The 72,089-nt window shown below is 35.6% G+C and overlaps 2 protein-coding genes across 2 annotated transcripts; both read left to right on the top strand.

Moving 5' to 3' along the window:
• Positions 1–35,518: 35,518 nt before the first annotated feature.
• On the top strand, positions 35,519–40,793 carry hoxc13a (homeobox C13a). Its single transcript, XM_039749892.1, has 2 exons — positions 35,519–36,182; positions 40,415–40,793. Exons 1-2 carry the CDS (start codon positions 35,519–35,521, stop codon positions 40,669–40,671), a joined length of 921 nt encoding a protein of 306 aa, XP_039605826.1. The 3' UTR covers positions 40,672–40,793.
• A 12,689-nt stretch (positions 40,794–53,482) lies between these two features.
• On the top strand, positions 53,483–55,217 carry hoxc12a (homeobox C12a). Its single transcript, XM_039749891.1, has 2 exons — positions 53,483–54,065; positions 54,979–55,217. The coding sequence occupies exons 1-2, from the start codon at positions 53,483–53,485 to the stop codon at positions 55,215–55,217; spliced, it is 822 nt and encodes a 273-aa protein (XP_039605825.1).
• Positions 55,218–72,089: the final 16,872 nt, after the last annotated feature.

The following is a 72,089-nucleotide window of genomic DNA, read 5'->3' as shown; positions in this document are numbered from 1 at the left end:
AATAAGCAAATAAAGCACATACACTGGAAGCTGGGCACACAGTGAATGGCCATGATATCATCATCCTCTTTAATAAAACCCCTGTGTGCGTCCAGGTGTCTGTGTGTCTTCTGGTGAAGTGCGCATGCGCGGGGCCACACGGCACGTGTTCAGTCTCTTCCTGTGCATTCCCTGTGTGTGCAGAGAGAGAGAGAGAGAGAGAGACACAGGTGCGTGCGCACGAGAGACACACACACGCACGCACGCGCACGCACGCGCACGCACGCACGCACGCACGCACGCACGCACACATGCAGGACCGTGCGAGAGACTCACACACACACACACACACAGACAGGCCCGCATGGGGGACAGACATTCACGTGCACACACGCACGCAGGCAGGCCCGCTACAGAGACAGACACGCGTGCACGCACGCCCGCACGAACACACACACACACACACACGTGCATTGTTACTTTTCTTGGTTGTTTATTAGATTACGGATTTTTGAAATGTTCATTTTTTTCCCTGTGCTTGAAACTCATTAAAAAAGGTGTTTTTAGCGAGCCGGTCATAAGGCTATAGCGCGGACTCTTGCAGTGTTAGTTTTCTCTGTTGTTCAAGGTTTTCTTAGTGTTATTCAATGTTTTTACATTTAGTTTACTATTACTATGTGCATTGAATGATATAATTAACTATATTTGTGCTTAAAATCTTAAAAAATATATATATTTACATACAGTTCATATGATCTGGAACGGATTAATTGTATTTAAATACAATCCTATGGGGGAAATTACTTCGGTTCCACTGTATTACTGTCTGACAAAATTACAGGCATTTTACGAAAATACAAACCAGTATTACTGAGAGAGAAAATGAAAGGCACACAATACAGTGATGCATATTACAGCCACATACAAGGTCCCTTGCCATTTAATAGAGACTGTTCCTACTAATGTTTATGCACTACTGTTCTAGCGCCCGTTATTGTAACGGGCTTAATGTCTAGTAGCAATATAAAGGCTTCATGTTACAATATAGTGCATCTTCAAACAATTGACAAAATAATAATGTTATTTTTGAAAAAAAATTGTAAGGATTAGCTTATAAACAATAAAAAACAAAACAGGTATTAAAAATAACATAAATGTGTAAACTCCTCACAGCTTCTAGATAGATAGATAGATAGATAGATAGATAGATAGATAGATAGATAGATAGATAGATAGATAGATAGATACTTTATTAATCCCAAGGGGAAATTCACATAATGTAATGTAATGCGATTCCAAAATTGAAGCTTTTTATTTTATTATATAAGACGCATAATAGTTAAAAAGGCAGACTCAGTAAGTAACAGGACGTACTCTGGAGGCTGTAGAGAAAGAGAGAATTAAAATAGAGAATTCTTCTTTTTAGTAATTCTTGTCTGTTTGTTATAATATTAATACATTTATTTATTTGTAGAGCTTCTGTAAAAATCTAAACTCATTCCCTCCATTATGAACTTGGTTTTCATTCAGGCTTTTTTCATCTACGTACATCAAGGTATCCGGCTAGCGTGGATGCAGAACCAGCGAGGTCGTCATATCACGGACTGCCGGTGCTGTTTTAAAAGTCGACTTCTCCAGTAAGCACCCGATTTGCAAACCTATTTTTTACACAAGCGCATGCGTGAAGGAGATCCACGTGCCCAGTTCTTTAAAATATAGTGAAGCTGAGCTCTCACATCTTAACCCTTTAATAAAAGTTTATATCACATTTGCCGATTACGTTTGGGCTCAAGCAGATGATTCCATTGGTTGAAAACGGTTTAGAAACAATAAACCTTAAACGGATGGCCGTAAAGTGACAGGGTTGCTGGTGGGCTTAGCCAACATTGAAAATTTTGAAGAGAAACTTTACAGAATTTAATAAATTTAGATCCTATACGATGCCAAAAAAATAACATAGGTTATGGTATATCGAAGATGAGCACAAGAAAGCGGATGAGCGTGTTATATACAAAATGAAGGTTTTTGTGCCTCTTTTCCACATTTTTTATAATAAGATTGAGAGTCTTTGTGTCATGTGCCGTACATAGTTATGATATTTGGAGCAATGCTGCAACAATCGACAACATATTATTAAAAACAAAAGGCATCGATTTCTTCAATGGCAGAGATGCTTTTGCAACGGAAGTGGGTGCCGTTATTTCAACTCATATTTATTTTTCTTTAATAGCGATGCCGTGTTTGCCTTTAGCGTTATGTTCTGTTGTATAAACTCTAAATTACATTACAATTGTGGGATTACAGTGTTGTTTGAAATATATATTATCTTTTATTACATTGCATTAGCATTAGAAATTATGGAGAAAAAAAAACTTTATCCGAAAAACACGATGCTTTTAGAGTGTAAGAAAAATTACAATAATCGTCAATGCCTATATATACGTATTTAGTTAGTATTATTATTTTGATTTTACTCACATTCACTTCTGAAAATAGATATTGAGGTTCTTTTTATAATTTGCGTTCACTTTTATGCATTCAAGACAAAAAAAAAAAAAATGTGTGACCTTTAAGTGTTCTGGTCCAAATTATCAATCTATCTATCAATCAATTAAAGCAAAGACAAATAATACACAATTTTCCCAGTATTTCTCCAGTCCAAAAATTAAAGCAGTAAAAGTGAATTTAAGAGGCCTTGGGGAGTGAGAAGGGAAAATGAACAAAAATGGGCAGCAAATAGAAAATGAACTAAATAAATCCTTCACCTCAGAATGCATAAAAGAAGAAATAAATGTGATGCCTCAGGCAGAAGTAAAAACCAGCTGAGTGTACGGATTTTAAAATAGAAGAATCCACTGTGCTTCAGGCTATCAATACATTAAAGACTGAAACCCCAGGGCCTGATGGGATTTAACTTTTATTAAGAAGATAAACCTTTATTAAATGTATTCCAGCAACCACTCGAGATGGGCAAATTATCTGATGACTGAAGAGTTGGAATGTGAGTCCACTCCTTAGGAATGGAGTCAAAATAGATTCCTGGAATTCTAAATCAATAAGCCTAAATTTTATCCTGGGAAAAGTTGTAGAAAATGTATTAAGAAACAAATTAGACGTCTGATGTGAAAATAGTCAATTCTTGTTGTCCATGAGACTTATGGTTCTGAGAAACCCTGTATATACAGAAAACATGGATACTGAAGCATTGATCCTGTGGGTAAAATGGAATTTGATTCTTGCAGGATGCCAGCTCTGGGCAAGGACCAGCAAATCACTGTCTGCTGCACCAACTGCCTTCATGTCCTCCTTGATTACATTCCATAAGCCTCATCCTCGGTCTTCCTCTTTCCCTCTTGCCTGATGATTCCATCCTCAGCATTTATTTCCAGACGTACCGCTCATCTATCCTCTTTGGTATGTGCCCAAACCACCTCAATCTCAACACTCCCAATTGGTCACCAAATTGCCATACACATGGTGTCCCTCTAATACAATCTATCCTAATCCTGTCTACATTTTTTACTCAGAAATGTCAGATTACATTGGGAAAAGGATCTCTCACTCAACATTTTGGAAAAGGAATGGAAGGCAGAATTCACTCAAACTCGAAAAAAAAAAAACTGTAAGGATTAGCTTATAAGCAATAAAAAACAAAACAGGTGTTAAAAATAACATAACTGTGTAAACTCCTCACAGCTTCTGTAATGCAATTCCAAAATCGAAGCTTTTAATTTTATTAAATAAGATGCATAATAGTTAAAAAGGCAGGCTCAGTTACAGGAGGTATTCTGGAGGTCACAGAGAAAGAATTCAAACAAAATGGAAGCGCTTCTTCTTTTTAGTAATTCTTGTATGTATCTGTTTGTTATAATATTAATACATTTATTTGTTTTGTAGAGCTTCTGTAAAAATTAAAACTTATTCCCTCCATTATGAACTTGGTTTTCATTCAGGCTTTTTTCATATACGTACATCAAGGTATCCGCCTAGCGTGAATGCAGAACCAGCGAGGTCGTCATATCACGGACTGCCGTGTCTGGACCTACGACAATCTGGTCACTCTACAATATAGATAGATAGATAGATAGATAGATAGATAGATAGATAGATAGATAGATAGATAGATAGATAGATAGATAGATGTAAAAGGCACTATATAATAGATAGATAGATAGATAGATAGATAGATAGATAGATAGATAGATAGATAGATAGATAGATAGATTTGAAAGGCACTATATAATAGATAGATAGATAGATAGATAGATAGATAGATAGATAGATAGATATGAAAGGCACTATATAATAGATAGATAGATAGATAGATAGATAGATAGATAGATAGATAGATGTAAAAGGCACTATATAATTGATAGATAGATAGATAGATAGATAGATGTAAAAGGCACTATATAATAGATAGATAGATAGATAGATAGATAGATAGATAGATAGATGGATAGATAGATGTAAAAGGCACTATATAATAGATAGATAGATAGATAGATAGATAGATAGATAGATGTAAAAGGCACTATATAATAGATAGATAGATAGATAGATAGATAGATAGATGTAAAAGGCACTATATAATTGATAGATAGATAGATAGATAGATAGATAGATAGATAGATAGATAGATAGATAGATAGATAGATAGATAGATAGATACTTTATTAATACTAAATGTCCTGCCTCAATGAGACGTAAGCAGAGCTGCACAAATTTCGTTAAGCAGGACTCAAGCATATCTTTCATCGGACCAAGCAGCCAAACAAGAATTGTAGTCAAGAAGAATTTGAAATCAGAAACACAATAAAGAAACAATTGCTAGCTAATGCACAGTTTTTATCCAATCTCAAAATGAAACTATTAAAATAACTAAAAAATTAAAGATAGCACCGAACTATATAAAACACAAGAAAAAAATTCCTAAAAATGTTTTATTAATAAATGTCACAAAAAGCAACAAAATCAAATACAGTGAATTCAGAAAGTCTTTTGACCCATTCATTTTCTTCTCATTTAATTGTGTTGTAGATTTCATTCTTAATAGATGCATTTGCCATTTGTACCCATCAACCTACACCCAATATCCCATAATGACAAAATGAAGACATGTTTTCAGAAAGGTTTACAAATTTATTAAATATCAGAAACTGACATCTTTCATTCCTAGACGTATTCAGACTGTGACAGATAGGGGGCGCTATCGTCCCCTTGAACCCTCAGACCTCACATCAGACACCAGGTAAAATAAAGACATATTTTTAACTTCATAAATTGTGCACAAAGCACCTCCACCTCCACAGTAATCCACAATAATCAATACAATACAATCAATCCTCCACTCCCAGACGCTTCATCACCCTTCCTCCCAACTCAGCTCAAACTGCTGGGGTTTCCCAGAGTCCTTGATAGTCTTTGACCTGGAAGTGCTACTTTCCCTCAGTCCACACGATTTCATAACACTTCCGGGTAAGGTGTAAACTCCTTCTTTCCTTCATCCCGGAAGTACTTCGTTAATTCCATTCCAGTGACTAGAAAGTACTTTCAGGCTATAATAAAATTCCTCGTGCCTTCCTGCAGCATCCCCTGGAGGACCCCATGGTATCCAGCTGGGCTGTGATGTAAAACTTCACTGTCCATGATGCCCTGCTGGAACATGGGGCACCTTAATATTGCAAGAAGGGCTCCACCTGGCAGCGTGTTGGTATTGGCTGGGATGAACTGCCGGCCATATACCACAACACCTGTAATTCATTACTTTGTAGAAGCTCCTTTGGGAACAATTCCAGTTTTGAGTCATCTTGGTAAGTCTCTACAAGGTAGGCACGCCTGGATTTAAGTAGTTGATCCGATTCTTTCTGACACATCCCATCAAGATCCATTAGATTAGATGGTAAGCATCTGTAAACTGCTATCTTCAGGTCTCTCTGCACACGTTCTGGAAGGTTTAAGTCAGTTCTTTGACTGCGTCACTCAGGAAAACTCAGAGACTTGTCCTGAAGCCACTTCAGCATTGTGTTAAGCCGTATGCTTCAGGCTATCGTTGTGTAGAAAGTTGAACCGTCACCCTAATCTGAGGTGGTACGCACTCTGAAGCGCATTTTCCTCAAGGTCCTCTTTGTATTTGGCTGAATTCATCCTTCCCTCAGTTCTGTGCAGTCTCCTTGTCCCTGCATGATGCCACCATCACCATGCTTCACAATAGGGATGTGATTAAGAAGATGATGAGCATTGCCAGGTCTTTAGAACATTAGAACACTCTAGATCAGAACAGGCCATTCAGCCCAACAAAGCTCGCCAGTCCTATCCACTTATTTCTTCCAAAAAAACATCAAGTCGAGTTTTGAAAGTCCCTAACGTCTTACTGTCTACCGCACTACTTGGTCGTTTATTCCAAGTGTCTATCGTTCTTTGTGTAAAGACAAACTTCCTAATGTTTGTGTGAAATTTCCCCTTCACAAGTTTCCAACTGTGTCCCCGTTTTCTTGATGAACTCATTTTAAAGTCACCGTCTGATCCACTGCACTAATACCCTTCATCATTTTAAACACTTCAGTCAGGTCTCCTCTTTATCTCTGTAAAGGCTCAGCTCTTTTTTTTTTTTTTTAAATTTTATTAATTTTATTGCAATCATTCCATACAAATCAATCAATTTTTACAAAAAGTAGGATTAAGAACAAGTCGACTCCTACTCCTGAGAGCGAGCGCATGGCCAACGGAGTAAAACTTAAGGCTTGTAAACATACCTAAATTGAGTTTGATAAGCTAATAGAGATGAATGGAGAAGAAAAAGAAATACAGAAATAATTGCTTCCTCTGTGCTTTAAGAGCTTATTTTAAAATATTACTGATTAGATCCTGCCATGTTTTGAAAAAAATCTGTACAGATCCTCTGAGTATTTGATTTTTTCCAATTTCAAATAGTATAAAACATCGGTTTCCCACTGACTTAAAAGAGGAAAGTTAGGATTCTTCCAGTTTGGCAAAATAAGTCTGCGTGCCAAAAGTGTAAGGAATGCAATCACAGTTTGTTGGTCTTTCTCCACTTTAAACCCATCTGGAAGAACCCAAACACAGCTGTTAATGGGTTAGGAGGGATTGTGAGACCGAGGCTGTCTGAAAGGTAATTAAAAATTTTGGTCCAGAATAATGTTAATTTGGTGCAGGCCCAGAACATGTGACCCAGTGAGGCTGGGACTTGATTTCAGCGTTCGCAGGTTGGATCTCACCCTGGAAACATTTTGGAGAGTTTTAGGCGAGACAGATGTGCATGATATATGATTTTGAGTTGAATAATTGTATGCTTTGCGCATATGGAGCTCGAGTGATTTCTCTGCATTGCTACTTTCCACTCCTTTTCTGATATATTAATTGAGAGATATTTTTCCCAGTGTCTACAGCATTAAGCTTACTTACTGTTATATTGATCCAGATACTATACTTTACTATACTGATACTCTACATACACACTGACTATCTACTCGAATATTAACCAAATGAGCACGATCAGTGAATGCAAGCCACCTTTATAGTATGCTGAGAAAGCGTCAAGCTCGTTCACACCTGCCCAGGATGTCAAGTTCCACAGAACAGCTTCTAACCTGGCCTGATGCCACTCCTGGACATGCCCAGGCTGCACAAACCTTTGTTAAGTCACATACGGGAGCAAAAATGTTTGGATACAAATATAAGAAAATATCAAGACAAAACTCTGAAATGGTACGTGATGGGTAAATTTTTATGTGATATTCGTGATCAGCACCCAAAAATCTATAAGAAACACCCAAAAGTGTTCAAGAAGCAAAAACTTTGTTGTGCATTGTATTTAGTAAAATCATTTATATAACTTAAATAACTAGGAAAAGGCTTTCACACCACCTTCCTCTTACTTATAATCAAGCATAATATCATTTAGCCAAGTATTTCATTTTATACTGCGCAAATAAGTCAACCTTTTCTGTTTTGTGAACATGATAGATAGATAGATAGATAGATAGATAGATAGATAGATAGATAGATAGATAGATAGATAGATAGATAGACAGACATGAAAGGCACTAGACAGATAGATATATAGTGCATTTCATGTCTATCTATCTATCTATCTATCTATCTATCTATCTATCTATCTATCTATCTATCTATCTATCTATCTATCTATCTATCTATCTATCTATATAGTGCCTTTCATGTCTATCTATTTATCTATCTATCTAATAGATAGACATGAAAGGTACTATATATTAGATAGATAGAAATGAAATGCACTATATAATAGACAGATATATAGTACCTTTAATGTTTGTCTATCTAACAGATAGATAGATAGACAGACATGAAAGGCACTAGATAGATAGATATATAGTGCCTTTCATGTCTATCTATATAGAGCCTTTCATGTCTATCTATCTAGCTATCTATCTATTATATAGTGCCTTTCATGTCTATCTATCTAGCTATATAGTGCCTTTCATGTCTGTTTATCTAAATAGTGCCTTTCGTGTCTATCTATTAAAGGCACTATATAATAGATAGAAAAGGCACTACATAATAAATAGAAAAGGCACTATATAATAGATAGAAAAGGCACTATATAATAGATAGATAGATAGATAGATAGATAGATAGATAGATAGATAGATAGATAGATAGATAGATAGATAGATAGATAGATAGATAGATATGAAAGGCACTTTATAATACATAGATAGATAGATATGAAAGGCACTATATAATAGATAGATAGATAGATAGATAGATAGATAGATAGATAGATAGATAGATAGATAGATAGATAGATAGATTCACACATGTGGAATTAGGAGACAGCTAAAGGGCTTGAATAAATGTAATACTACATCAGACCACGGTGTGGCAGAGTGTGCTGACTGTCAGGAGTGCCACACACTCCTTTCCAGTGACCTCAAGACCCCCCATGCTCTCCCAATCCGTCTACTGACTTCATTGGAAGAGTCACCAGAGACATGAATGTCACTGCCGAGGTAAGTAATTTCTTAAAAACGTCGACATCATAAAACAAAAAACAAGAATAACAGAAACAAAGTTTGAAAGGTGAATTTGAAATTATTTTTGCAAAAATCTTCTTCAGTGGTTAACTGTTTCCAGGTCTCTCCAGGGATGTTCAGTTGAGGCTTTGATTGGAGCACTCAAGAACATTCCTATATTTTCTTTACTTTGTGTTTAGGATCTTTGTCCTGTTCAAAAGTACAAATCAGTACTCAGCGGGCTCTCAGCAGGTTTTCATTAAGGACATTTCTGTTCTTTGTTCCGTTCAGATCATCAGACCATGGAGACCATCAGTGGACACCTATTTTCAAGTATTTCCAGAGTTTTTCAATTGAGTTCAAGTCCAGACTCTGGCCTAGGACATTCAAGAACATTCTCAGAGTTGACCTTAAGCCACACCTGTGTTGTCTATTACTTTGTGCTTAGGGTCACAAATTCCCTCATTCCAGTCTGTCCGATCATCCCTGCTGCTGATTAACAACCCCATAGCCTGATGCTGCCACCTCCATGCTTCAACATTGAAATGGTATTGCTCAGGTGGTTAGCAGTGCCTGGTTTCCTCCATACATGACAAATAGTTCAGTCTTGGTTCTGTCAGAACAGAGAATCTTGGTTCTCACAAAATCCTTTCTGAAAACTCCAAGTGGGCTTTCATGTGTCATTGGGCCACTCTGCCATGAAACTCATGGTCACTCTGGCTGAGCTCCACAGAATATGTGTGGAGTTAAGAAAAACTTCCAGGAGGACAACCATCACTGCCAACACACCACCAATGCTGGCTTTACGACAGAATGGCTAGACTTAAATCTCTCCTCAGGAAAAGACACATGGAAGCCTATGTGGAGTTTGCAAAAAGACACCTAAAGGACACTTAGACTGTAAGAAGCAAGATTCTCCAGTCTGATGAAACCAAGATTAGCATCATGTCTGAAGGAAACCAGGCTCCGCTCATCACCTGTGCAATACTATTGCAACCGTGAAACATGTTTTGAGTGGCAGGGACTGCGAGACTAGATGATGTTGTGAGAATGCTAAACAGAGCAAAATACAGACATATCTTTAAAGTAAATCTGCTCTGGACATCATACTGGATCATAGATCATAGATGTACCTTCCAACAGGACAATGACCCTAAACCCAAAGTACAAAGCAAAACAACACAAGATTTGATTTGGGACAACTCTAAGAACATCCTCGAGCACGGACTTGAACCTTATCGAACATCTTTGGAGAAACCTGAAAATGGCTGTCCACTGATGGCATCCATCCAACCTGAAAGAGCTTGAGAGGATCTGCCGAGAACAGTGGCAGAAAAATCCTCAAATCCAGGGGTGCCAAGCTTGTCAAGTAAGAACCAAGAAGACTCCAGGCTGGAAGTACTGAGAAAAAAAGTCTGAATACTCATGTCAATGGGATATTTCAGGTTTTATTTTTATTTTTAATAAATTTGCAAAAATTTCTAAAATCCTGTTTTCAATTTGTCATTCTTATGTATTGAGTGCTGCTTAAGTAATATGGGTGGAAAAAATGAATCAAATGATTTTAGCACAAAGCTGTAGCATAACAAATTGTGAAAAATGTGAAGGGGTCTGGATGGATGGATGGATGGATGGGTGGATGAATGGATGGATGGAAGCAAATAAAAATGGTAATGATCAGCAATAAGTAAATTTAGAAAAGTATTCGAGATTTTATGTTGACACAACATTCTCATTCTCCAGGCAATATGCAGAAGCAATTAAAAGACTAATAAAATGTGAGGCTTCATTATAAAAGCTGCGGAGTATAAATCAATGGACATTATGCTGAAACTCTGTCATGCCGCATTTAGGAGGCTTGTGTGCAATTCAATGTAAATATATTATTATTATTAGTAGTAGTAGTAGTATTATCATCCATCCATTATCCAACCCACTATATCCTAACAAAGGGTCACGGGGGTCTGCTAGAGCCAATCCCAGCCAACACAGGGTGCAAGGCAGGAAACAAACCCAAGGCAGGGCGCCAGCCCTCCGCAGTATTATTATTATTAGTAGTAATAATTATTTCATCTTAACTAACTCCATTAGAGTCTCAGTCAGGGCTTCATATTGGCTTAGACAGTAAATTTTATACTAAGTGACCAAACTGTCACCAAACATCAACTATGAGAAGTCTGCGCTGCTCCATATAACACAAACTGTGTGTTGAGTTGACTTGGGAGCTCCAAACTGGCCACATCTCTGTGTGTTTGTGTGCATGTGCGTGTTCTCTGATGGACTGGTGCCCAGACCAGAGACAGAAGTGTTACGTTTAATGCTGGTGGCATATACTCTGGTGCCCCTTGACTCTGAATTGGATTAAACAGGTTTCACTTTGTGTTATGTTATGTTATGTTATCACAGTGGCGCAGTGGGTAGCACTGCTGCCTCGCAGTTAGGAGACCTGGGTTAGCTTCCTGGGTCCTCCCTGTGTGGAGTTTGTATGTTCTCCCCATGTCTGCGTGGGTTTCCTCTGGGTGCTCCGGTTTTCTCCCACAGTCCAAAGACATGCTGGTTAGATAGATTGGAGATCCTAAATTGTCCCTAGTGTGTGCTTGGTGTGAGTGTGTGTATGCATGTGCCCTGGGGTGGGCTGGCGCTCTGCCCAGGGTTTGTTCCTGCCTTGTGCCCTGTGTTGGCTGGGATTGGCTCCAGCAGACCCCCATGACCCTGTAGTTAGGATATAGCAGGTTGAATAATGGATGTTATGATATGTTATGTTATGTTGCTTGTAAATAATTATAAGGTGCTATAAGATTATTGCCTGGGGACTCACTCCCCCTTCTCTCCCTATTTTGTCACCAAGTTCGTTAACCAGTTTCTATAAGGTTTGCACCTTTAAGCTGCAGTTTAAAAATATGAGTTAAATAATGAAACAAATGAAGGTGAAGGAATATTCTAGTGCATTGAAGTGCATAAGAAATGTACTTGTGGGGACCTGAAAACTCACTTGATTTACTGTAGGACACTGGCTCAGGTTGCCCCGATCGCGACAAGGTGTTGGTGAAACACAGAGGTGTTTCAGGAAGACCAATTTGAACAGTCACAAAAGGAATGAAGACCAGGCATTTCATTTTCAGTATCCTTTATTGATCACTTGTACTGTATTCCAATATAACAAATGCAACTTAACTTGGCCTTACTGTACTACTCAACATTTTTTACACCTCTGGCACACTTCCTGAACACCCATACACCTGTCAGATTGGCTCTGTCCTTCTTCTCTCTCTCTCTCTCTCTCTCTCTCTCTCTCTCTCTCTCTCTCTATATATATATATATATATATATACACAGTATATATATAAAATCCAACATCTATCTGTCTGTCCGTCTCTCCACTTTTCACGAGAGAACTATTTAACGGATTTAAATTGGTTTGTTTTTCTTTAATTTGCTTGAATATTCCGGTTGATTTTACGACTTCTCTCATCGTGCTAAGTATCATAGTTCACTTGTGGCACTAATTTATTTGTACAAATCTGAAAAAGGGAGGGGGAGGTGGGACCTCAGGAGTGGGGAGCCAGACGGGGCCCTCCTCACTCACGCACCAACCTTTGTTCGAGTCGCTCTACCTCTCGCCACGTGTTGGAGCGCACCTTGCCTCTGCATAGCTAGTGATACCTGTGTATTCAGCAGACATTATCACCTAGAAATTGTTAAGGAGTAACGTCTGACTTTTTGAAAGAAAGATCAGAGCTCCATGTGTTTTTGAGGGTAGCTGCTGATTGCCAGAGATATGCTCTTCTCCCCTCGCGGGGGATGCTCTCCCGTCAGAGCTGAACACGATCAAATACATTGGCGACGTTTGACGTTGGAACGTACCTACCTTCCGCTTGGTCAAAGATTCCTTGCCAGCATTTTACATTTTTGGCAAAGAGATCAGAACTACATTCTCACCCCTGATAGCAAAACCAAAACTATTTTTAAAGTTTGTCCTGTTTCACTACTACACAGGCAGAGCCACAGGGGATAGCTAGTGGCACTATAAAGTTAAAGCACAAATCTGAACAGCTTCTAAAGCAGCAATTTTAAAAACACTTCCGTGATAAACTATTGAAACCTGCAGCAGATAAATAAATTCCAGTGTAGAGAAGGGAGATGTTGCAAAGATGCCACAAAAAATCCAAAACAGGTAACTAAAGAGAGAGAGTGTGTAGTTTCTGCAGTACTGACAGAAGAGAAACAGTCCTATTATTTCTAATTGGAGGCATTTATCAAGGGGACTGTGACTGTGGTTAGAAAAAAACAGAAAAATATTGCGGCTGTTAGCAACAAACCGATTAGTTGGCATTAGACAAAACAGAAATTGGCGAACTGCAGCCATGCCATTAAGAAAAAAAATAATTATTCTGCTACATTAGCTTCCACTTCAGTACTGGAGTCGTGTAGATTATCATTATCATCAAGTTCCTTTAAATTCATTTACCAAGTGGTGCTGAGCAATGCTGTGATCATCCACGCACAATCCAAGAGAACACTGACTGATACAGACTTCTAAAGCAGGGCCGGATTAAGACCTTTAGAATTAAATTAGTGTTCCCATATATGTGAGCAGCACACACTTCAGTGGACTAATAAACAGGACAACCAACATGACCAAGACCAGAATGAGCATGTGAGCCTCGGTGGACTGTGTGGCAGTTACCAGATTCTAATTTTCTTGTATTCCCAAGATGAATATAATTAACTTCTGTTATGACTATTATTATATATATATATAAATTAAACAGTGGTGCTTGAAAGTTTGTGAACCCTTTAGAACTTTCAATATTTCTGCATTAATATGACCTAAAACATCATCAGAATTTCACTCAAGTCCTAAAAGTAGATAAAGAGAAACCAGTTAAACAAATGAGATAAAAATATCATACTTGGTCATTTATTTACTGAGGAAAAGGATTGAATATTACATACTAGGAGAATACCCGCGCTTCGCAGCGGAGAAGTAGTGTGTTAAAGAAGTTATGAAAAAGAAAAGGAAAAATTTTAAAAATAATGTAACATGATTGTTAATGTAATTGTTTTGTCATTGATATGAATGTTGTTCTCATATCTATATCTATCTATATATATATATATATATATATATATATATATATATATATATATATATATATATATATATATATACTGTATAATGTATACTGTGAGTGGAAAAAAAACACACCAAAATGTTTTTCATCACATCTTCAACAATAGTCGGCCGATATTGATAAAATTTGGAACATTGTTTAAACTTGAGTCAAAGCCTGGTCAAAGCAGTATAAGATCTTACTTATTTATAAATTTGGTTGCCAAATCAAACATTAAGTAAATCAGCCGACTATTGTTGAAGATGTGATGAAAAACATTTTGGTGTGTTTTTTTTCAACTCACAGTGTATATATCTATCTATCTATCTATCTATATAAATATATCTATATCTATATATATATATATATCTATATATATATATATATATATATATATATATATATATATATATATATATATATATATATATCAAAATACCAGCTTGGCAGCGAGAAGTAAAAAGAAAAGGAAACTTTAAAAGGAAATTTTAATAATAACGTAACATGATTGAAAATGTAATTGTTTTGTCATTGTCATGAGTGTTGCTGGCATATATATATATATATATATATATATATATTTATATATATATATATACGAGTATACAGTGGTGTGAAAAACTATTTGCCCCTTCCTGATTTCTTATTCTTTTGCATGTTTGATGTTTCTGATCATCAAACACATTTAACCATTAGTCAAATATAACACAAGTAAACACAAAATGCAGTTTTTAAATGATGGTTTTATTATTTAGGGAGAAAAAATCCAAACCTACATGGCCCTGTGTGAAAAAGTACTTGCCCCCTGAACGTAATAACTGGTTGGGCCACCCTTAGCAGCAATAACTGCAATCAAGCGTTTGCGATAACTTGCAATGAGTCTTTTACAGGCTCTGGAGGAATTTTGGCCCACTCATCTTTGCAGAATTGTTGTAATTCAGCTTTATTTGAGGGTTTTCTAGCATGAACCGCCTTTTTAAGGTCATGCCATAGCATCTCAATTGGATTCAGGTCAGGACTTTGACTAGGCCACTCCAAAGTCTTCATTTTGTTTTTCTTCAGCCATTCAGAGGTGGATTTGCTGGTGTGTTTTGGGTCATTGTCCTGTTGCAGCACCCAAGATCGCTTCAGCCTGAGTTGACGAACAGATGGCGGACATTCTCCTTCAGGATTTTTGGTAGACAGTAGAATTCATGGTTCCATCTATCACAGCAAGCCTTCCAGGTCCTGAAGCAGCAAAACAACCCCAGACCATCACACTACCACCACCATATTTTACTGTTGGTATGATGTTCTTTTCTGAAATGCTGTGTTCCTTTTACGCCAGATGTAACGGACATTTGCCTTCCAAAAGTTCAACTTTTGTCTCATCAGTCCACAAGGTATTTTCCCAAAAGTCTTGCCAATCATTGAGATGTTTCTTAGCAAAATTGAGACGAGCCCTAATGTTCTTTTTGCTTAACAGTGGTTTGCGTCTTGAAAATCTGCCATGCAGGCCGTTTTTGCAGGCCAGTCTCTTTCTTATGGTGGAGTCGTGAACACTGACCTTAATTGAGGCAAGTGAGGCCTGCAGTTCTTTAGACGTTGTCCTGGGGTCTTTTGTGACCTCTCGGATGAGTCGTCTGCGCTCTTGGGGTAATTTTGGTCGGCCGGACACTCCTGAGAAGGTTCACCACTGTTCCATGTTTTTGCCATTTGTGGATAATGGCTCTCACTGTGGTTCGCTGGAGTCCCAAAGCTTTAGAAATGGCTTTATAACCTTTACCAGACTGATAGATCTCAATTACTTCTGTTCTCATTTGTTCCTGAATTTCTTTGGATCTTGGCATGATGTCTAGCTTTTGAGGTGCTTTTGGTCTACTTCTCTGTGTCAGGCAGCTCCTATTGAAGTGATTTCTTGATTGAAACAGGTGTGACAGTAATCAGGAAATTGAACTCAGGTGTGATACACCACAGTTAGGTTATTTTTGAACAAGGGGGCAATTACTTTTTCACACAGGGCCATGTAGGTTTGGATTTTTTTTCTCCCTGAAGAATAAAAATCAGCATTTAAAAACTGCATTTTGTGTTTACTTGTGTTATATTTGACTAATAGTTAAATGTGTTTGATGATCAGAAACATTTTGTGTGACAAACATGCAAAAGAATAAGAAATCAGGAAGGGGGCAAATAGTTTTTCACACCACTGTATAACTTCCTGGTAACTTGGACACAACATTACGTACCATGGATTTAGAATGAATTCAGACTTCTTCACTTTTCTCATATTTCTCTATAGGCCTATACATCGGAGCCATGTACTAAAATATTTATATATATTGTTTTGGTTTTTTTTTCTTCATCAAGCAAAACTTGATACCCCTGACTCACAACATTAAAACAGTGTTTTAGAAATGATTTCACATTTATTAAAAATTAAAAAATCTGAAATGTCACACTGAGACAAGTATTCAGAACCCCTGCTTTGACACTTGAAGTTTGCTTCAGGAGCATCTCATTCAATTGATCACCATTGAGATGTTTCTACACCTTGTCTTGAATCCACCTGTGCTCAATTCAGTTGATTGCAAATGATAAGGAAAGGCACAGTCCTGTTTATGGAAGAGCAAAAACCAAGACATGAGGGCAAAGGAGCTGGCTGCAGAGCTCAGAGCCAAGATTGTGTGAAGGCCCAGATCTGGAAACAGTTGCAAAAACTTTCCTTCAGCATTGAAGACTCCCAATAGCACATCAGCCTTCATAATTGTTAAACGGAAGATGTTTGGAACAACCCTAACTCTTTTTAGAGCTTTCCACCCAGACAGACTGTGCAATCATGGAAGATGGACCTTAGTAAGAGAAGTGATTAAGAACCCAATGATCACTTTGACTAAACACAGAGCGGACAAAACATTCACCTTCCAACAGGACAACTCTAAGGATAAAGCAAAGACAGCACAAAAGTGTCTTAGAGCCAACTGTGGGAAAGCCCTTGAGTAGCTTATCCAGAGCCCAGATTTGAATCCAATCAAACAACTCTAGAGAGACCTGAAAAAAAGCTCTCCACTGATGGTCTCTGTCTATGCTGACACATCTTCAGAGGATCTGCTGAGAAGAATGGCAGAAAAATCCCCAAATCTTGGCTTATTAAACCCAAGAAGACTCCAGGCTGGGATCACTGCCAAAAGGGGCTTCAACAAAGTTCTCAGTAAATTTCAGAATACTTGTTCCAATGTGGTCATTCTTTTTTAGTTTTTAATCAATTTACCAATAATCTCTTTGTCATTCCAAAGTGTTGAGGGTTCCTTTGTGTGAGGATTTTAGCACAAAGCTACATCATAAGAAAATTTGTAAAAAATGAATGGTCTGAAGACTTTTTGAAATCAGTGAGCTTGGTACCATGGATGACTCGTGCATGTAGAGAAGGAAAATCTTACCATAAAGTTTTAGAAGGCATCGTAAAGGATTTGTCTTAAATGTCAAATTGTTGTAAGTCGCCTTGGGTAAGAGTGTTAGCTAAATACACTCACCTAAAGGATTATTAAGAACACACGGTGTTTGAGCCCCTTTCGCCTTCAGAACTGCCTTCATTCTACGTGGCATTGATTCAACAAGGTGCTGAAAGCATTCTTTAGAAATGTTGGCCCATATTGATAGGATAGCATCATGCAGTCGATGGAGATTTGTGGGATGCACATCCAGGGCACGAAGCTCCCGTTCCACCACATCCCAAAGATGCTCTATTGGGTTGAGATCTGGTGACTGTGGGGGCCATTTTAGTACAGTGAACTCATTGCCATGTTCAAGAAACCAATTTGAAATGATTCGAGCTTTGTGACATGGTGCATTATCCTGCTGGAAGTAGCCATCAGAGGATGGGTACATGGTGGTCATGAAGGGATGGACATGGTCAGAAACAATGCTCAGGTAGCCCGTGGCATTTAAACGATGCCCAATTGGCACTAAGGGGCCTAAAGTGTGCCAAGAAAACATCCCCCACACCATTACACCACCACCAGCACCAGCATTCACAGTGGTAACAAGGCATGATGGATCCATGTTCTCATTCTGTTTACGCCAAATTCTGACTCTACCATTTGAATGTCTCAACAGAAATCGAGACTCATCAGACCAGGCAACATTTTTCCAGTCTTCAACTGCCCAATTTTGGTGAGCTCGTGCAAATTGTAGCCTCTTTTTCCTATTTGTAGTGGAGATGAGTGGTACCCGGTGGGGTCTTCTGCTGTTGTAGCCCATCCGCCTCAAGGTTGTGCGTGTTGTGGCTTCACAGATGCTTTGCTGCATACCTCGGTTGTAACGAGTGGTTATTTCAGTCAAAGTTGCTCTTCTATCAGCTTGAATCAGTCGGCCCATTCTCCTCTGACCTCTAGCATCAACAAGGCATTTTCACCCACAGGACTGCCACATACTGGATGTTTTTCCCTTTTCACACCATTCTTTGTAAACCCTAGAAATGGTTGTGTGTGAAAATCCCAGTAACTGAGCAGATTGTGAAATACTCAGACCGGCCCGTCTGGCACCAACAACCATGCCACGCTCAGAATTGCTTAAATCACCTTTTCAGTCCTTTTCAGTTTGGAGTTCAGGAGATTGTCTTGACCAGGACCAGACCCCTAAATGCATTGAAGCAACTGCCACGTGATTGGTTGATTAGATAATTGCATTAATGAGAAATTGAACAGGTGTTCCTAATAATCCTTTAGGTGAGTGTATGAAGTAATTATAATAATTTAATCCTGATTTTTTTTTTTGGTATCAATCATACTTGGAAACCCACAAATTTGAAAATCTTCTTTGATTCTTTTATAGACCTTGTGTTCTAATGAATGTTCGGTAACCGGAGGAGCCTAAGGAGTAATTAGTCAATCGTACTGTGATCAGGACCTGCTGTCGTCTTTATTTGCATTTTAACAAAGGATGCACTCCTAAAAATAATACTTGCCTAATGACATTTTACTTGTGGTGTGGTTCTTTGTAGAAGCATCGGTTGGCAAACAATCATTTAAATGTGGGAAGAGTTCTTTGCATATAAAGTTGGTTCTTCTGGCTTTGAAAAGGTTCCTTAATATGTGGTCAAAATAGAAATCTTGAACGTATAGCAGAAAGGAACAGATCAAGAAAACCTGAGTTAAGCCTGAGTGATTGTATGCAGCAAGAGTCCTTTTAAAATTAAGAACCCACTGATATTTCACAAATCTCTTATTGTCTCTTTTTTTCGTTTTTTAAATGGAGCATTTTATGTCTCTAAACCAATAAAGGCTCTTTCTGGATGGTTCTTTTGGGGACCAAAAATGGTTCTCCATTCACTTCCCATATAAGAATTGCTCTGTCACCTTTATTTTTATAAGAACGTAAATGCCCCAGCTTTTAATTTTTTTTTTTAACCATTTCCTACTGACTCTGTCAAATGTGTTTTTAATACTTCTTAATATTTCATGTGGTTCTGTGGTGTGCCTTTCTCTATGTTTAAGAACATTTCGCTGTCTTAATACAACGTGTATAGGATGTCACGAACATTTCCCGTCTGCCGATACGAGGAGAACCGCCTAAATTCAACCGTCGCAAAGCTTCTCACCCCCTCCAGACGGGGTTATAACACCGATCGTCACGCACGGCCGCGTGGGTCGCTCGTTTAGGGAAAGCAATGTGGGAGTCGTGCGTGTTCATGTCACCGATGTGGCGCTCGAACAAAACCGACCGCCGTTTAACATATAACAGCAAAACCGCCTTTAACATTTAAGAGAGTACATGTGGAAACGTTTAAAGGGTTAATTTAAGAGTTCATTTACCATTAGAGATTTTGCTATGATGAAAGGCAATATGGAAAATAACCATTGCATGTTTGGTAATAAAGCCACACCTATAGGCACGCATTATACTTTTAAAATTACGTCGGATGGTGTGTAGCAGACAAGAGGAATAAATACAAAAAGTGTTTTATGAATTTTCTTTCTGTATTCCAGCAGCTCTCGCAAAAAAAAAAAATAAATACAAAACTGTACTGTGGCGCCATAAATGCCACGGGAAATGAAATGTGTTTCTCAATAGTGAAGACCACCTTTTGGAAAATAAGTCTAAATTTAAATTGAAATGAGTATACATTTTAAAAAAATCGCATAATAAAATCCTTGAAGCATTCATTCATTCATTGAGACAAAGAGCAAAACCCGCAATCGACACGTCACCGGTTAGACGATAAAGACGGTAATCACACTAAGGACTATAAGACTACAAATGATAGATAGATAGATAGATAGATAGATAGATAGATAGATAGATAGATAGATAGATAGATAGATAGATAGATAGATAGATAGATAGATTTCCACAAGGGACATTAGGTGTTAAAGTGTAAGGTTGCCATAGCACAATTAGTGGTACCCACAAAAAGCAATAAAAGGTGCACGTGTATTTTACTCTTTTGAAGAACGATTTAATATGACGACAAAAAATATATATACTTCCTTAGAAATAATGAAGCTCAAGTACTAAACAGGTACATATTATAATAAATAACGACAGCTACCCTTTAAATGCATACCAGAATTTCTAAAAGAAGAAAACGTATAACTTGGCTAAAGACATAAAGAGCAGCCACATCCCCCGTGAGGCTCTATAAAGGCGTGTTTTCGTAGGTATGAAGGAGCCCCAGTAGGCTTTTAACAATGGGCACTTAGAGGTGAACCAGGACTTCAACTGATTTGCAGAGTTTTTAATGTTCCTGTTTGTCTCTCCAGAATAACTAGAATTTGATTTCTTGTAGACAAATACACCTGCGATGACATTATATCGTGCAGTGTGGCGTGATCGCGAGAGTTTCGAGTTTTGCGACTGCCACACTGTAAACGTTGGAATGTGGGACGAGTCACGTGTCACTCACACCGCGAGGCTGTATTCTATAAAGTGGTCACCATGCCACCCGTAAAAATGGCAGCTTTATGTGGGGCTTGAATTTGCCCCCATTTCGTGAGTACAAGAAAAGAAGAAAATCTCAATTTTCTTTCGTCTATCTGTGAGTGACGATAGCATCAACTATTAAAACTCTGGTTATAAAATGGCAGTTTACTGGGTTGTGTGGTTCCATTGCTTGACAAAGAACCATTTTCATTCAAGGCTTCTTTGCATATGAAGTTCAGTCTTAGGACTTTGAAAAGGTTCCTAATATGTGGATAAAACCGAATTTTAATGTACAGCAGAAAATAAATAAATCAAGAAAACCTGATCTTAGACCATTTAGCCACTTCGGCATCATTTATTAAGAAATTATGTAGAGCACAGAGGGCTGAAAAAAATGGTTTTTGAAAAGTATTAATAGTCATAATACACTTTGTAACATATTCGGTCATTATATTATCAGCCGTTGCTTAATAAGAAAAACATTCCTTGTATTTTAACTTTGGTTCATTTAAAATTTACTTCAGTGGTTACACTCTCTGTGTTGGTTTCAGAGTATAACGAAGTGATTTCTATAGTGATCTATACCTTTAGGCCGCTACCATCACCTTGGAAATTAGGCAGTGTGGAAATGATGAGGTGGGCTCGATTTAGTCAGGGCCGTTTATTAAAATTATTATTATAACGCTTTAATCATTTTTTAACTAACTCTATGCAATGCAACTTATGAGCACATCTATGCAATATAACTTCAAAATATCAGGGCTAAAAACAGAAATCCGTCTTGTTCTTTATTAATTATTATTATGATGATGATTGTTGTTGTGTTAAGATATTTTTCTAGAAGTTGATTTTTTTTTTCAGAGCTAATGAATATTAATTGCAATGACAAATAAAAAAAATGTGTCAGGATCAAAATGAGGCATTGGAATAGATGAAAAATACATTTAATGTCGCTGTTAACCCCCTTTTTTAAAGAGATCCGCAGAATAGCCAAGATGTCACTTAAAGATTCGTATTTATTATGACAATTTAGATATATGCGTTTGTGTTTTATGTTAAAAAGAGGACCAACTATATATACATTTTTAGTTGAAAAAAAAAATGAATATAATTTTAGTTTTGTAAAAAATCTCCCCATTCCAGTTTGGTTTTGTTACATAATCCATAAAATTAAAATGTTATTGACAAGTACACAAAACTGTCTTGATAAGTGCGTGACTGCTTTTAGTTTTGTAAAGCTAATCGCAAAAAAGTGCTAATCTGCTGTATAAGGTAATAATGACATATTTTAATCAATAAAAAATTGCCTTGATAACGGAAACAATTAATAATAAACCGTTACCATTGCAGTCTTACAGTAAAGTAGATAGAAAAATATGTATTTTAAAGAGTTGATGCTCAAGGAAAGTAACTAACATTATCATCCTTATGAAAGTATTTTTATGTGTGCATACTCATCCAGTCTAACAACAACAACGACGTAATAATAATAATAATAATAATAATAATAATAATAATAATAATAATAATAATAATAATACAAACATTGAGTATTATCTTCTTATTCTACTTTAAAATTAAATGATTAATCCTCATTATTTAATGTTATTTATGTTTGTACCCGTATTTCCTGACCCGTGTATTTTGAGAAATGATAATGGAGATTTGCCTTTATAAATTTGTTTCAGTTTGGCAAAAAAAATGGCAGCAAAATATTTTTTGAAAGATTGAATAATATTGTAATATTATGCGCATTGATATAAGAAAGAAAAACACACTGGAATTATAAATTATCTGACTAACTAAAAAGATTACACTATGCAAGCTTTCTTTTTAGTTAGCCTATAAAAGGTGTCATTTTGCTTGACTTCTCACATACGTTCATAATGACTAACACGGTACAACACCCTAGTACTATACATTATCTGGATAATTCGGATTTATAAAATATAAGCGAAGTGTTGTTCCAATACTGTATTTAAAAACAGCTTTCTTTCTTTCTTTTTCTTTTCTGCTCCTGCTATTAAAAGCAATAGTCTCATAGAGTTTATATTTATAGATACATTTTTATCTGCAGTTGTATGCAGTTTCAAGAACAAGTACATCCGATTTATTTTCTAAGCATAATATAAAATAGGATGGTGAACAGCACGATGGCACCAGGCGCGAGATCAAATGCAATTCTAACATTGTGTCTTGTGAAGCTATTTTTTTTTTTTTAACCAGTTTAATTATTAAAGTATTGTATATTATTGTGTGTGTGTGTGTGGAATGTACTTTTCAGGAGTATATATACTTTTATAAATAAAGTCACCAACGTGCATTCTTCAGAGGGATTCCGTAATAGAATCATTTTTGGTTCCCTATTCCGGGCAGAACCTTTATATATTTATATCGGAAATAGGTTTCATGAAGAGCGATGAGTAGATAACAGATTTGTGAAATACCAGTAGGTTCCTGATTTTAAAGGAATCATTGCTGTATAAAACAACACAAACCGAGTTCAAGTTTTTTTTGGTCTATTAGTATCCTGCCTATAACTATTCATTAAAGAGCTTTTTCATCCACATATCTGGAAACCGCTAAAAACCCAAAGCTCCAACTTCATATGCAGAGAAGCCTTCCCAGAATGAAACTGTTCATTGTCATGCAAATGTCCAACAAGGAAACACACAACCCGGTAATATCCCATTAAAGAATCGTTATTTTAATTGTGTATGTGAGTCTTTTTTATTAAACACATTTATTAGCGCGCGTGCTATCTAGTGTTAGGTTAAGGTATATCTAAAAGACTGAAGTAACCTGATTTTACCCTATAGGTCATGGTTTTGTTTATGGCTTTATTTATAATGAAGTGTGTAGTGTGTTTTCGGCATGTACAACGTATTTAAATTGATTAAATACCCTTTCTTCTGTTTTTTTGGGGGGTACCCTAATTACTGGTATGACTAGTATCATTTAGCATCTAACGTTAATGGTTAAATAAATGCTTATCTATCTATCTATCTATCTATCTATCTATCTATCTATCTATCTATCTATCTATCTATCTATCTATCTATCTATCTATCTATCTATTATACAGTGTCTTTCATATCTATCTATCTATCTATCTATCTATTATATAGTGCCTTTCATTTCTATCTATCTATCTATCTATCTATCTATCTATCTATCTATCTATCTATCATAGACTGCCTGTCATTTCTATCTTTCTACACGTTGCACATGTTTTTGTTGTCTGATAACAGACACTGACACATAACGTGTATCTCTATGATTATAGACCTCCTTTTGACTTTTATTTCAAACCCATGACTCTACCTAAACTCCCACAAGAAATGCAAGCTTTTGAACAGAACCGAAGTGTATGAATTCATCGCATGGACATCTTACCCCAGGATAGACCCATTCGCTCAGCCTCACGGCCCCGGTTGCCCCCTCCCACTTCAACAGACGCAAACTGACAATCTGTTAAGAATTTGATTTATGTCTGATGCCGATAGATGTGAAGATGGAGAGAAGACAGCTCTATCTCAGTTCTAGATTGATTACTTTGCTGTTTCTTATTCTAATATCGAATGGCTAAGCTTTTGGATATGTTTTCTCCTTCTTCCAAGAAGCAAACCTCTGACTTTTTATATTAAATATCATATGTGTAAACGAAGCCAACGGCACACCGTTACCTGTCTTTTTCTTAACGGTTAACTTCTGAAAAGTGAGTCAGGTGACTTACCTTTCTTTGAATTTTCGAAATATTTTACTGCGAGGTAGACATCATCTTTTTTAATCCAAGAATTCGTAAAAGGAAGACCGATTTGTGTAGAAATAGGATTTATTTTAACAACATCATACCCTCTTAGACTATTCACAAAAGAAAAGTGAATATTTTACCAAAAATGTTCTCCCTTTAAGAACAACAAAAGACTTTGCATTGTGTTGGTCAAGGTCAGCTGAAAGGAAGCTGTGTGCTTTTTCACGGCTGTGTGGACACAGACCGCCTCTTTTAACTTGAACTTGGACTTCTGACGCGACAGGTCTTTCACCAAGATAACTTTTGTGTTTGTATGCGGGCCCAGAGCCATCCGTTTAGTGTCACAAAGTCACCTCCAAGTTTTTACTTTCTACCGATTAAAGTCTCGCCCGTTTTCATTCTCTATGCGAGCTAAAACCATGCACAAAATATTTCAGAAGATTCGTATTTTTTAAGACACGTAGGAGGTTCTCGCACATTGGAATAGCAGACGCAGACGCCGTATAGAGTAATTGAAATTGCACTCTGGAATATTTGACGGCTGATTACAAAAAACCTATAATGTTTATTATTGCTAAATAAAGGATGACCAGCTCTATTAACACAGAGCCATCTTACAATGCACTTCACCTTTTCAGATATCTGAAACACAAGTCAGGATGTCGCGATTTATTTTCCTTCTATATTTTAAGATATCCGAAATACAGCCAATGAATTCCAGGTACCTCAGTTGCACTTACAGATATTTCAAAATAACGTATTGTGTATTTTTGCTATCTAAATAACATTTACTTTTAGAAATTTCAACCTGAACTTCAAACGTAAGGTATCTGAATTTCATTTCGAATTTAACTTTATTTTTTCCAGAATAGGGCATCCGGTTATATAAGATTTTTTGAGATTTTGAAAGTTATTTTAAGATATCGGAAAATGTATTTCAAATATTTGAAAACGTATCATCAACATGTATTAACGGACATCGTCATGCCTCCTTCATGCTTGTTATATGTACAAGATAGATTTTAGCTATTTGAAATTTACTTGCTGATATCTTGAAATGAGTGTCTGTTCCATTTGAGGTGACATAAGCGGTAATTCAGGAAATCTCGAATTTTACTTCAACATATCTGAAATGCATTTAAGATATTTCTTTTTAAAAAAGAACTTATTCCACGCTACTCGAATAACATAAAACAGTCGAAGATGTCACTTACTGTTTATTTTCAGGTATTTCGAGGTGTCACGTGTTGTGAGAATAGGAATTTCTGCGATATTTCAGTTTCCCGGTGACTACACTCTTAAAAATAAAGGTGCCAGTGTGATTATTCAGAGCGGTGCCACAGGGTCCTAAAAGACCCACAAATGAAGGTTCCAGAAAATCCCGTTGCTTATAAATATTTAGATCTGTAACAGATTTCATAAATAACCATGAATAGATGATAACAGGCTTGTACAAAACCTATGGGTTTCTGATTTGGAAAGCGGTTTTGTTGCATATAATAGCACAGGCTGAGTCAGGTTTTCTTGTTCTGTTGGTATCCTGTTAGGTCACCTATTATACAGTATACTGACGATTTCTGGTTTTTATATATATCAGACACCTTTGAGAGTCAACTTTATATCTTTCTCAAGCAACGGTGGAACCACACAGAAAAGTTTCATTACAGAGCCATTATTTTTAAGAGTATTAGTGTACCATTTTAAAATATCTTAAAATGAATTTGTGACATATGAAAAAGCATTTACGATATGCTGAAATGCATGTATTTACCGATATGCATAACCCCTTATTATGAAAGCTACAGCGTATAATGAGCCATTTCTGATTATTAATTCGGCTGTCATACAATAATATCTAAGAAGGACTGGCTGGAATATTCATGTTCTGTCCATTCTCAGTTTTAGCAGGTATCTTCTTCTAACTGGTGTTCTGTATAACGCCGATTTCAAGCATCGGATCGACACGTTTTTATAATTATTCTTTGCGTTTTTGTAACGCTGCAGTGTAAAAGTAAATACATACCAAAGTATAAGGTCCCTGCACACATTAATAGATTATTAAAACATATTTCTTATTTTTGGATCTAAACATAATGAATTGACCATGTATGACAGATAGATAGATAGATAGATAGATAGATAGATAGATAGATGTGAAAGGCACTATATGATAGATAGATAGATAGATAGATAGATGTGAAAGGCACTATATAATAGATAGATAGATAAATAGATAGATAGATATTAAAACTACGTTTAATTACAATTATATCACAAACAAATTGCAAATGATTAGTTTTTATTAAGGTGTTACGATTTCACAATAGGCAAATTCCACTTCCAGTCTATACTATAAATTAAAACCTTTAACATTAACTAGCATCAGTGGTTTGCATTTATCCCATCTTATTGCGCCTTGTTTTCAAAACTGCTACCTTTGTTTGTCTCTGCTTTGATAGATAGATAGATAGATAGATAGATAGATAGATAGATAGATAGATAGATAGATAGATAGATAGATAGATAGATAGATAGATAGATGTTAAGGGAACTATATAATAGATAGATTTAAAATTAAGTTGACTAACAATTAGTCTATTTACTGTACTTCTTCTGCAGTTTCTACTGCCACTATTACTAAAATAATAAGAGTAATTATTATTATTATTATTATTATAGTGATAATATTTGGTAATGTGTGAAAAAATATGGAACTTTTGCGCTCATGTGTATCTAAGGGAGTTGCAGCAATTCATTCATGTATTAATTGAAACCATCCATCCACTTACTCAATTCGTTTAAGCCAGTTTTAGGGTAGCAGGGGACTTGAGCCTCTGCTGGCATCTATTAAGTGTAATGTGTAACTTTCTTACCAAGTACATGCCGAGAAAGTATATATATATATATATATATATATATATATATATATATATATATATATATATATATATATATATATATATATATATATATATATATATATATATATATATATATATATATATTTATGTATGTATATGTATGATTAATAATGAATAAAAATGATGATGAAACCTATATATGGTTAGTATTTCAGACGTTTCATCAAAATAGTGACCCACTTTAAAAATGGGAATAGCTAAAGAACAAGATGAAAAACAATTTTACGTTGAAATCAATTTTAATTAACTATTCTGAATTATATATTATTACAGTAAGTAATCTAAAGAAAGCTGTGTGCAGTTACGGATGCACACTGTTCTGGTTTATGTCTAAATAGTGACGAATTATATACTGTATATAAAAACTTTAATTTAGAAAAAATGCACGTTCAAGTAGCTCCGGTAGACAACTTTGAGTATATGTTTGACTGATGGATGGCTTTTGTGATGGGGTGGATTCATTTTCTTTTGAAATGTACAGTCAGAAGAGGATAGATATCAACAATAAGGGATGTACAGACGCGTTTTACACTCGTCTACTCGTCTTAATGTTATTTTTGTTTGCTTACTGCTCTTAACCCCGCTGACTTATGAACTATCTGCTGAAAGACATTTCTGAGCATTTTTTAAAATGGTAGATATAACTTATTCCACAGAGCACTGTATTTGCCATTCAAATATTTTTTTTTTTTTTTTAAGTGTTATTTTGGGATTATACGCCTGGCCACCTGCAGTCATATATGGGGCAGGGAGGGAGGGGGATTCAATGGGGTCGGATGGGATTCAATGGGGTCGGATGGAAGTAAATAAATAAATAAATAAATAAATAGATAGATAGATAGATAGATAGATAGATAGATAGATAGATAGATAGATAGATAGATAGATAGATAGATAGATAAAACTAAACCGTAATAAGAATTCCCTATTTATTTCTAAGTGAGCATGCCCGATAAAATATTTTCAGCTTTCCATGTCTTTTTGGCCTCGTGTGAAAGTTCGGATGTTTTGGCAGAGTACAGTGTGCAAGTCTTTCTCGTAAGGCTGTAAGGGTCTCACTGCTGTTTATTTCCTTTCAGCCTGGGAAGTGTCGATGCATGAAAAGACTGGAATTTGGTATTATAGGCAGCAGGAAGAAAACACACTAAAAAAAAAAATCTAGAATGCTGAACCGTTGGGGGCCTTTGAAAGCAAGACCACGAATATGTCTGCTATCCACCCCTACTCGTTTTGTTGATGATTTGGAATTCTGATTTATTACACATGTTTAAATTATAAAGAGTAATTCAATTCAAAGTAAAATAATAAAAATTAGGAATTTTCACATATTTCAAAAAGTGAATGTACTGTACAGATAGATAGATAGATAGATAGATAGATAGATAGATAGATAGATAGATAGATAGATAGATAGATAGATATCCCTTAAACTAAAAACAATGCCCATTTTTACAACCATGTGAGTAGATAAATATATCTGTTCTTTAGATGAAGATGAAGGCTAAGAATAAACCCACCTTAGTCAGATTTTCAGTGACTGGTTTACACGGATGCCTTGCTCACGTTTACTTTTCGGTAATGTTTGATATTTTACTGCTACAATTTCAAGTTTAATCTCTGGGATCGCATTGCATCTTTTCAACACAGATATCTACGTGTAAACGTCGTCGAAAAAAGTGACGAAGGCCCAAAACTTTGAGGAATCTTTGTGAATAAAGTTAGACAGTAGTTTGATAGTAAAACCAAATATGGAATCTCTGCTGATCTGAGTCCGCTAAAGAAACTCTTCTAAAAGTCTTATATAAATAAAGTACCACGGCGCTTTGCTCTTTAGCTAAAAGAAAACATAACGTTCAGCTTTCGTGCGTTGCTAGTTGTTGTTATTATTATTAGTAGTATTGCCATTGCTATCCTATATGGAGACATGCAGTGAAGTAGAGTGTCAAATAAAGTGTTATATGACCACGTGAAGACGACACCCCACCGTCTAGACAATTTCTGGACAAAACTCTTGCCTTCTATTTCTTTTTATGTCTAAAACGACAGTTCCTGAGCTTTTCATTGCTCTTCCCTTTCATTTAGACTGTCTTGAATGAATTGCTTAATGTGATAAAATGATGTTTCAAATTCACGGCTGTTTCTCCTTTTCGTTATTTTTCTTATATTTGGTGAATGTGACCACATAAGGATCACGCATAGTGATCTAAAAGATATGAGATATTCAGCAGTAATACAAACACTTGGCAAATGACGTGTTTAAGTAACTGTCTCTGCAAACGTGGTATTTAACTACATGTACAAAAGCTGAAGTTTTCTTACAGAGTATAACTGGTATTTCATTAATACATTGGTGTGAATGGAAAACAGTAAAAAGACAAAATGCTTAGTATTAGCAATCCATGGATAATATATGTCTCTGTGCAACTGGACTACAAAATGGCACTAAGATTAGTGACAGTGTTACCTGAGCTCGGAATTCTTCAAATTGAATAAATATTTTTTATACTACGATGAGATGCTGTGGTGCTACACATTCGTGATTCCTACGGGACATCATGAGGTTATTACGGGAAGTGTGAAATAATTGTTAATAGTGCGTTATTGAGGCATATTTCAATTCTTCGTAAATGAGAAAATGAATAAAATACTGCAGTGCTGATATATTTGTCTGATCTTTATTAAGTTTTTCTTATTAAACCTTGAAGCCAGGAAAAACCTGCTAACATGCAGTATTAGTAAATTAGGCTTAGGAAATCATTTAAAATTACTTATTTTAAACACAGCAGTTTGAAAATTCAGTTTTAATTTGGATAAATCAGATCTTTTAGTGAAGGATGTGGAGAAATTGTAAGCCGATTAGTTGGGCTGCGCTTGGAATATGAGGATGACAAAAAGTTATGTTTAAGTTGATTATCTCATATACACGGTTATTCGTGACAAAATTCTAATTTATTATTATTATTATTATTATTATTATTATTATTATTATTACAGAAGTAATCTTTAGAACCATTTCGCATTTAAATCCCAATTAGACTAATAGATAGATAGATAGATAGATAGATAGATAGATAGATAGATAGATAGATAGATAGATAGGGTGAAAGGCACTATATAACTGATAGATAGATAGATAGATAGATAGATAGATAGATAGATAGATAGATAGATAGATAGATAGATAGATAGATTTATTGACATTTTCTTTCTTTCTTTTTCTTTCAACACGCCTACTCCCCCACACTCCGAACACATTCGTATCTAATTATTGCATTGCACTGATTTTAACTCTACCTTTGCCAAAGTGAAATTTATTTACAATTAACTCCAAGCAATAATCTTAAAGAAATACATATAATAATAATAATAATAATAATAATAATAATAATAATAATAATAATAATAATAATAATAATAATAATAATAATAATAATAAACACATCACAAAATAACAATACTAACAACCTTAATGTTGATTTTTGAAAATTGTATACTTAGCGGGCTTCCTCTCGTAGATATAATGTGTTTCTCAGCCTAATGAATCCTGTCATTATCCAGCTGAAAATTACAAAGCAGCTTCACCCTTCAGACCTCACCTCATATTTAATGTTTTAATAATATAATTTAAAGTGGTGAGTATCAATACATCGTGGATTTGTATTTGCTAACTGGTATGCATAGATAAAACATAACGTACATCAGGACATCACCCGGGTGTAATTGAAGCCGTAAATTTAAACTGAAGCTTCCTGGAGTGTAATGTATTTGTATAGAGGACCTATCATGCAATAAATCTGCTGTATACCATGTATCCTCTACAAGAGTTTATGTGGGAAATATACAGCAGCGCAAAATGAAACTGGCAGGATAGATAGATAGATAGATAGATAGATAGATAGATAGATAGATAGATAGATAGATAGATAGATAGATAGATAGATAGAAAACTCAAACATAAAAGAATAATGTTTAAGAAAATAAGTTTTATACATAAAAAAAATATAGCATAACAAAAAAAAGTCTGAAAATTGGAAATGGACCATCTCAAAAACTATTTTTTTTTTTTAATCCTGTGAAATTGCTCGTATGTACACGTAACGTATGATCGTTTTTTACTGAAAGGATTTCAACTCTGTATTTAAAGCCCCCTTTCACAATGGTTCTATATAGTTAAAATACACGAACGTTAATCGAATTGTTTGGGCCGTATCGATAGCTACATTCAATGCTTCCGTTCTTAACTGAGGTTTTCTTTTTTAGTTAAAAATGTGTGAATCATGTTGGGCTGTACAGACTCTTTTTTAAACATCTTTGTCACTGCGACCTAACGTAATGCATTTATTAAACATTTACTTTTTCCAGTACTCCTATTATTCTCTTTACTGCATATTCCATGACGTGACAAATTTAAGCAATCTCGTCCTTTATTCTGGGCTTGTTTGAGCATCAGATACCAGGAAAGAAACTGTCTTGGGTGGGACACATACCCTTCGGTTTGGTTGTTAAATAAAAGTGTGAGTGCAGGCTCCATATTTAACAACACAAGCAGTACTGGTTTTTATTCGGTGTTTTTGGTTTTGGTTGTTTTAAATTGTTTTGCTTAAGGATCATTTCATTTACACAAAGCACCTTAAATACTATTCCAATTAATGTAATGATCCCCCACTGCCTAGTTTATACTATGCAGTATTTTATTATAATCTGTCACGTCGATAAATATCACAGCTTGTACAAACGCGTATACTACTTCACACGTCAGAAGCACACATAAGGCCTTAAAATGTTCACAGCAGTATATAACAAAATCTGTGTGTGTGTGTGAGTGTGTATGTGTTTCCATGTATTTATTGGTGTGCTTGTTTGAAAAACAAAATATGTGCATATGATTAATTGAAACGTGCTTTAATGTTTATTTCTTTTAAACAGATCTTCTTTTATAGATCAAGTAAATAACGTTAACATACTTTTTTTATTTCGTTTTCCTACAAAGTATGACTACCAGTATATATCAGTATAATATGTACGTTTGCAAGACACTTAACATAAATATTTTAAGCAATACAGAGTTGTGTTCCAACATGAAATATATGAATCTATGCCTCCTATTATATGCGCTGCTTCCACTTGAGACATATTCCAGTTATTCTGTTGCTACGTATTTTCAACATTGGTGTCAAAAGAACAAGAAGAAAACGAAAAAGAAGAAAAACGGCCATTAAATGAAAAAAAAAAAAAAACAACTATGCTTTCTTTCATTCTTAGCAGATTCCTGTTCTCTGTTGATGCTTCAATTCATAGCTTCCTTGATTGTTTTAGGTTTGCATGTTAATTGGACTCTAGATGTGTGAAGTTCATTCTTGCCTGTCTAGACTCTAATTACGACTTTGTTTGTCTGGCTTTTACCTTGACCTTGGACTTCCTTCGAAGATACCATTTGCAAGAGCCTTCGAATTTGGCGCCTTCGGGGGGATTGACGAAAATGAAAACATATCTCGAAAAATGGACGGTATACGTCTTTATGCATTTTCTTTTCTTGAAATTAATTTATTTATCAAAAGAAAATATTTGATTGAAAATTGTAATAATTTGGCCAAGAATTTATAAAAGGTGTTTAAGGGTTCTTTCTTTCTTTCTTTCTTTCTTTCTTTCTATCACCTCTCTAAAATATTCTTTTCAAATGAATATCATCTCTCTAAACATATATTTAAAGTTATTTTTTTATAAAGGTAATTATTAATAAATCGTTTATTCTTTTGCCAAGAATGCTAAAAAGTTAAGGTTCTTTCTTTCTTTCTTTCTTTCTTTCTTTCTTTCTTTCTTTCTTTCTCTTACCTCTCTAAACGTATATTCTGCTGAGAAATAAGTGTCCATAATGTGTTCTTGTAAACCCAGCTACCACTGCTCTTTCTCATGAAATGTTCAAGTCTGCTAGACACGCTCTATCAACCATATGAATTTTAAGCGGCTATACTTCTACGAGAAAGATATGTAAAACATTTAGAAGATAATATAATTTTCAAATTAAAAAATGAAGCTGTAAACTTGCTGTGCGATAAAAGCCTGAAGAAGGATTCCTGCATTTAAGAATGACTGTTTGGCGAAAATCAAAGAGCCAATCCCTTGCTACGTACTCTTTAAAAACATCTAATATTGCGCTGATAATATAAGGAAGTTATCGAGTAAACAGGTTTTCAATAAAGAATAACGTATATAAATATTTAAACACACATATTTTATATATAATTGATAATTGTTTAGGTGGTAATGACTTTGTTAGATTCTTGTAACCTAGGAGGTGTCATTACCTTGCATTTTGTGCTTTGCTATTCACTTGTGGTGATCATTTTCATAGCCTTGTCCTTTAACACTTGTCTTGATTATGTTGACCTCATTTGCTTTGAATAAAAGTCTGCTTAGTGAATATATGTAAAATATTTTAATGTTTTTAATATAACATTAACATTTTGAGTGCTGGTGATAGAATACAACATGTTTAAAAAATAAATTACATTTAACAAAATAATATATCGGTAGAATCTATTGCTTATTTGTGGAACTTGCCACCGTTCTAACATCCATACATATGTGGCTTGTCCTAAACTAAAATGAGAGTTCTAGTGTTGTAGTCAGATAGATAGATAGATAGATAGATAGATAGATAGATAGATAGATAGATAGATAGATAGATAGATAGATAGATAGATAGATAGATAGCACCAAAACACCTAAGGGTCAGACAAATTTTCTATAATGAATTATAAACGTATTCAAATTTCATTATATAAAACCAAAATAACATAAAATCCTAGTTAATAAATGAACACAAGCTAAATGTGTATGCTATACTATACGGTTTTATATGCAGAAAAATGCAGAAATTATAAGTAATTGTATTTTATAAATTTTTAATGCTAACGTTGACGATTTTTTTTTTCTTTCTCTCTTAAAGCGCATTAACTCCGACATCGTATCATTTCAGAGTAAAGTTGTGTCTTGCGGGTAAGATTTTTTTTTTTATATAATCTCTGATGTTATTCTAATCAAAGATAATATACATTAGAAACAGGACTATAATCCCACAGTTTCAATGCAATTTATACGACAGAATGTAATGTTAAGGCAAACGCTGCATCGCTATTAAAGAAAAAAAGATGAGCTGAAATAACGGCATTGAAAAACGCAATTCATTTATTTTCATATTATATATATATATATATATATATATATATATATATATATATATATATATATATATATATATATATATATATATATATATATATATATATATATATCCGTTGATTATTTCAGCCGAGCTCTCTATACAATAAACGTGTAATACACATGACAAAAACATTCTCAGTCTTATAACCAAGAAGGGTACGAAATCCTGCATTTCGTTTATAACATCTTCATTCGCTTTCTTGTGCTTGCCTTCGATATACTATAAACGGTGTTATTTTTGGCATCGTACAGAATCCATATTTATTTAATTCTGGAAAGCTTCTCTTCCAAATTTTCAGTGTCGGCTAAGCCCTCTAGCAACCCTGTCACTTTAAGACCATCCCTTTAAGGTTTATTGTTTCTAAACCGATTTTAACCAATGGAATCATTTTCTTCAGCCCAAAGGTAATCGGCAAATACGATATAAACTGTTGTTAAAGGGATAAGATGTGCAAACTCAGCTTCACCGTATTTTGAATATCACGTGTTCCCGACTGACTCTTAATGAACTGGGCACTTGGGTCTCCTTCGCGCATGCGCTTGTGTAAAAATGTGTTTGGAAATTGGGTGCTTGCTGGAGAAGTCGACTTTTAAAAAGCATCGGCAGACCGTGATATGACGACTTCGCTGGTTCTGCATCCACGCTGGGCGGATACCTTGATGTACGTGTATGAAAAAAGCCCGAATGAAAATAATCACAATAAAAACCAAGTCATGGAGGGAATAAGTGGGAATTGCCCAGCGAGTCATTGCAGGGAACTGATCTCTCACCCAGCTTTGGGTCGCCATTCCGGCAGCATAGCGGCTCATCAGGGTTCGGTTTATTCGGATATTTCTTCTCCGGACGCGGGCAGGCAATGTCCGGCTCCCCAGACTTCTTCGAGTGCAACCCTGGGCTACGGATATCCGTTTGGGAATCCTTATTACGGGTGCAGATTGTCACACACGCACAACGTGAACCTGCAGCAAAAGCCTTGCTCTTATCACCCGGCCGAAAAGTACTCTGAACCAAGCAACACTATTCCCACGGAAGAACTGTCATCCAGAGCAAAAGAGTTCACGTTTTACCCAAGTTTTGCCAGTTCATACCAAGCTGTCCCTGGTTACTTAGACGTGTCCGTGGTTCCAGGTATAAGCACGCACCCGGAACCAAGGCACGAGGCTTTAATACCAATGGAAGGCTATCAGCATTGGGCTCTCTCCAACGGTTGGGATGGCCAGGTTTATTGCTCCAAAGAGCAAACGCAGTCCTCTCATCTGTGGAAGTCACCTTTTCCAGGTAGGAAATGGAATATATTTTATAGACGCCAAAAGGGTAATTGGGGAAGGACTCAAGAAATTAGAATGTAACTAATGAAAATAATTATAATAACGATCAGTATATAAGCAAGGTTTTCTCAATACGAAATATTCCAGGTGTAAACCTAATCCCAGTTATTCATAGTGTAAACTATTTACTGAACCAGTTTTTCTCTGAAACGTGTATTTTTATATTTGTATTTAAATGTATTTCATATGACTATAAAATAATCTCTTCACTAAATTAAAGATAAAATGGTTATTTGTTTTATCCAACAACTTCTAATTATAGCATGGAGTTACGCAAAAAGTCTAATTAAAAAGGTGTTACCATTTTGATCGGTTTGTCTAATTTATTATTACTTATTCGATTATTTCTTCCCGCCAAAATTTTTATAGAAGCTGAATTGAAACTCGAATGGTAATTTGGCAAATTTTAGGTAAAATAAGTCCTGTCAAATAGGAGGACAAAATCCCCTTACTTACACGGGCCAATTCAGACCAATCAGAAATAAGCAACTGTTTCGATATCAACGCAACTTGCGGGCGTGTAAAGACTTCACCACCCAACCAAGTGAAATTAAACAGATTAATTTAGGATACAGCAGTTGTTGCAGGTTTTATTTTTGAGATATTACTCTTTAGTAATGCCATTTGAAAGAGATGTGTAAATCAGACACGAGTTTGAAACGGTTCTTCTTGTCTGATCAGTAAAAGCAAAGCCATCTGTCATTCATTTAATCTGTTTTTAAACCAGAAAAACAATCGTCATAAAACAGTGGTCTTGGTGGATTTTAATCTTCAAAACAAAGATGACTTTACAGTCCACTGAAATCTTGGAAGAAGACGAAAGGCAATAGCTTTGAATGAATTCCCCAGTCTTTATATATATATATATATATATATATATATATATATATATATATATATATATATATATATATATATATATATATATATATATATATATATATATATAGCTTTTCGCAAATTTTGTTTTCTATTTATAAAGATTCTTAAAAGCGGGCATAAACTGGACACATGAACAAGTTGTATTCGTGTCATCACCTTTAACAGTCTCTTATTGTTATGACAGATGTCTGGTCACTTCAGCTGCTCACTCAAGTACCAAAATTGGTGCACACATGAATGCACAGTAGTCACGCAAAAGTTCACTTGAACCTGCGCCTTTTATATTTTTGAAGGCGCTGCTTTTTAAATGCACCATATTTGTGGAAAAAGTCAGAACTTAACATTAGGGAAAGAAACGAATGTCTTGATCTGACCGGGAAAAAAATATAGTGCTACATCGTTCTTTAAACCGCACTGGTCTTACATTTACTCCGCGGTCGGATGGTGGCTCTCATGTCTTCTGCAGTCATACCATTTACAGGAAAATCAAACACTGCAAAGAATACTTTCATGATTTTCTGATTGTCAAAGCTGTTGATATCCCACACTCTATTTTATATTAACACATTTATATCATTTCTTTCTGGAGTTCATTTAACTATTGGCATAAAACATAACAAACATCATAAAAAAGTATAAATTCTAATAATGAAACATTAAAATGTGCACTTCTCTTTGTGAATATACATGTTTGTTTTTTTTTGGATAGTAAGCACACAACATACAGTACATGCATATTTAAAGGCTTTGCACAGGTGGTTATATTTTAATTATACATGAGACTTTTTGATATGGAAGAAAATCTGTACTTATGTGAGTAACATATTTTTCATAAAAATAATGGTGTCAATCAATGAAAATGTAATTTTATTTGAACAATACATATGCATGCGTTTACCTCAGCACACAAACAATGCATATTTGCTTAGATAATGTGGTCATACACTATGCACTACCGCCCACTGTTTGCAAGAGTTGCTATTCTCTGACTCGGCTCATTAATTTCTGAAATATCAATGCGCAGTTTCAAATATTTGTAGGTACTGTAGCATGTTTTGAAAAAAAAGCACACACACAAATATATCTATCTATCTATCTATCTATCTATCTATCTATATAGATAGATAGATAGATAGATAGATATAGTGTGTGTGTGTCCTAAATTAACCAGGCGCACAAGTCATTCATATTCATATTCCTCTCCTTAACCAAAATAAAAAGAACTGTATCTGCATTGATTACAGTAACCAGGCAGGCATAATAAATTCTCATTATCAAATTCTTGAGTGTGTTAAGTTAGAGCATGAAATGCCAGTTTTGCAGTAAACTCTAGCACTCCCTAATTCCAATTATGAGAACTATTCATGACCATATTATATGTGAAATACTGTATCCATCAAAGAAGGCCTGTCAAGAGCCTGTCATTCTGTACACTAGCAGCTCCATGATCCATAATCAATAGATGGACTAATTGTTGGTAGGGAGTGCTGCATGGAGAGGACACAGTGTTGTGAATAATATACAAACATACCTCTATACACACAAATATATATACATGCATACATACATACATACATACATACATACATAAATTTCATCTCCTGAAACCACCTTTCCTGGGAAGGGTCTTGTTATCTATCTATCTATCTATCTATCTATCTAATAAATAGAAATGCTTGGCACTGCATATATTGCATTCAACAATTTATGAAATAAAATTTTAAAACATTTTGAAATAGAAAGTACTAAAAATAATTCTGATAAATATTTTACATAATGTAGGCACTGCAGTTTGCATTTATTATTATTCTTGCCAGATTAATTATTATCTAAGTTGGATGGCATTTTGATTTGAAACAATATGTCACTTTTTGCATTCAGAGCACCAGAATAAGAGATTTGAATAAATATGTACATGCATTGTCATTTTATGACTGTCAATACAATTGTTTAAAAAAAAAAAAAATTTAGTCCAGTATCCTCGTATTTTTGGGCAGATAGCCTTTAGCCATTTTTATTCTCTATCATCTCTAAAGGTAAACTTAACTGATTAATTTGTAACTTATCATTATTTCTTAGAAGATTTTTAATTGCTAAAACTCTTGTTTACACATCATTCTAAAATTCAGATGTATGATCAAAAGACAACACTGGAATGATTGGTACCTGTTCTTTATATATGATTATGACATGTATTGATAAAGTAACATAAAGACAAATGCTAAAAATCATCCATCTTTATAAATTATCGTTCTCTTAAATGTTAATAAAAATTTATTTGTGGAAAAGAGAAAATGACAGTGTAATTTTTACTTGTAAACATCTTTCTTTCTTTATTTCATTGTTATTTATATGTATATCCCTGCTTACCCAGGGCCATATATATATATGTATGCATATATATATATATATATATATATATATATATATATATATATATATATATATATATATATATATATATATATATATATATGTATGTATATATATATATATATATATATATATATATATATATATATATATATATATATATATATATATATATACATATATATATATATACATACATACATACACACACACTTTCTTATTTTGTTTTTGTCAACTTTTGTTTGTTATTTGAATATTGCCATGGCTGTATTTGCTACATACAGTAGCGCTCTCATTGTATGAGGTGCCATATTTATTGTTTATATGTTTGTTACCATTAGTTGTTTTTTTAAATTATGAGTTATTATTAGTTACTGTTGTTGTCATCATTATTCCATATTAACTATCACATTTTTATCGTCCACACGTTTTAGTAATTCATATTACTTTTAGTCCTTTTACTATGTTATTTTTTAATAATTTCAAGCCCCGTTTTTAATGATGTATACACGGTTTTAAGAAAAGCGTATAATTAAAGGTATAAGGACTTACTTTTCTGAGCTGCCAGAATGGTGCGGCACGGACTGAAGTTAAAGGACTTTCAATGGCCAGAAGTATTTTGAGTTAGAACTTCAAATATTCCAATTCAAAAAAACTTTTCATATAGGCAGCAAGGAAAATAAATCATATAAATAATAATGTCATAACTAATCATCAAACTTGTCCTAAGAGCGAAAAAAAAATAAAGTGCATTTCTTAAGTTAAGAAATAAAAGGGCTTCTCGTTTTGAAGAAGTTTATAGGGGCCTTAAAACACACCTTTATAACAGCATGCATGGCTTTTGTACATTTGGGATATGGAATCCAAAATCTGCGGGATGCCGGGAGTGTAAGTGTCAGCCTACAGCTGTTTGCCTCTGTCTTCCAGATGTCGTGCCTCTGCAGCCCGAGGTGAGCAGTTACCGGCGAGGACGGAAGAAGCGGGTCCCTTACACAAAGATCCAGCTGAAGGAGTTGGAGAAGGAGTACGCCAGCAGCAAGTTCATCACCAAAGAGAAAAGGCGACGTATCTCAGCATCAACTAACCTCTCAGAACGTCAGGTCACGATCTGGTTTCAGAACCGACGTGTCAAAGAAAAGAAGTTCGTCAGTAAATCCAAATCATCTCACATGCACACCACTTGAGAATGGCTGCCTATATCTATTTAAACCGAACCCAAGAACACTCCTCCTGAACCCCAAGATCCTACATGTAAACGTTTCACAATCAATATTTGTCTTTTCGTGAAAGCTATTTAAAAGCTAAAGAGACTGCTGCCCTTGTTGGTCGCTCTTTATCTTTCCTTTATGAATGTGAACAATCACTTACTTTTTTTTAAGCATTTGTATAAATATATAATTGTATATTAAAAAAAAAAAAAAACTTGTATGAAATACTTGTATACGTTTAAAAATGTGTGTCCAGTCTTAAATCTCTTTTTTTCATGCTGAGTTTTTATACCTTTTTTCCAGAAATTGGTTAAATAAAAATGACACATTCATATATTTGAGCTCCACACAGCGAAGACAAGGTAATTTTATATAGGAAATTTGATTCACTTCAAACATCTCAGTCAAAACTTGTCAACGGAGAGATGTAAGACTGCTATAATGTCGAAATTGTACAGCATACATACAGTATGTCACAATGCCTGAATGTCGTCGACGTGGGACAAATTGATAATTTAAATATTGGTTTATTTCTATATCTTCCTTGAGGACTATTATTATCTGTTTTTTTGCAAAATGAAATAAGCATCCCAGAAATCGAATGACGTTGCTCATTAAAATGTAAGCATATCATGCTTTGCTCATTCTAATAGTATATGACATCTTATCGCATTAAGACTGTTGCTTCTTCCTGCAAGCTGTGTCTTCATATTAATTGTCTTGACCGTGTATTGTGCTGTGTTGCTTGAATTATGCATACTGAATGAGATCGTGTTTCTTATAAATAAAAGCAAACTTCAAGATTGGTAATTGATTTTGTTATGTATGTACGTACGTACGTACGTACGTACGTATGTATATGTGTATGTAACTACGTTTGAATATCACTGGTCAATATTTGTCACAGAACAGCTTTGAGGTGTTTTACAAGTATCCTAAGGTCATGCTCATTTCATACATGTCATCTGCTTTTTTTAATCCATAATTTGTCTGTTTTAGCCTGTGAATTTAATTAATATACAACCCCTTATTGAGGTGTATGTTTTTTTGAAAAGGTAAATTCAGTATTAACATTTTTTTAAAAGAATTTCTTGGATTCTCAACTTCTCGGAGAGGTCAGCGACTAGCATGGGGAACGGGTTTATCAAAGCATTTCAGTAATGAAAAAGCGATACCAAGTCAAGTGGAGCCCCGGTATGGCTGGGAACTACTGGTTGGGCCCTTAACAGGAATTTTCTTGGGGGAAATACAGCAGAGATCTTTGTATTTCTGCCTTTCAGGTGAGACGCTCCCAGCATGCATATCTACGTTTATTGTTAATTGTAATCGTGTGCCGATTGTGTGTCAGCGAAAATCTGATTAGATACTCTAATTCGAGACGAAAAATATCAAATTCCCCTAAATTGATCCACGTGACAAATAAAACAATACGTGGTGCGAATCTGATTTTGCACATTCCAGCGACAGCTCAGGTTTACTGGCAATTTCAAATTGGCCACTTGTGGGTGGGTATGTGTGGGCGCCCAGTCCACTTTTTTGGTTTGGCCACTGCCTTGTGATGCCACCGTGATCAAGCCGTAGTTGTAATATTAATTTATATGTATTAATATATATGGATCAATATATATTAGCATCATAAAACGGAAGTGGCAAATCTGTAAGTAAAGCTCCTTATGATCCATTTTTATTTTATTCTATTGTGTTATTTATCTATATATAATTTCAACTTCTTGAAAGTGTTTCAGCTTACCACATCCGTATTGAAAGAAAGAAAGAAAGAATTCTTTTTAATGGAAGTTACGATGCGGACAATAAACGGAACGTACAAGCAATCACTGGCGTAATGTATAACATCTGTTTGATGTATTTATGCGAAGATATGCAAGATTGGAATGAATTTCACAATTTTTTTAATTGCTCTGGTTTGAAAGATCAGTACAAAGAGGTTTCAAAAATAGCTCAATAAAAAGAACTTATTTCTTGTTTAGCCCAATTATCACACAAGGGATTCCTGGATTGGTTTTAACAGGTTCTATTTTTGAAAGCCACCAAGCCTCTAAGAAGACAAGAAACTCCAAAAATAAAAAAAAATAAAAAAAGTGGAAGAAATCTTGGAACAGTCGATTCAAAGAAGAGACCTCCTTTCCAGGTAGGTTGGGCATGCAGAGGGTGTGAAAAAATTGGTAAAATACTCGTACAAAAAACAGCGTGCGCAAAAAAAAAAAAAAAAGTTCTGTGCATTACCTTTACGAAAAAGAAAACAAAATGACACCTTCCAAAAGCTGTGTTGTACACAGCGCGTCAAGTTATTTTCCCGACTAGCATTTATCTGTTTATTTAATTTATGTTGTATACAATTCGTTTAGTTTATATCACGTCACTTGACACCACATTAGCTTAAAAAAAACTTGCTAATATACATCGTTGTGCTCTTCTGTAAACCATGCGATGCGCTTCTGTCCCGTCCAGGTTTTGTTCCTGCATGACTTCACCCTTTTTTATAATTCGGCGGTGTCTCCCTGATTCTCAGATTTCGCTGTCAAAACATTAAAGTGTGTATATAGTTACATATTTGATCCTTATGTTCTCTAAAAAACTTCTGTCATTACTGTACAGAAAAGCCAAGCAAAATGACACCTTTTATTGGCTAACTAAAAAGATTACAATATGCAAGCTTTCGAGGCAACGAAGGCCCCTTCTTCTGTCATTACTGTATATATAACACGCTTTCTAATAACCGTTTCGGAGTCAATGAATACGCATTATGCATTATTTTCATTACACAATTAACCTAATCATGTTGTACACGGGATGTTCCTAGTAGATGTTCGTACATAATAATATTATTATTATTATTATTATTATTATTATTATTATTATTATTATTATTATTATTATGGCTTCTTGTGTCCTAACACAGCTGACGATTTCAGTCACGGAGTTATTATATGTAGTTTGTTCTAATACATACTATCAATAACATAAAATACTGCACACTAAATACATTTCAAAAATAAAAAGTAGCAATGTGAGTTTGTCAAAATAGGTTTTGACCACAAAACGTTCTTCTCGAGTATTATCTCTAGGCTATGATAATCATACTTAATAAACATTTTAAGGTTCCTACACAACGACATTTGAGGCCCTATAAACGGGACGAGATCATACAAGCCACTGGGTTGGATAACACAAGAAAGAAAGAAAGAAAGAATATTGGACCGATAAATGCCTATTTGTATTATTCAGAAGCTATATTGTTCTATAAAATATTAGAGGACATATACAATAAGTGAATGGGATTCGAGCTTATATCATTGGCCACACAGCGCACATTTTAGAGAGCTGCGCCCAGTCTATTCTGACTTTAAATGCACTATTTTACGTCTGTAAAGGCGCTGCCTTGAAAATGCTAAGTATTAGAGAAGAGGTTAAAGAGAAATGTACGAGCGAAACGTCACAAAAGACAAAGAGGGCAAATAGTGATGTTTAACCGAGTGTTTTTTTTTTTTCCTTCTTCGTCTTCTTTTCTGATGTCATTTCTGCGTTACCCTTGACCGTGACTATGCAGTCTGTGACCTTGACATCACAGAGGCTCATGCATAGTAAAGAGGCGCATGTGTGCTTCCTCTGGGGGTGGGGTAAGTAGGATGGTTTGGGTTACAGGAGGGAGGCTGAGAAAGTGGAGGAGGGGATTCGACAGCTAGAGACCCAAATTCCGCATTCTTTAAAACTCACGAGCAAGTCAAACAATCAAAGTGTCCAGACGGACAGCAAGGCTGCTGTTTACAGACAAACAGGGTGCCATTCGCAAGTCTAGACAGGCGAGTTAATGGCGTGCCATAAACACATAAACGTCGGAAGTGGAGGGACCTTTTCTCCCTTTTATCATTGGAATCCTCGTCTGCTTCGTTGGAGTGACCAGGCCTTTTCTTTTTTACTTGTAGAGAACTTAAATGGCTATTCGTCCAGGTGTGTGAGGCCACTCTTTGTGTAGCAGTGCACCTGTTTCAGAATCGCTATCTATGTTTTTTATCACGTAATTTACCCTTATATGATTTGAAAAGAAAAAGTGGAGAGAATATTTCTGACTCTAGAAATGTATATTATTACCTAGCGTCTAAACCAATTTATTTAGTGACCTGTGACTGCATTTATTACATTATGCCATTATATATATATATATATATATATATATATATATATATATATATATATATATATATATATATATATATATATATAGTGCATAGATGCGTGGCAATGATCAAACTATAACTTAGTTCAGGTACACTAAATTCAATAGAATAGAATGTGCTTTGACCGTAACACGGCAGTTTAACCTTTAAACAAGCTGAAGTCATTACATGTTCATAAGACTATCATTCCATTAATAAGTTTTACTTATGAAACACACCTCAAACATTTGTAACAATTAAAACATAGTGTCTTCCCTATCTATCTATTTGCCTGTCACATACCCTTCACTCTTAAAAATCCCAGTTCTTTAGGTTTTGTGGTTCTTTGTAGAACCTTGGTTTGACCAAGCACCACTTCATCCCACGAATGTTTCTAGATACAGACAATATCCTGTGTTATTGTATGCAGCATTTTTTTTTTCTTTTAAATAAGGATCCATTGGCATTACACAAATCTGTTATCATTACTGTATGGAGCCTAGCTAAATAAATAAAGGCTCTTTATGGAACCTTCATGTGGATGCGTCTTTTTGGGAAGCGAAAAGGGTTCCTCTACTATGGCATCGCTCCGCAGAGCCACTCGGTTATATTTATCTTTGGTTTTAAAAGAAAAAGTGGACACGGATGCTTTATTTCCCCCGGAAATGTGTTGTGTGTCCAAAACAATTATGTAGATGTTTATTTCCGACTGCATTTTGACATATAATTTAAATAATGATCAAACTTTAATTTAAATCAGAAATTCTGCAAATAGAAGTTTCCCTGTAACACTGACATTTGCGATATAATTAACGAAGTTTCATTTCAAAACAACAAATTCAATTAATACGATGTAGACATGTTCCGCTGATCTAAAAGTCCCGTTCAACTTATCAACGACAACCTCTTTAACATTTGTAACTGTTAAACAAATAAAACTGAGTTGCATAACACTTTAAATAATCCATTATGTGCCACAATCTATCTATTCATATTTCAACTCTTATACGTTTGCTTGTATAATCTCTGTTTCTTGCATTATTTACAGTGTTCTCCTTTAGTCCTTGGCCAATAATTATCCAATAAAACTGGATTATTTGGTGGAAAACTGCGATGGGAAGGGGTTTGAGAACCTCTGGTGGTAGCAGCGTGGAAATAGCAGGAGGTGGAGCAAATTTCGTGCATGCCAGTGTTTGTGGAATGCAGTCACGAAAGAATACCTTGCCTTAAAATATGTTAAAAGTCGGTTGAACAGAGTGTGAAAATATGGAAACACGTTCTAATGTCTATATCATTTGTGTTCTAAACTTTCAATCCAGCTTTAGTTTTGATTTTATACTTGTCACGGTGTACAAAGCAAATATGTTAATTTAATGAAGTTCCTGTTACAGGTATAGCATTACAACTTATATAAACAAGGACAAAAGTGTGTTGTGCAGGAAGAATCTCATAATATCAAGTGATTAATTAATGTCTGAGCTCTATAAACATGCCAGTCGCAGACTATACTATAAATAACAAACCAATAGAATCTTTATTTGTTAAATAAAAAACACGGAGGCAAGAAAATACATTTATTGTTTTTAGTGTGTTTAGGCAGCAATGTAGCGCAGTGATTACGGCTTTGGATTCCAAACCCTAAGGTTATGGATTCAAATTCCACCACAGACACGGTGTGACCCTGAGCAAGTTACTTGACCTACCTGTGCTCCAAATGGAAAGCCGAGAGAAATGTAACCAACTGTATCTCGGATGTTGTAAGTCGCTTTGGATAAAGAGGTCGGCCAAATAAGTAAATGTATACTGAAGACAAGCTCAGAGCATGTTTTTACGCATATGTAATTTGTACATTTGTCATTTGTATCCTATCTATCTAAGTTTATGAAACAGATAATCCATGCAGTTCCAGTGCTATAAAGAAATGTATATTAATTTTGCACAGCAATCACAATTTTGCGGTATATTTTGAACTAACAGATGATAGGTATTATTTTCCCTTTTATTAAAAGTTCGAAATATTAAATACATATAACAAAAAAATAAGGTTGCACTCAACATAGAGCCATATGTAATTTGTAAATTTGTCATTTGTATACTTTCTATCTATCTATCGGCCGGAATGTATTACAAGTTGCAAATTTTTCACGAAAACAAATCTTAAAACATTAAGCGTGGGTGTACATTTTCAAACTGCACTGACATAAATCAACTAGGCATAAGTTTAAAAACTGTAATGATTAATACAACATAATGTTAATCGGTTCAATCTATCCTGATGGTATTTGTTATCCAAAATAAATATATTTCTCAAGATACCATTAAATAAAAATAACACGTTCTGTTTATATAGCGCCTTTCCCGTGTTCTCAACGCTTCACAAACAGTTTATCAAGTACAAAAGAAATAAATGATATAATAGCACAGAAGAAGATTAAATTAGTAACTTGATACGGACTAATGTCACGCTTTGAACACCAAATAATAGAATAATATATTTGAAACATGACGTTCTCAATTAGAATAACTTTAAAGTGGTCCTAACTTAACACTCTCCCGTTACCTTAGTTTGGTCGTCAGTTGATTTGAATGTTCAGATATCCTATAATTTCGCTATTTAAATACACACATTTTTGCATTGGTTATTTTAATTCTTAATTATATTTTAGTGTTTGTGTTCAATTTGGATGTATAATCGTAAATGTACTAGCAGCAGTAGTATTATAGCAGTTGGGTTATTATTATTATTTTATTTTTTTATTGTTTATGTATTTGATTATTTATTTATTAATTTTTTTGCTGTCACTAATTGTAGTTCGTATATAGGCCTACAATGATTAAGAGGAATACATTATATATGTAATGTAATAGAATCAATAATATATACAATAAAATTTAATAGAATAAAATCAATACAATATATACGATTTGAAAAACTGGTACAAACAGGCCTATGTAAGAGTCCACTGTTGAAGGTTAATAGATCCATGGCAGACATCAGCTTTGGTGTATAAATAAATCGTCCAAAGAGATTAAGAAGAAAAGTGCACTTTAGCCGCACTTCATCACAAGAGATTGCTACACTTCTAAAGGCGCTATATAAATAAATGTATGATTATTGTTATTATTACGATTACTACTACTGCTACTATTATTATTTACGCTTTCACATTTGTGTGGTTTTCTGTGTGTTTCCAAGACATAGTAAACTGTCGGTGTTAAGTGCACATTTATTAAGGTAAATGTAAAATTGTACGTCAGTGAAACCTTCATATATTACAAATGTAAACGTAATGGCTTTTGGCGGAGCAGCCAAACTCAAATGAATATTTCAGAGAAAGGACTAAAGAGCCTGCACGATGAGGGCTTTAATTATGACGATACTGATTAGGGGTGCTACACTTAAATAAACTATATGACGAGTATAATTTGTTTCAATTCTCAATGAGATTATTTTACTTTTTGCAGATAAATTGTGATTTAATTTTAAGAACGGGCTTATTGGGTCTGAAGTCTAACAGCGAATATGCAAAACCTCCTTTGGTGATTCATAAATTCAACTTTTCATCTTTTTACCGGAAGCATTCCACTAATTCTTATACAAGAAATTGAACTTTGGGCTGCTGCAAAGGAATGTACGTAAATTGCGGAGAGGCAGAGGAAACCTTTTATTGCACAAAAAATAAAATCACAAAGAGTCATCTTCTGTATACTGCATTTCCCGTGGCGACTCCAATTTAAAGAAAACGTAGGAGAATGCACTAGACAGTGACCTTGAACTGCCCAGCGATAGCCTCATCCGCCATGAAAACAGTTTGTCCATCGTGTCACTTATACCCAAATGCTTAGAAACACCAACAGAAAAAATATAACCTTTTAGTTTCCAGTGGCTTTTATCAACGACCCTTCATTGGCTGAGATCTTTATGTCTACGTGCAGTTGTGAAGTTTGAGGCCCGTTATTTTCAACGTTCAAGGTACTGTTTTGACTAATTGCGGGTTATTAATTTAATACAAGGCAGCGGTGTTACAGAAGGAGGCTTTGCTATACATTTGAAGCATTCTTCGTCAACTATTTTTTAATTTATTTGTGTGAATGCATGTGTGCGTGTATTGTTAAAATACTCAAGAGTCTAAATAAAATAATGCAATACTCGCGGGCAACTGCACGATTTTACAAAATCCAAAAAGGCGAGATTGCAGCTCCTTTTGGAGCAATGCATGTTATGTTAAAAAGCAGTTTGTCTTTCATTGTTTTATCTTCTAATAAAAAAATAAGAAGACTTACAGTAAATAAAAAAGAATGAACTTATGCGTTTGTTTAGTTGAATTGTGGAGTATTTGGAACATCAAGCTTGCGATGGCCCGAAGGAAACCAAGTATTTCGTACAAATTGGCTTGTTAATTAATTTTATTACAATACAGTTAAGGCAAGCACTGACAAAGAAATAAAGCCTATTGTTTAAATATGTAGCCAATAGGAGTGTAATTACTAAGCTCCTCAGAATAATGCATTATTATTGGCATTTAACAATATTTTAAATAAAAAATACAGCAACAAGCAAATTATTATGCTGTAGCAATCGTGTATGTGTTCATTAACAAAAAAAAAAAAATCTTGTAAATGTTTATCTTGTAATTAAAAACTAATCAAACATTATTTGATAAAAAGAGTTATAGGAAATATTAAGAACATTTTCCCTTCACTGCAATATAACTTACACCGTCGTATAGAGAGGCACGTCTGCGTGCACAAGGGAGTGTGAGGAGCGTTCAGAGTCACTTTATTTCGGTTTCTCAAGCACCGACCCACCAGCCCGAGAAAAATAATCTGATATTCGGTCATATATAGCTTCTTTGGAAAGTGGTTCAACAAATAATCGTAGTTTTACACGCAGTAGACAGAAAATTAACGTTGCTTGAGTAACAGAATAAATAGTATGAAAGGAAGCGTTTCAGTGAAGATGTGCAGATATCACCGATTCACAATAGGTTTGGCAGCATTACAAGTAGCATGTTGATTAATAACACAGGATGTATACAAGCTTTGTCTGTCTGTCTGTCTGTCTGTGAGTGCATTCGCCTGTTTGTCTATTACATAATTTACTGTCAAGATATTAAAAAAAAGAATTAAACAGACACTTTACTCCCTCAGACAGTTAAACGTTTTAATTCAAAACTCATTCAGCTGCAGTTCACTTCACGTTATATGTGCCACACACACAGATATATAAATTACACATCTAATGTATTTATCTTACTCATCGTATATACGAACTACAACTATATATATATATATATATATATATATATATATATATATATATATATATATATATATATATATATATATATATATATCTTTCATAAAGGACGAGACACTGCAAAAACTATACATTTATTCTTACAATCAACAAAACCGAAACATTGTTTTCTGTATCACGGACGTTTGCACTTACGATATTTTTATGAATTCATAGATGCAAGTAGTCATTTAATTAACAAGGAGCAACCATGTTCCGCTGTTCTAAAAGCCTGTTATACTTATCAAAAACACCTTAAAAACATTTGTAACAGTTAAAAAAACTTGTAACTAAGTGACACGTTATTATAAAGAATCTATTAAATGTCACAGTACTGTGTTATGAAACAGATAATCCATGCAATTCCACTGGTATAAAGAAATGTATATATTAATTTGCACAGCAATTACAATTTTGCCAAATATTTTGAACTAAAAGATGATAGGTGTTATTTTTCCTTTTAGTAAATAGTTCGAATTATTATTAATAACAAAAGAGGTTGCATTCATTTTCAATCTCTTGATTAATTTGTTCTTTAAAATGTTGCAACTAGAGCCTAAGTTCTGATTTTTACGTTTAAAAAAAATACAAGTTACATACACGTATCTATCTATTATATAGTGCCCTTCACACCCGCCTCTCTATTATATAGTGCCTTTCACATCTATCTACTTTTTAAACTTTATTTAAAATGTGTCCAAACTTAAATTAATTAAGCATAAGCTTGCAAAATCGACCTAATTACCTGCAGTAGGTATTCCAGACTAAAGCATGTGGTATAGGAAATTTTTTAAAAATCTGGTTTTGCAAATAATTTATTTTTTTCTGTGTATATGTTTCTCTTTAATTAATACACACACACACACACACAATTATTTAGATTTGTAGTTTAAACAATACAAAGTAATATACAATTAAATGATAAGACCATTTTATGGACTCCATATCGTTCAATTAATTTCAAATTGTAATATACCAATACATATACTTTATTATAACAAAACCCACTTTTCACTTCTGTGTCTTCTGGGTACATAATACAAATACTACTGCAAATAACAACATCAGCAGCAGCAACAATACTTATTATTATTATTATTATTATTATTATTATTATTATTATTATTATTATTATTATTGTTATTAGTAGTAATAGAAGTGCTCTTGTTGGTGTTATTATTGTTGTTTTGGTTGTTGTTGTAGTACATTGCAAATTAGAACTTATAGAGAAATCCAGACGGGAACAGACTATTCAGTCCAACAAAGCTCGCCATGCCTATCCACTTAATTCCTCTAAAATAAGATCGAGTCTTGTTTTGAAGGTCCCTAAAGTCCTACTGCCTACCACACTACTTGGTTACATATTCCATGTGTCTGTGGTTCTCTATCTGAAGAAAGAATTCCTAATGTTTGTGCGAAATGTAGACTTCACAAGTTTTCAAAGGTGTCCCCGTGTTCTTCATGAACTCATTTTAAAGTATAAGTAGAGTAGTAGTGTTCTTGTTATTAATATTAATAGTAGTATTGTTGTTGTTATTGTTGTTATTAATATTAGTAGTCGTAGTAGTAATAGAAGTAGTGTTCTTGTTATTAATATTAACAGCAGTAGTACTGTTGTTATTATTGTTCTTATATTTAGTGTTGATGTTGCTACAAAATCAAATTATTATTTTTTAATCGATTTTAGTAATATGTATTATAACTACTCCCTGCCTATAAGCACTAAAATAAAAAAAACCGTAAGTATAATTAATGTACCAGTTGTATTTATTGATTTCCACGCGCTTTTTCCTTTCAATCTGTTACTATAACAATCGGCCAAAAGCAGGATTCAGTCACGGACCGGACCGGACGCCTCGTCTCCCGACAGTTAACAGCTGCCAATCAACATAACAATAAGCAATCGATATGTCGGTACTGTCGGAGGAAAGCCCGTCGATTCACGGGGTGAATCTACAGTTTTCAAAATGATATCATTCTGGTCTGGGTTCAAACGCTTATAGTCAAGACTGCTACGTGTTGCACCGGTTGTACAGGACTAGTAGCATTACGAACAATAACAATAATAGTTATAATAGCGATGTTTGTGTGGCGTAGTGGTTAAGGGGTTGAACTTCAGCGCTGTGGTTGTGGGTTCAAGTCCCGCTATACTGACACTGTGTGACCATGAGCAAATCGCTTCATCTGCCTGTATTTCAATTGAAAAGAAATGTAATCACTTGTATCTCTCAAATGTGGATTAAAGGCGTCGGCCATAATAATAATAATAATAATAATAATAATAATAACAAATACGTTCAAAACCACCTGTTGTACGATAACGTTGTAATTAAACAGCAATAAGAGAAAAGAGACATATTGGAACTCGGAAATGAAAACGTTTAGCGGATCTTCGAGACAAGTGAAGATGAGCAGAACATATGACATCAGTTCAATATGGTTGGTGATGTATTTATGTGCTTCCGAGTCTGATTCTGTCTTCTGGCATGTGTCTGCCTCCACAAGTACAGCGACGACTGTATAATTATAATTCAGCCATTTATTCGGTAACACGCAACGGATATCATACGCGTGTAAGTTTCATGCTGATCTCATCGTAGTGTTGAAATTTGAAGGTGGCGTTCCATAGTTTGCCTTCCACTAAATCAATTTCTAATTTTCAATTAGATTTTCAAGTTAGCCTTCCGATGTGTGGGGAGGGTGTTATATAAAGTATAGAAAATGTACACTTTTTTTTTTTACATTTTCATCGTTGTAATATTTTTTACAGAGTGGAAAGCTTTCAACCTCTTGACCTAGTTACTGTAAATATGAGTGCAGCGTGGCTATTGAGTGTTAGTCTTTTTTCAAACGACGCTATAAAATAGGCGTCAGGGCTTTATGTGACATTGAATTCAACAGTAATTTGCTGAAAAATAATGAAATCTGGAACCCCCGCTTGTCCTACACAAGATAGAGGCGATTTGCGCACTAATACTGTTCAAAGACTTTTTGTCAGCTATTAAGGAAATTAAGTGCAACTTGAGACAGTGTAGTTATAAAAAAAAATCTTTTCGTTTCTTGTGCCAAGAGCACAAAAAAGGCCAGATTCCTTTTTAATAAAATGTTTTATAGTATTTTAAAAAGCATATAAAACGTAATACAGAAGTTAATGTTTTGTTTTGTCTCAAATTGCCCTTGTGGGTGGCACTATCGGAGCGTATGTTGGTCCGGTCACGTGACAACGGGCGAACCAATCAAATCTATCCCCAGGTTTAACTATGTTTAATGTCAGATTGCGATAACGTAGAAGCTGTTGGTCAGGCCCGCGGAAATGGGCGAGCATAATCTTCTTAATCCCGGGTTTGTGGGACCTTTGGTAAACATTCACACAGGAGACACTTTTTACTTTCCTAATTTTAGGGCATCTAGCGGGCAGCTGGCAGGCCTACCATCTCTGTCATACCCGAGGAGGGACAATGTCTGCTCTCTCCCATGGACTTCTTCCGAACCATGCAATGGATATCCTCAGTCTTACCTTAGCAACCACATGCCCATTAACCCCTCTTTTAACCGAGCGTGCGACATAAGCAGGACAGAAGACAGCAAATGTTACTACAGCGGCAGCGGACGAGACGTGTGCACCGAAAACACGAGCCTCAAGAGGGAGGAGAGAGTTAGGGACAGTGCTATGGTGCCCGAGCACGGCATCCATAATGGGATAAACAGCAACGGTACTTTCCCCAAGTATGACTACCCCAACGTCGAGAGTTTATCTCAAGATCCCCCTTCCTGTCAATCGCTAGAATCGGACTCTAGCTCGTCTCTTCTCAATGAAGGAACTAAAACATCTGGCAGTGAGATTCCAGCCATGTCTTCTCCAGCAAACCACGCAGTCGGCGTACCGGCAGGCAGTGGTGAGTACGGGTCTGGAAGAGTTGGGGCTCAAGTACTCTAAATCTATTTGCTGCAAGAACACGAAGTAAAAAGGTTTAGTGTTAATAACAAATATCATTTATACGCCGAAGATGTGCATCAGACTGTACACATTTTGCATTAAATATATATTAAAGATGGGAAGGAATTCTCATTACTGTACATAAAACAAGCAGCCAAATACTTCAGATGGGCAAATTATTCGAAACACTTTGTCCATCACTGTTTTAAATATTAACAATATTGGGGACGCCGCAATAACAACATTTTCACTGAGCACTCAATAAAGCACAAGACGTGCAGCACAATATTTGAACCGAAGTGTACGGAATGTGCAGATAAGATTTATAGAAAAAATGGCTATGGTTAAGCAACATGTTACTATGTGAAAAAAAAATTACTGAAATATTTGTAACGTCTTAACCAACATTTGTTAGAATTCGTGTTTGATTTGCTCAGCTAGACCCTTTGCATGAGCAGTTTTATTTAATTGCAAATTTGCCTATCACCGCTAGGGGTCTAGGGATATCACTCTTAAATGTACGAGGAACGTAATCGGGACGCAATGATTTTTTTTTTTCTGTCAGCTCTGCGAATTTGCACATAGCTGCATCAACTTTTTTTTTTACATAGAAAATAGAACACGTTTATTTCCTTTCTTTCTTTCAGATAGATAGATAGATAGATAGATAGATAGATAGATAGATAGATAGATAGATAGATAGATAGATAGATAGATAGATGATAGATGCACTATATAATAGATAGATAGATAGATAGATAGATAGATAGATAGATAGATAGATAGATAGATAGATAGATAGATAGATAGATAGATAGTCACTTTACACGTGTGTTCCTGTCATAATCACAATTCTGACATTTTCTTCTCAGGGACTCCTTGGTATCCGATGCACACCCGGACTCGCAAAAAACGAAAACCGTATTCCAAATTGCAATTGGCTGAACTTGAAGGTGAATTCATGATGAACGAATTTATAACACGACAACGGAGAAGGGAACTCTCGGACCGACTTAATCTAAGCGATCAGCAGGTGAAGATCTGGTTTCAGAACCGGAGGATGAAAAAGAAAAGACTGCTTATGAGGGAACAGGCACTGTCTTTTTTTTAAAACCAAAAAAGCTGAGCAGACTGCAGCATACATAAGGAAGTATATTTGAAACTTCGTGTGTATATTTAACAGCATGCTATAAGTTGACCCCTTCCTTCTCCTGCACAAAGTAGTGAGTGAGCATGTGTGAATGAACCTGGAAAAAACAACAGATGTTGAACAAGAAAAGCGTGTATGCAAAAATCATAATGCATTTCATCATTATTATTATTTTCGAATTTCATATTTTTTTACCAGTTCTCGTGAACCAAATGGAATGTATAAGTTAATATCCGTGCATAAAATTGATTGTAATGGCTTGCGTAATTTCCAAAGACTGATACAATTATCATAATCTATTTTACTTTTTTCTTTTTTTTTTACATTTTAAAGTCATACCTGAAAACATAAAAAAGTTGATTTAAACCGAAAATTTTACGTCCATGGTATATCGCGAAACTTGTACTGAGGCGCCAGCTCAGAGTGACAGAAATGATTAATGCCGTAAATTAAATATGCTGCTGTTTTACCGTGTTTCAGGTATAGGTGTCTAAATTAATTTACGCTGTATTTGTTTACTTGTAACAGTATTTTTTTTCCAAGTGATAAATGGCACACAGCAAAATTGTCAGTGTTAAATTATGTTTGTGTATATGGAAACTCCAGGGGTTGTTTGAACACCTTAGGATGTACCACTATATTTATTTAATTTAACATTGATGATTTTGTTCTGCGATTTTTTTACATCTTAAATTAAAGAGATTATTATTATTATTATTATTATTATTATTATTATTATTAGTTGCTGTGGTAGTAGTTTAGTTCGTATGCTTTTAAAAATAAAGATGCAAGTGTGGTTCTTCACAGCAAAGCTATATAGGGGAACCATTTTTGGTCTCCAAAAGCACCATCTATATGAAGGTTCCAGGAAGAACTTTTTTATTTTGATTTGCAACAGGTGCCATAAATAACCATTAATTAAAGATAGCAGATCTGTGAAATACCTTTAGTATTCCCGATTGAAGACGAACTCTTGCTCTATATAGTAACGCTGGCTAAACCTGGGTTTTCTTGGTCTGCTATCCGCCCGCTATAATTAAATAATTGTGCTTTTGTCCACATATTAGGAACCTTTACAAAGCCTAAAGAACCAACTTCATATGCAAACAACGTTTCTGAGATTTTTTTCTTTGGTCAACCAATGATTAAGAGCCACGCAACTCAGTAAAGTGCCATTACAGAACCGTTATTTTTAAGAATGTACTATTACTGCTACAGCAACAACAACAATAATAACAATAGTAGTAGTAGTGATAACAATAGTTGTGTTTGTTAATGTCGTTATTGTTGTCATAATAATGCGTTTTATACACCGGGACAACACAAAACGAAAAAAAAATGCAAACTACATTAGCAAAAAACTATTTTATTTTAGTATTAATATTATTATTTAGAGAAAATGACGAAACCCTAGGAATTTTAAAAAAATGACTTAACGACTAAATATTAAATATATGAAACATGAAGAAATTTGATTCCTTAATCTCGTTTTTCAGCTGCTGCTTGGGAGAGCAAACAAGCTATCGCGAGATTAGATCCCAGACAGACGCCTTTCAGCAGTTTCGCCACGTGCAAGAACCTTTTACGTTCAATGGTGAGAGGCCGTGCAGGAGGCAAAGATTTTTCCAAGACTGTAAAAACAGAGTTAAAAAAAAAAGTCCGCTGCATTTTTCTAAATCGGACATGTAAACTATACTTAAATACATTTTCGCCCTGTGCTGTTACATTACTCTATATGTGTTTTAAAATGCTTAGAGAGAGCTGGATAACGAGTTACTTTCCAAAAGTATTATTACTTAAAGGAAGCATGCCAAATGCGTTATGTATTTTTCCAAGGAAAATATGATGCCATTGTGATTATCCCTCATACTGAGTTCTTGTTTGTATTTTATAACTTGAAGAACGCACGCGTTGGTGTTTTTTTTTTTTTTTCTCGTGTGTGTAGCTGTCTTGAATGTGATTAAAAACACTTAATAAACGTATTCATTTTATTTCAAATGCTTGCATTTTTGGAAATGCATATTTACTTAAAAGTGAAAAAAAAAAGATTGGGCTTAGCTTCCGCTGCTAAGCAATCGCGTCATGCAGTATATTGTTATATTTCGAAATCTGGAGTACTTTGTATTACATAGTTCTCATTTATAATCTTTTAAGATTCTTAGTAATTCAGTTTCGACATTGCACAGTTTTCCAGGTGTTACGCTGATTTCATTTTATGTTTCAATGGTCCAATTTTTACTTTTTTTCATTGTCCATATTTACAGTATTTGGAGGTTGTCGTATTCTCCTCTAACTTTGTTTCTTTGTTTTTTTTACGAACTATATGCACAATATTCATGTCTTGAATGTTCCGGCAACCATATATATACTGTTAAAATCTGAATGTATCATTATTGTGTATTATTTCTGAAAATAAACGAAATATCGCAGGTTATTGTGTAACTCTTTGGTGTATATACTCGACAAAAGCTATCAATAGGTGGCATAATGTTATTGGTGAAACACAGGGTTAATTTGTGCCTTGTGTACTTTGAATAACTGGCACTGTTCTCGATTGCAAGGGTTAAATTATTACATTTCTATGATTTTTTTTTAACCAGAAGTAAATAAAAACACTGCGATTGCCATATACAACTATAGGCCGTTCCCCCATTTTCTAAAACCGTTTTCATTGATCACAGGGTCTACTGGTAGAATCGGGCACAAGGCGATCGTGGATGGGATGTCAATGCATCGCATAATAGTCATAACAGCATTAAGTAAGAATACATATAAGACATTCATTTAGTTATTATATATATATATATATATATATATATATATATATATATATATATATATATATATATATATATATATATATATATATATTGCTGTCTAATATTCAAAAGGCGCAATCGCGTTTGATTCTGAAATAAGCTTACAACGTTAAATCCGATATTTCTGCATTAATACATTACATATTTTTGTCGTTTGTCACGTTTTACCTACCCTTAATGTTATGATTGAGAACTATAAGAAATGTAATATTTTGAAAAAATATACATCCTGAATTGGAAAGGAAGAACTCGCCAACACCAACAACTACAGGCAATTTAAGAAAGAAATGCTTTTAAAGAGTCACGTTAATGAGTTAGTGAAAGTCTGAATCAGCCTATTTAGTTAAATGAAAAGAATTAAATATGAGTTACTTGTTAAAACTGTCAATATGCAAGTAATTACGTCTTAATCTGGTTGAAAACGTGCAGGAAATGACTGAGTTTATATCAGAAAGATTTTACTTTAAAGCAAATTTTCTCAACGAACGCTTCATATAATCTCATAAAGTGGGAAGATCGATTAATGACACTGTCAACGACGAGTACAGTACAGCCTAAATGACTCATTCTCAAAGACTTTGGAATTTCGCACGTAAGAAGAGTTGTCTGTTGAAGATTTTAAACGCTCTTATCAAAAATTTCCGTCGTGACAAATCAGTTATTATTTAAATCTTTCTAAAAAAGAGATGCAGACTACATTCGGCGTAAAGATTTTGGGATTTTATTAATTACCAAAGCTCTTTAGCTTTAAGGTCCTAAAGACTTGGCATGTAGCATACCTCACATCAGAAATCATCTCAACGGCCACGTTTTCGATTTATTTTCCAAGCAAAGACATACAAACCTTATGGATGGACAGACAGACAAACAGATAGATAGATAGAAATGAAAGGCACTAAATAATAGATAGATAGATAGATAGATAGATAGATAGATAGATAGATAGATAGATAGATAGATAGATAGATAGATCTTAAAAATAAAGTGCCAAAGTGGTTCTTCCCAGCGAAGCAATCGAGCAACCATTTTCAGTTCCATTTTAAGTTTAAGTTTAAAGACTCATCTATAAGGAGGTTTCGGAAGGAACCCTTTAGATCCGTTACTGGTTCTATACATAATCATAAATCGATAAGAAGAGATTTGTGAGATACAATAGTGTTCCTAATTTTCAAAGAACAGCTGCACACAGTCACACAGGCTAAGTTCAAGTTTTCTTGATGTGTTATATCCTGCAATATAGCCGATACTACATGTCATTTTTCTCTTTTGCCCGGCATATTTGGAAACCTTTCGAAGCCGAAATAAAAATGTATATGTAAAGAATTCTTCCTGGAAGGAAGCGGTACTTTGGCAACCCTTGGTTCTTCTACCATACAACCCAGTAAAGTGCCATCAAAGAACCATTATTTTTATAATTATTGAAAACAAGTGCGCCAAAGTGGTTCTTCGGAGCGATGCCACAGCGAAACCATTTTTGGTTCACCGAAATAAATATCCACGTGAAGGTTACAGAAAGAACCTTTTATTCAGATCCGAACAGATGATAACAGATTTATAAAATGCCAATGGATTCCCGATTTTTTGGACTCTTACGGTATACTATAACAAAGGCTACTTTCGGGTTTTCTTGATCTGTTCTTATCCTGCTTAGGTAGACATTAAATGTTTCTGTTTTGTTCACATATTAAAAACATCCCAAAGAGCATATTATGCGCAATGAAACAATTCCTTGTCAAGCAGTGGTTCAACATGGCACATAACTCAGTAAAGTGCCAGACAAACAGACAGATTCACATTTATTGCCTTTGAAAACAATATAATTAACCAATGAAATGCATTTAACCGTAAGTGCAAATAAAACTAATATATATATATATATATATATATATATATATATATATATATATATATATATATATATATATATATAAACAGTAAGTGCAGTATGATAGATAGATAGATAGATAGATAGATAGATAGATAGATAGATAGATAGATTGATAGATGTGAAAGGCACTATATAATGATAGATAGATAGATAGATAGATAGATAGATAGATAGATAGATAGATAGATAGATAGATAGATAGATAGATGCACTTCAGTGATAAGGACATTACTGAGTTTAAAATTGACTTTATTAGAAATAAATTAATATGTAACCGAATTAAATATATAACACGCCATATATGAAATAAACTCCGAAACAAACGAATTATAAAAATAAGTTTAGTGCATTCTTAAGCACATGAAACAGGAAATACATCATCATCATACAGGGCACAGAAATATAACATGTAATTATGAGCGGCTGTCTGTCTACATGTGAAGGAAACACATTGCATAGCTGAGCGAACAGACGATATATCAGATAGGCTTGGGTATGATTTATTGTCTTTTTTTCATCAACACTATAAATAAATAAACATAATGACACATCTAGTTTCAACTGTAAAATTTCCAAGCTATTAAGCCTCTGTCGACATAAAACAGGTTTGAAATTCATAGCAACATTTGATATAAAGGATAAGGTGTACAATAAAACGCGAGCAACCAACGCTGCGGGAAAATATGGCAGCTCCAGATATCTGTTTTAAATTAATTGCGTTTGTATACTTTATGTGCATATATGCTAATCACATGGTGTGATTTTGTTGGATATTGATACTTGCAATAACATATGCAGGACAGTGCACTGCAACAAAATGCAGTGACCTGAAATGACAATAATTGCTGCGGCATGTGGACACGGTGGTCACAGCATTTTTCTTCTTCTTAAACAGCATATACGCAGTTATTGTCATTTCACCTCGCTGCATTTTCTTATTGGAAGCACCAGAATCTAAAAAAAAAAAATCACAATAGGCGATTACCATATAGGTATCATATATGAACGTAAAGTACATGGTTTTGCATTATACCTCTCACACCCAAAGTGGGACTACGCCGTTAGTTACCCACTGTATCTTCCTCGGCACGGGCGCCATGTATTTGGCTCATGTAGATTCGATCCCCCAAATTGTAAATTGTATATAGTGTGACGTATTAGCGACCCCTCGGGTTTTGGTTCGTAATTGATTTCAGGGAGACGCTGCCGGCTGCTATGACCAAGGAAGTTAAAGGCAAGTTGAAAACATGGAAGTATGGATGTATGCACGATAAACACCTGAAACTGAATAAATGGACATATAGAAATAAGAAATACAACCGCAATTGCAGAAGACTAATTCAGAGGTCCCAAAAATACTAATCGTTGTTATTTGAGCGGTCACGTGGGCTGGATCCGAGAAGACTTCAACGACCTCTTTCTTAGTACAACGTATCATGAGGTCTGGGCTCTAGTATGTATGTTTAAAGCGATAGTGATGCCTCGCCTTGCTTATCTCGCATTTGTTTGGTTTATTTTATCAGTCTACATCTGAAAGATGACAACTGTCATCGTTTGTTCATCCATGAACGATCATTATGGCTTATTCTTAAAAACAAATTTATAATTCATTTTGTTTTAATGCAAGTTTCAGAATAAGTGATCTAAATACGCAAATTTCAATTGCATTTATGGATACTGCAGAACTGTTGTTTATAGAGCTGCCATGGATGCAATTTTAATTTGATTGCTCCTAATGTAAATATGTCATATAGGTGACAAATTCATATTCATGAAACAAATAAAACCACTGCAAAAGCTCAAACAAAAAAAAAAAAAAAAGAAAGAAAAACATGCAAAACAATCACGATTCCGTTTTAATTTTTCTCTCTCACTCACATGCACATGTTCATCAAATCTTATTGGACCCACCATACTAATTTTCATTCTAATTATGAATGCTTCCAACATGCCACAGTTAATGAGGGACCCTCGCTTGCTTAAAATGACAAGGTTTGACTCTTCAAGTGTATCTTTCACAGCTCATAACCCACACTTCTGCAGTGAGCCTTGTTGCTCTTCTTTAGATTTTTCTCTAGTGCTGCCGTGCCTGTTTTGCAATGCAGACGCCAGAATAAACAGCAAACATCCCACATGAGGCCTCACAAGAGTGTTGTATAGTTTAAGAATAACCATCAACAACACCAGCGCTTCTCAACCTTTAAGTATTTGCGACCCGAGTTTCCATAAGTTTTAAACACGCCCTCTTTTTTTTTTTTTTTTTTTTAAAGAGCCCACTAATACCAATTTGTTCTTTTTTTAATTTAATTATATATCATAGATGCATATTTTATTATACCTACTTAACATCCATTTTCCAACCAGCTAAATCCTAACTACAGGGTCACGGGGGTCTGCTGGAGCCAATCCCAGCCAACACAGGGCACAAGGCAGGAACCAATTCTGGGCAGGGTGCCAACCCACCGCAGTCGACATTTATCTAACTCTATATTAATTTTTATAGTATCAGAATGTAGTTTAAGTTAATTTGTTTTAGTTTCAATAGATGTATTTTTCATATTTTTGATTCTTGTTTTCTTTTTTTCACATCTTCGCGCCCCCTTTTTGTTACTTCACATCCCCCTAGGGGGCTTGAGAACCACTGAACAATACAGGGCGGGTGCCAATGCTGTGAATTCACAATTTAGGAGCCCTTTCCATTTCTTTCTGATGTGGACGGTGATGACTTGTTTAGGACTCCTAGGTTCTTCTCATGAATTGTACTTTGACCTTTCAGACCCCACCCCATGCCCAGTTTAATAATATTTTACATCCCAAGTGTAACACTTCATATTTACAGTAAATCTTTACATTTTACCTGCCATACATAGTGCATTCAGGAAGTATTTATTTATTAACATTCACATTTTGTTATGTTTCAGCCAAATTTATTTAAATTCGTTTTTCTACATCAACCAAAATTCAGTACCCCAGAATGGCAAAGTAAAAAAAAAAAATAAAAAAATTTGCAGATTTATTAAAAATAAAAACCTGACATTTCACACTGACACAAGTATCCAGGCCCTTTCCCACAGTACTTCAAAGCTCCTTTGACAGTAATTCCAGCCTTGAGTCTTCTTGAGTTTGATGCCACAAGCACAGCATAACTGGATTTATGCGTTATTTTGCCATTCTTCCCTGTTGATCCTCTCAAGCTCTGTAAAGCTGCATGGAGAACAAAGCTGGAGAGCTAATTTCAGGTCTCTCCAGATATGTTCAGGTGGGTTGAAGTCTGTGCTTTGATTGGCCAGTCAAAGACATTTCCAGAGTTGTTCTTAAGCCACTCCTGTGTTGGCTTTGGTTCGCACTTACAGTCATTGAAGTCTCATGTCCATAGTGCCCTGGGTAGGGTTTCATTAAGGATATCTCTGTATTTTGCGCCATTAAGCTTCCCTTTAATACTGTCTAGTTATCAAGTCAATGCCACTCAGGAACAACCTGACTGAATGATGCTACCACCACCATGCTTCATCACTGGAGTGGTATTGCACACAGGTTCCCTCCAGACAATAAACCATTCCTGGTTTCATTACACCAGAGAACCTTGTTTCTCACAGTTTTTTAGCTGTCTATTTTCAAACTCCAAGTGCAGGCTTTCATGTTTCTTTTACTGAGGAGAATGTTCTGTCTGGCCACTATTATAAAGCCCATCTTGGTGAAGTGTTTCAGTGATGGTTTTTCCCATCTCCACGCAGGTTCTCTGTTGCTCAGCCAGAATGACAATCAAGTCTTTGGTCACCTCACATACTAAGCCCATCCTCCCATGATTGCTCAGTTTGGCTCTAGGAGGAGTTTAAGAATTATGGAGGCTGCTGTGCACTTGGGAACATTTAAGGCCATAGTCCATCCATCCATCCATTTTCTAACCCGCTGAATCCGAATACAGGGTCACGGGGGTCTGCTGGAGCCAATCCCAGCCAACACAGGGCACAAGGCAGGAACCAATCCTGGGCAGGGTGCCAACCCACCGCAGGACACACACAAACACACCCACACACCAAGCACACACTAGGGCCAATTTAGAATCGCCAATCCACCTAACCTGCATGTCTTTGAACTGCGGGAGGAAACCGAGCGCCGGAGGAAACCCACGCAGACACGGGAGAACATGCAAACTCCACGCAGGGAGGACCCGGGAAGCGAACCCAGGTCTCCTAACTGCGAGGCAGCAGCGCTACCACTGCGCCACCGTGCCGCCCAAGGCCATAGTCATTTTTTTTTTTTTTTGTAGCCTTTGCCAGATCTGCGCCTCAACACAATCCTGTCTCAGAGTTCTGCAGGCACTTTGACTTCATGGTTTGATTTTTGTTTAACTGTGGGACATCCTATAGGTGCCTGCCTTCCCTAATCATGTCCAATCAATTGAACTGACCACTGGCGGACTCAAAGCAAAATGCAGAAACATCTCAATGATGTTCAACAACACATTGTCCGAATTCTTGTGTTAATGTGAAATTTAAGTTTTCATTTTTAATAAATTTGCACAAATTTCTAAACTTTTGTTATTGCTTTGTTATTTGGGGTTATTGAGTGTTGTTTGATGTGGGTGCCGATATTTAAGAATAAAGGGGATGTGCAAGACTGTAGTAACTACAAGGGGATAAAAGTGATGAGCCACAGCATGAAGTTAATAAATCCCCTCATCAAGCGGGGTCATTTTTGCTAAATCGCTTGTAATTTGACCTCTCCAAATTAGAATCATTGCTGTTATTGAACTATCTGGAGTATAAACACATGTCTGGTCTCTTTGTAAAGGTAACATTCTCTAGTTTCACCCTTAGTAGGTGTGACTGATCAAAAGTTATGCACATTAGAACTCACAGAAAAAATGAATTTTTTTGTTCTCGCCTAAGTTTTATTGTGAAAATAAAGGAAAATAAAGCTGCAGTAGGTAGGTGGGGACAGAAACACACTATGTACCAACAGAATAACTTGTTGACTACTCACATTTCAAATTTGAAAAGAATACCAGTCAAAATAACATTTTTTACACCAGTTTTTATGTGGGCATGTCCAGGTGCTTTTTAGAGGGACCTCTGGCTTATCCATTATCCACATTTTGGAACGTATGTTAAAAGTGTAATAACTTTTGAATGCTTCAACCCACAGATATCAATGAGGGCTCTACTGACAGCTTACACCTAAAGGAATCTATATCTACACACAGTGTCACTCTATTAGTTATGGAAATTCATATTCCATAATAAAAACAATAAAAAATACACATTTCAATATAAAAATAGTCAAAACAAGTCTTATGGGCTAAAAATATATATATATATATATTTTATTTTTACTTTTTTTTTTAATAAAATGCACACAAACTATATACATTTTGTTCCAAACTGTTACAATACAGCTCAGCGTTTTCCATGTGCCCTGATTGTAGCAACCGTTAGCAGGCAGAAAGCACAAGGGCGTGTCACATGTCGCTCTCTGCCATTAGACGTCACCTGGTCCGATTGATCACTTTCACGCCGCGTACATGCATCTATTATTTAACCGAGAGTGTATTTACGTTTATCTGTACTTTTATCCATATTTAAAATGCGAAAAAACTAGGTGAAATCACAATAAACAACCACGCACCAAGTCTGCAGCTCCGATCGGTTTTGTTTACAAGTTGGTATGGCAAGTTACATATCGACGTGCTCAGCTGCTCATTGGCTGTAAGTCTGGAGTGACACTCACAGCATCCAATCAAACGGGTAGATTCTACCAGGGTTTGGAGTTGTGCGTCATCGTTCAGCTGTCTGTGACACTCGTTGGCTATACGAGGTGCCAGTCACCCCCCAGACCCCTCGTAATTGTCCAACTTAGGTGTCAATCAGAAGCTAACACTTCCGTGTAACATGCTTTAGCATGGTTATTGCCGACAGAAACAAATTACGTCTGATATGACCAATAGAAATGAAAAAAAAAGTCGGAGCAAGTCTCAAGTTAAAAAACGTTTTCTGGAGCTTTTGTCCCTTTGAGGATCTATCATGTGTTTTGGACCTAATCGTTTTACTGGATTATATTCCCTGGAGCCTTACGGACAGAATGAGATCAATATTGCTCGGAAATATTGATGTTTGACTTGCAGAGAGCCTTCAAACGTAGTCAAAGGTAGGAAAAGTCAGCTCTTAAAAAGTATTTACTTCTTTGTAAAAAAAGGATTTAGTGTCAGTGCTGTGGTTGTTGTGTGTCAAAATGGTTTATATCATCGGAAAGACGAGACTCTGAATTTTCATTTGATGTGTAGTATGTCGAGGTGCATGACAGAGGGGCATGCAGACATGGCTGTGATATGATTGTGACGTCGTAAAATCGTCGTTATGTACCGGGACCGGTACGTGTGCATGTTAAAGGGGAGTAGTGGAAGCTCAGTTAAGAAGTGAGGTAATCATTAGTGAGCAGCAGGATGGTTTCATGCTAAGAAAGAGCACCACAGATGTGATGTTTGCTCTGAGGGTGTTGATGGAGAAGTAGAGAGTAGAACAGTAGGAGTTGCATTGCGTCTTTGTGGACCTGGAGCAAAAACATCCATCCATCCATCCATTATCCAACCGGCTACATCCTAACGCAGGGTCATAGGGATCTGCTGGAGCCAATCCCAGGCAACACAGGGTGCAAGGCAGGAACAAACCCTCGGCAGGGTGCCAGCCCACCACGGGGCACACAAACCCACACCGAGCACACACTAGGGACAATTTAGAATCGCCAATGCACCTAACCTGCATGTCTTTGGACTGTGCGAGGAAACCCATGCAGACACGGGGAGAACATGCAAACAGTATAACAACATGATTTACAAAACATATCAAAATACAGAAAAAACAAATAAATATATACAGTAAATTTAGAAAGTATTCAGGTCCTTTCACATTTTTCTCTGTTGCAGCCTTAAGCTAAAAACATTTCAAATCATTTTTCTCTACATTAAGCAACATTCAATGCCCCATAATGACAAAGTGGGAATTAGATTTTAAAATTGTATTTACTAAATTTATTAAAATTAAAATATCCCATAAGTATTCAGACTCTTTGCTCTGACACCTAAAACTTTGGATCAGGTAGGTGCCTTCCACTCTTTTGGTCATCACTGAGATGTTTCTACACCTTGTTTGGAGTCCACCTGGGGTTAGTTCAACTGACTGGACTGATTGAGAACAACAAGCACATGTCTATGGAAGGTAGAGTTGAGAAAAAACCAAGCCATGAGGTCAAAGGAATTGCCTGCAGAACTCAGTGACGAGATTATTTAGAGGAGCAGATGTGAGGCATGCTACCAAACAAAATCTGTATTAATGAAGGCTCCCAGTAGTGCAGTAGTCTTCCATAAGTTTGTAAGAACTATGATTCTTCCTGGAGCTGACCACTATGCAATTGTGGGAGAAGAACTTTATTAAAAGAGGTGACCAAAAAAACCCAACGGTCACTCTGACTTAATTCCAGAGAACTTATGCGGAGAGGGAAGAAACATCCACTCACTGCAACACTCCATCAATCTGTGTTTTATGGCAGAGTGATCAGACAGAAGCCTTTCTGCAGTAAAGTGCTCATGAAAGCCCGCCTGAAATTTGCAAAAGACACATGAAGAACTGTCAGCTTGTGAGAAACAAGACTGTCTGGTCTGATAAAACCAAGATGAGCATTATGTCTGGAGGAAGCCAGGCACTGCTCATCACAGGTGCAACACCATTCCAATGGCATGGGAGCATTTGAGAGCAGATTTAAGAACTGGAAGACTAGTTAGGGTTGGGGGGGGATAGCTGACTGGACCATAGTACAGAGATATCCTTAATTAAAAAGCCTGCTCAGAGCACTCTGGACCTCAGATTGGACAGAAAGGTTCGATGAGCAGAAGCACAAAGCCACGACGGCACATGAGTTGGCTTAGAGAGAACTCTGTGAATATCCTTGACTGCCCAAAAAAAACCAAAAAAAAAAACGACGAGACTTGAACCCAATCAAGACCTGAAAACAGCCTCCCACCAAAGCTCTGTGTCAGATGTGACAGAGTTTAAAAGAACCTACTGGAAAGGATGGCAGAAATTCTCTCTTTGCACTAAATTCCAATAGGAATTCGCCAGGCTAGTACGGTGGAGCACTTTAAAACACTGCTGAAAACGCATTACTTTAACATGGCCTTTTCATAACTTCAATTTAACTGAATCCTGATACTCTGTATGTTCAATTCATCATAATAACTATTCATAGTGGCTCTAAAATCTGTACTGACCCCTGCTCTCTTTTTTTCTTTTTCCGTTTTTTTTTGTGGTGGCGGCCTGTGCCACCATCACCTACTCAAAGCATCATGATGCTCCAACATTGATGGACTGAAAGCCAGAAGTCTACGTGACCATCATCATCAAGTCCTTCCGTGAGAGCCCTAAATACAAAGAGGACTGTTTCATTTATGTTAGGTAGAATGCCCAGAGGGGACTGAGCGGTCTCTTGGTCTGGAATCCCTACAGATTTTATTTTTTTCTCCAGCCGTCTGGAGGTTTTTTTGTTTTTTCTGTCCACCCTGGCCATTGGACCTTACTCTTACTCTATGTTAATTAATGTTGACTTATTTTATTTTCTTACTGTGTCTTTTATTTTTCTATTCTTCATTATGTAAAGCACTTTGAGCTACTTTTTGTATGAAAATGTGCTATAGAAATAAATGTTGTTGTTGTAAACTCAAGAAGACCCTGGACTGTAATTGCTGCTTCAACTAAGTACTGAGGAAAGGATCTGAATACTCGTGTCAATGTTGCAATTTTAGATTTTTCATAAATATGCAAAATTTTCCTAATCCTGGGGCACTGAGTGCTCCTTGATGAGGGAAAAAATTAATTTAAATGATTTTAGTACATGGCTGGAAAAAAAACAACAAAATGTGAGAAAAGTGAAGGGGTCTGAAGATTTTCTGAAGGCCATGTACCTACCAGAGTCCAGATTCTGTGCAGGTCCATCTATAATGATTCTATGGTCTCTTGGGGATCTGTTAATTTTCCAACAACATTTGCATCATCTGAAAAACTTCACCAGCTTTACATTTATAAAAGTAAAGTAAAAATCTACACTCACCTAAAGGATTATTAGGAACACCTGTTCAATTTCTCATTAATGCAATTATCTAATCAACCAATCACATGGCAGTTGCTTCAATGCATTTAGGGGTGTGGTCCTGGTCAAGACAATCTCCTGAACTCCAAACTGAATGTCAGAATGGCAAAGAAAGGTGATTTAAGCAATTCTGAGCGTGGCATGGTTGTTGGTGCCAGACGGGCCGGTCTGAGTATTTCACAATCTGCTCAGTTACTGGGATTTTCACGCACAACCATTTCTAGGGTTTACAAAGAATGGTGTGAAAAGGGAAAAACATCCAGTATGCGGCAGTCCTGTGGGCGAAAATGTCTTGTTGATGCTAGAGGTCAGAGGAGAATAAATGGGCCGACTGATTCAAGCTGATAGAAGAGCAACTTTGACTGAAATAACCACTCGTTACAACCGAGGTATGCAGCAAAGCATTTGTGAAGCCACAACACGCACAACCTTGAGGCGGATGGGCTACAACAGCAGAAGACCCCACCGGGTACCACTCATCTCCACTACAAATAGGAAAAAGAGGCTACAATTTGCACGAGCTCACAAAAATTGGACAGTTGAAGACTGGAAAAATGTTGCCTGGTCTGATGAGTCTCGATTTCTGTTGAGACATTCAAATAGTGGAGTCAGAATTTGGCGTAAACAGAATGAGAACATGGATCCATCATGCCTTGTTACCACTGTGAATGCTGGTGCTGGTGGTGGTGTAATGGTGTGGGGGATGTTTTCTTGGCACACTTTAGGCCCCTTAGTGCCAATTGGGCATCGTTTAAATGCCACGGGCTACCTGAGCATTGTTTCTGACCATGTCCATCCCTTCATGACCACCATGTACCCATCCTCTGATGGCTACTTCCAGCAGGATAATGCACCATGTCACAAAGCTCGAATCATTTCAAATTGGTTTCTTGAACATGACAATGAGTTCACTGTACTAAAATGGCCCCCACAGTCACCAGATCTCAACCCAATAGAGCATCTTTGGGATGTGGTGGAACGGGAGCTTCGTGCCCTGGATGTGCATCCCACAAATCTCCATCAACTGCAAGATGCTATCCTATCAATATGGGCCAACATTTCTAAAGAATGCTTTCAGCACCTTGTTGAATCAATGCCACGTAGAATGAAGGCAGTTCTGAAGGCGAAAGGGGGTCAAACACCGTATTAGTATGGTGCTCCTAATAATCCTTTAGGTGAGTGTATATATAAAGCGTATATCACAGACAACAGTCACAAAGAGCTGTACAATTAAACACAGAATTAAAATATAATATTAAAACAAAAAACACAGCAAGGACAATACAAAAATAACACCTACAGATGACAGTGTTTCCCAAATGCCAGCCCAAAAAAATGTCCCATGTTGACACCTGAACAGTTCAACAGATTCTGCTGATCTCAAAGTCAGTGGAAGGCGGTCCCATAACCTTGTCCAGATCATGTCTATATATTAAAAAGGGGAGCAGCACCAGGACTCACCCCGAGGTACACCACTTCGTCATCTAATTCTGAAAGGTTTCCTCTTCCCCATAGCCCTTTTGCTTCCTGTGTTTAAGCCGCTTTTCCCCTCCATCTACACGCTGCTTCTTTGAACTCCCACTTGTTTTAGTTTGATCACACGTCTCTTATGTTGGACCTAATCAAAAATCTTCTGAAAATCAAGATAAATAATATCATGTGCATTTTTTTTTAATTGTACGCCTTTCTTCCTTCCTCATAGAATTCCGGAAAATTAGTGAAACACAATCTCGTCTTCTAAACCCCTGCTCACTGTTCACTAATGCACCTGTTCTTCACATGTGTTGCTCAACCTTTAACTTTAGAATTGCATCCATTTATTCAACCATGATTAATGTTAAGCTTATTGGCTTATAGCTTTTCATATAATATAACAACATTTGACATTTATTTAAATCTAATAAAAATGTAATCTAAAAATCGAAGAGGAAAAAAACATTTGCTAGCGTTCAATCTTCAAGGAGTATGTCTGTAGTACTAGGGTGTTGTACCGTGTTAGCCATTATGAACGTAGTGAAAAGACAATCAGAAGGTGTCACTTTGATTTTTCACTACAATTTTAAAGGATACATTTGGTTCTTTTGATGTTGAAGTCATTTCTTCATGAACGTGGTGCAGTGCCCTCCATAATGTTTAGGAGAAAGACACATTTACCCCTCTGCTCCGCAGTTTAAAATTACAAATCAAACAATTCAGACCTGATTAAAGTGCACATATTACAGGCTACATTTCGGTCACAGCATGTAAGAATGACAACAATTTATCTGCACAGTCCCCCCATTTCAGGGCACCATAATGTTTGGAACACAGCAATGGCAGGTCTGTCTAGGACTTTGCTGCATATCCCTTGCATGCAATGACCGCTTGAAGTCTGCCATTCCTAGACATCATCTTTAGGTGGAATTTTAGGAGGAACATCAGTGACAAAGTTGATTCTTAAATGAAACGTTAACAGGATCTCCTTTAAGTCTCATGAGCAATCAAAGATCAGTCTTTGAGCAGTACAGTTTTCCTATGGGTTAGGGGTTAGATAAGTGTGTCAGTAGGTATGCATGAAAATATATTGTGTAATCAAGTTTAAATTCTAGTAACAGAACAAGATGCAGAGGACAGAAAGATATGGAAGAAGATGATCCGCTGTGGAGACCCCTAACGGGAGCAGCCGAAAGAAGCATAAATTCTAGTGTTTTGATTTTCTAGAAAACTGCCATGATGTGAATTTAAGGTCCTCTGTCTGTAAGCCTTTGTGTTATTAAGGGTGACTGAAGAGGTAGCCACATTTTAGTGATTAATGAAGGAGTCAGTGAGCATATACAGTAGATTATGAAGGATTTAAAATGCTACTTAAGTTATGACAGGCTTTAGGAAACACTCAAACATTAACAATCAACCATAAGATGGAGTTTTCAGTATTCTTAGCTTTCATGAAACTCGCACCAGTTCCGTTAAACTTCCTTACTTGTCTAAATTTCTGGATGTTGTGGAAGA

Source organism: Polypterus senegalus, chromosome 3, assembly GCF_016835505.1.
Source record: "Polypterus senegalus isolate Bchr_013 chromosome 3, ASM1683550v1, whole genome shotgun sequence".
Classification (NCBI taxonomy): Eukaryota; Metazoa; Chordata; class Cladistia; order Polypteriformes; family Polypteridae; genus Polypterus; species Polypterus senegalus.
This window is presented reverse-complemented; position numbering and strand designations above follow the sequence as displayed.

Coding starts and splice junctions, on each gene's coding strand:
- hoxc12a (XM_039749891.1), top strand. CDS start 53,483: ATGGGCGAGCATAATCTTCTTAATCCCGGGTTTGTGGGACCTTTGGTA. Junction 54,066..54,978: donor CGGCGTACCGGCAGGCAGTG/GTGAGTACGGGT, acceptor TTTTCTTCTCAG/GGACTCCTTGGTATCCGATG.
- hoxc13a (XM_039749892.1), top strand. CDS start 35,519: ATGACGACTTCGCTGGTTCTGCATCCACGCTGGGCGGATACCTTGATG. Junction 36,183..40,414: donor GTGGAAGTCACCTTTTCCAG/GTAGGAAATGGA, acceptor TCTGTCTTCCAG/ATGTCGTGCCTCTGCAGCCC.